The sequence below is a fragment of the Astatotilapia calliptera genome, chromosome 1, assembly GCF_964374335.1.
Source record: "Astatotilapia calliptera chromosome 1, fAstCal68.1, whole genome shotgun sequence".
Taxonomy (NCBI): Eukaryota; Metazoa; Chordata; class Actinopteri; order Cichliformes; family Cichlidae; genus Astatotilapia; species Astatotilapia calliptera.
Genome location: NC_137422.1, coordinates 30,029,138 through 30,101,226, shown reverse-complemented (window position 1 = coordinate 30,101,226; position 72,089 = coordinate 30,029,138). Strand labels below are relative to the sequence as shown.

General features: G+C 40.5%; 2 protein-coding genes across 4 annotated transcripts; both read left to right on the top strand.

Moving 5' to 3' along the window:
* Positions 1–20,259: 20,259 nt before the first annotated feature.
* onecut1 (one cut homeobox 1) lies at positions 20,260–26,874 on the top strand. Of its 2 annotated transcripts, none has more exons than XM_026172645.2 (2): positions 20,260–21,748; positions 26,254–26,874. In XM_026172645.2, exons 1-2 carry the CDS (start codon positions 20,689–20,691, stop codon positions 26,541–26,543), a joined length of 1,350 nt encoding a protein of 449 aa, XP_026028430.1. In that variant the 5' UTR covers positions 20,260–20,688; the 3' UTR covers positions 26,544–26,874. The 2 variants fall into 2 exon arrangements, with proteins under 2 accessions (XP_026028430.1, XP_026028421.1); XM_026172636.2 differs by having other exon boundaries at positions 20,260–21,763; positions 26,254–26,858.
* Positions 26,875–36,460: 9,586 nt separating this feature from the next.
* atosa (atos homolog A) lies at positions 36,461–71,440 on the top strand. 2 transcript variants are annotated; one of them, XM_026172610.2, is made up of 12 exons: positions 36,461–37,573; positions 59,592–59,776; positions 62,021–62,217; positions 63,352–63,477; positions 63,714–65,595; positions 65,816–65,941; positions 66,492–66,580; positions 68,727–68,817; positions 69,113–69,271; positions 69,392–69,460; positions 69,858–70,057; positions 70,188–71,440. In XM_026172610.2, the coding sequence occupies exons 1-12, from the start codon at positions 37,543–37,545 to the stop codon at positions 70,339–70,341; spliced, it is 3,309 nt and encodes a 1,102-aa protein (XP_026028395.2). In that variant the 5' UTR covers positions 36,461–37,542; the 3' UTR covers positions 70,342–71,440. The 2 variants fall into 2 exon arrangements, with proteins under 2 accessions (XP_026028395.2, XP_080159582.1); XM_080303456.1 differs by lacking the exon at positions 36,461–37,573 and adding an exon at positions 47,713–47,934.
* The last annotated feature ends 649 nt before the right edge of the window (positions 71,441–72,089 follow it).

Here is a 72,089-nt window from a genome sequence, read left to right as displayed (position 1 = left end):
ACTTCTATTCATTTTGAGGTCTTCCCTCTTTTCTTCTCAGCAACATCCTTTCTCCAATAAAATCCAACCTGAGCGGTGATGTGATGTGCTCATTTCTAAACTTGGTCACTCCAAGTGAAAATCTTAATATCGTCAAATCTGGATGAAGGTTGAAGCTTGGCTTCCAGTATTTTTGTCAGTGCCACTGTCTCGAACTAAACATACATTTAAACTCACCTTTAGTGTCTCTGGTGCTTTCCACCCATCTCCCTTTCACGTGTATTCTGTTTATCTTCAACTGACTTTGATTCTCTCCAGAGGATACCTCCCCCTCCCGAGACTCTAGGGGGGGCAGATATATCCATATATTGGCGTTAATGTTGGTACTGGTCTCAGATCAATATCAGAATACATACTTTAGTTTGTTTCTTTTCTGTAAGTTTGATACTTTGCTCATGTTCATCATACAGGTGACATGTCTGTGTAAACTCTCCTCATGGAGGTATTTATATCAAATACCTTAAAAAGGTATTTGATATATGAACACTATTCATTTAATACTGTATATTTAAACTTTAAAGGTTTTGTCACGGTCAGCTGTGTGGCAGTGAAGGCAGAACCCAGAGACAAAGGGTGAACTAAAGAAGACTGCTTTATTTTTGGACTTAAAAATGCAAAAACTCCGGCTAAAACTAGGAAGCTTCCAGATCACAAGGGAAACACAGAACTCACGTGAACAACACAACACAGATATACACTGGAGGGCATTAAGGCAGAGTGGACACAACTGGGAACCCTGCTGAATAGAATCAGACTGACAAGAGAGGGGAAGCAAAACTGAACATAACACAAACAAGACATGAGACTCTCAGAATAAAAAAGGAATTGACACATACAAACACAATGAGACTAAAATAAAGACAGATGAACTTGACAGTAGGACTGGGGATAAACCAAATGGAGACATGGCAGACTGGGGAGACAAGGGGGCGAAACACAGAAAGATAAACAACATAGGGACATAAGAGAAAACACAGGGACAGTACTACAAATGTATTAACCTGACAAGACAGGGACACAGACAGTCACAAAGATGGAACAGAGAGAGTACCATTTAGAAACTCCTGGATATTGTTCTGTTTGGATTAGACTAGCTACCGACATTTCTGTTTTTTTGATAAAACTTGGCATATTTGCTCATACCTGCAATAATTTAAATTTAATGTTAAGAAGTATTCTACATATTTTATTTTAAAATATTGCATAATTTGACTCTATACCATTCAGAAACTGTCACTAGTTGTCTTTTGCAATTTGTAGTTTTGGGGACTTTGCAGGAATGCTGGACTTCTTTTTCATATTCTAACTAACCAATACTTAGATTTTTTTTTTTTTTTTACAGATTCTGATTAATGTTGATAGTGATAAAGAGGAGTGAAAATTTCAGGTTTTTCTGATTAATAATCTTTAAGATATTCCTGTTCAAAGACTGCTGAGATTTCAATGTTTGGAGAGAAAAAGAAAAGCCTGAAACTGGATAGATTTTTCAAAATATATGTATATATCTTGAAAAGTATTTGATATACAAAGCTAAAAATTCACAGCAATCACAAGGTTTCTACCATACATTTTTGATGCAAATTGGAAACGGTCAAGCAAAAGGTTTGGTTGAAGTTCAGATGGAATGAACCAGTAATTTTTGAAACCAGGGTGCATGCCTAAATATAATGACTTCTATGACACACTCTCGTGCCATCTTAATATGAGTGGCTAATTTTAAGATCATTTTAGCTACTACTATCACATAGATATACAGTCCCGATCAAAAATTTAAGACCACTTGAAAAAGTTTTTGCATGGTTGGATCTTAACAAGGTTGAAAGTAAAGCTTAAACATGCAACAAGAAGAAATGGGAGGGTGACAAAACATTTTTTGAGCATGCAAAAAACGACACTTAAACTGAAACAGCTGATCAAAAGTTTAGGACCACACCTCCAAAAAGAAAAAAAACCCAGAAATCCCCAAAACAGAAATCAAAGTTCCAAACATGAACACAGTAATGAGTAGCTCCATCATTATTGTTGATCACTTCAAAAATTTGTTTCGGTATGCTTGATGCAAGCGTTTCCATGAGGTGAGTGGGAACAATTCTCCCAGTGTTAAAGATGGCCACGCAAAGGGCATCTACTGTCTGGAACTGTTGTCCATTTTTGTAAACTTCCCTTGGTCCAAAAGAACATCTGGACATAGCCAGTGGCCGTTTGACGCCCATGCACCTCCATTGTCAAAGGTTAAAACCTTTTGTGTCACTATTTATGGGGTAAAACTGTGGAATAGTTTTACTATAGATCTACAGCAATGCTCAGGAATTAGTAAGTTCATGAAAATACTTCGAAAACTGATTTTGGAAGAATATGATACCGATAAAGATGATCACCCATTGTATGTATAAAAATATCAAATTATATCCAAATTATATCTATCACGGTAGCCAAGTTTATATAGGTTCTCCTCGTGTATCGTGTGGAGTATGTGATGATGGGAATTAGGTGAATTATGTGGGATCAATAAGATGTTGAGCAGGGGTAGGAATTAATAAGTATGTTCATACTTCTTCCTACTCCTTTTCAGACCAAACATTGTTACATTATGTCAGACGATTTTGTTTTATTTCATTATATATTTTTTGTTTATCTGAACACATACGTGTGTGTGTGTGTGTGTGTGTGTGTGTGTATATCTACACATATATTCGTATCTGTAAATGAAAATATATGTAGTGTGTATATATTGTTTTTTGTTTTATATGTCTGAAACAAATAAAGATACAATACAATACAATACAATACAATACATTGTTCCACTGAAGGAAAAAGCACCCCAGACCATTATGGCGCCCCCTCTACTGTGGCGCGTAGAAAACATCTCAGGTGGGATCTGCTTGTCAAGCTAGTGACAATGGACACAATCAGGACCATCAAGGTTGTTGTTTTTTCTCATCAGAGAATAAAACTTTCTTCCACCTTTCAATGTCCCATGTTTGGTACTCTCTTTCAAAGTCCAAACGGTCAGTTCTGTGGCGTTCAAGGAGACGAGGCCTTTGAAAACATTTTTGTTTTTTGAAATCTTTCAGTCTCAGATGCTGTCTGATGGTTATGGGGCGGCAGTCAGCACGAGTAATATTTGGGTCGAGGATCATCCAGTGTCTTGATGGACAGTCAATTGGATCCTCCGGCTCAGTACTGGGCTAGTGAAATTTTGTTTGGGTCTTCCACTTGAAATTGCAAATGACTGTCTTACTGCGTCCCACCTCAGCAGCAATGGCGCATTGCGAGAGACCCTGCAGTTCAACAACCCGACCGCGTTCAAAAAGGGAAAGGTTTTTTTTGCCTTTGCCATCAAAACGTCATGACAGTCTGACTACCTGACAAAAAATTACAATGAATCCACATTTTTGCACAGATCTGACCTTTTAAAACCATGTGGTCCTAAACTTTTGATCAGCTATAAAACAGCCTGTATTACTTTAAACATTCTTTTCAATAAATTGCATGCTCAAAAAGATGTTTTGCTCCCATTTCTTCTTGTTGCATTTTGAAGCTCTACTTGGAACCTTGTTGAGATCCAACCATGCAAAATATGATTTTTTGCACTGTAATAATAATACAATATCTATGATTCATCTGTTGAAGCAGTCACATTATAAGCAATAATCATATCCATAACAAGTTAGAGGAATTGCATTTATGTATGCAGTTGGTATCATGACTCACCTTTGTTACAGTGAGATTAAGATGCTTTATGCAAAGTTTCACAATATTCATTCATATCCAAACTGGCAGTGGACTGTAACAAAACTAGACCAACACAAAAGAAGTGCACCACCAAAAAACTTGTAATTCTATTTAAAAAAGTATGTTTTTACTTCTTTGGGATTTTTGCAACAAAAAAACACACACACACACACACACACAATACAATACAATAAATAGAAAATACAAGTTCAACATAACAAAAATGGGTTGGAGTAGTTTGCTGTTGCTCACCCGTGTGAAGCATAGCGAGCCTCTGATGGTATCCACTCTCCATCATTGCAATTTTACTGTATTCTGCTACACCTTTGTTAACAGTTGAAAGTCCACCGCAGAAGCATTCAAAGACTTGAATTCATTCATTGTGTTATAGCTTCAAAGCTCATTTATCCTTTGTCACTGCTCACTGGCATACTTTGTATTCAACATTTGTGCCTTACACAGCATCTCTGCATTTTCTTTTTTCCTTTTTCTCTTTTTTTTTTGGGGGGGGGGGGAATATATTGCTGACCTGTTCAAGCAAACACACTTCCTCTGATCACAAAGACCTACTCAGAGACGTGAAAATATTTCACACTCTTGCTCTATTTGCTCACCGAAGGCAGCTACACATGTCGATATATCCTGCACGCACTGGTCAGAAATACAGAAACTAGAACACTTCTCAATTTTAACCTCTCAGTATCAGCGTCTTTTCAAGCATTTTCTTGCTGTTAAAAGATAAACCGGTGTCCACTTCCACTTCACTTAGTGAAAAGAAAATCAAATAAACAGATTTAAGTCACAAGGGCAACTTATTTTTCTGTTTTTCTGTCCCCCACTGTCCGTGTATGCATGTGCTGGCGTGTGCACTTGCATTGCGGCAACCTGCTAGGCTGGGACTGCTGTTGGTGATGAGGGACATTGATTTTTTTCTTCTCCCCCCTCTGTTTTCTCTGGGATTTTGACAGAATCATAGCACCATGGAAACAAAGAAACTGCTTTGTGACAGAGGAAAACCTTTCATTTCAGCTGGAGTGAATGGCGGCTTGCTGCTGATAACAGCATGGGTAATCATACACACACACTCTTACAGAGATACGCACACATACTACATCTGTAAGGTACTACACAGCACTCACATATAAGGTTAAGGAATGATTGTTGCACATGATTGTGAAAATAAACAACTCAAAGGTCCCTTTTCACTAAACTGCAGCTCAGATACACAATAACAGCTATTATCGGCTTCTGCAGGAATAGATGTCAGATTCAGGATTATTTCCAATCCAAAAAAAAAGAAGAAGAAGCGAGGGGGATGTATATACCCAGTGTTTTTGAACATGTTCGGTTATGTAAGCCATACACTGCTATGGTTTTTGTGTGAGTTTATAATTTTCCATCATTGATTTGGTAATGAGTAAGGAAGAACAAGAGGCAACCCCTGAGCCAAAACCGAGTCAGTCTCCATAGCACCCCGTGTTAAAATGCCCAGTTTTACAGAAAATATCAATATTTTGATAGAAAACCCATTCATAATAAATTAGCTGAACAATCCATAATTCACCTGCTGTCACACCTCAGCTAGTTCAAGTCACAAAAGTGGACTTCTTCTTTGTGGTGTTAGTGGCTTTTGGACTTTTGGAAATGCAGGAATTCTGTGTGTGTTGCTGTGTTGCTAAATATACCACAGTAGCAGACCTTCCAAGATGTTTGTGCTCCAGTTTTGGTGTATGGTGTTGTCTGTTAGAACTAATTAACAGGAATGTGTGCCTGTGTTATGCAGTCACACAGGCACATCCAAATTGTTTATCAATCCAAATGAATGCAGCTTGCTAACTGAAACTGTTTGCCGTGGCTGAGAAGCTTACACCCCAGCCCGGTGTACAAGTAGAACCAGGGGTTCAAAGTGGGACATTACAAACCAGTGGGTTATATGGCTGCTTTCATCTTTTATATACAGTCTGTGGAAGAAAGTTCAGACTCTTTCAGTTGCTCATAATGATTCAATTTTTTTTACCCATTTTTAAACTCAAGTTTAAATTTTTAACTAATTATTATAGCATCCAATCACAAAAATGACACAAGTTTAAATTAATGATAAATATTCTTTGTTGACATACAGGCCTTCTTTTGTACAGATAAACTGTAAACTATCACCTGAATCCATCGGAAAACATTGATCAGTTTGAGGGGTTACATGCCTTTTGTCTTGTGTTACTTTCGAAGATGTGTTGTTGAATGCGAGGGCTACTGCTACTTTTGATTTTTCCTTTTAGATTACAGATTGTGTCATTTTAATGCAACAAAGCATCTGGAAAAACAACATCCTAATAGATAGCATGCAGTATGAACGGCGGGAGTACAGAGTCAGATTGCTCTTCATTAAACGATTTGACCCCAAAATATTAGATTTCAGAGATTCTATTGCATTTAGCATCTTTTCTATCATTATTGAGATGACGAGGGATCAAATCGATTCTGTGTCAAATTAACTTGAAGAACACCAGACTGCCAGGCTTTCTTTGTGTGCGACTGTTTGTGTGCGCATATTTCCAGATGTGTTTAGGTTCACTAACTGAAATTAATGTCTATGTGCAGGCATCTATGATATCACTTATTCTTTGCTTTGATTGTAGTGTATGTCATTAAATATTAAGGTGAGGACATGGTATAAGGTTGGAGGAAGGTTATTTAAAGGTTAAGGATGGACTAGCAGATGAATATAGTTATCCTTAGAGTTAGACTAGGGCTCAAGGAAATAAATGTAGTTATTGTACTGTCCTCTGAAGTGATGGAAGCACCACTATGTATGTATGTATGTGTGTGTGTGTGTGTGTGTGTGTGTGTGTGTGTGTGTGTGTGTGTGTGTGTGTCTGCTGCAGCATGCTGAGTTTGTCTCTATTGAGCTGTTGGTGTAATCTGAACAGCTCTACTGAGAGGCTCCTAACCTGCAGCAGAGCAGACGAACAGCAGTCAGTGGTCACTAAGAACAGACAGATAAAGGGACAATGTGGTCTCAAAACATAACTCATCCAGCAGAGATTACAGAGGCAGGACTGGAATACCTTTCCTCTACCATCAGCTTTCCTCTTTGAAGAAAAAAACCAAAAAAAAACCCAGTCTGTATGATTTTGAGCTCCCGCTCAGTGATTGTAGCAATATGCAACTGAACAGGGTGAACTTAATGTGACCAAAGGGACTTGCTCAGTCAATCCCCTCTATCTCCCTACTTTTCATGTCTCTGTGTGAGTATTAAGCCAACAAATGAATATTATATGTTTTTCTTAAATCCATATACATTTAGGATTTTATACAGTAAAATTAAGATATCGTTCAAAGGTTGGAAAACTCTGTAAATGTAGTTGTACAACTGTTTATGTGTAAAAGCCCAAAGAAGCTTGACTCATTCAAGCTCATCCAAAAAGACACAGATCATCTCAGTTGTCATAGAGCAAGACATGAGGTACAGTCTGGACAGGTTGCCAATCCACTGGGCTAACACAGACAGACAACCATTTACACTCACATTCAGACCTGCCAAATTATAATTACTAGGTACCTCAACTCCATGCATGCCTTTAGACCAGGGGTGGAGAACTCCAGGCCTCAAAGGCCGGTATCCTGCAGGTGTTAGATGTCACCCGGGGTCAGCACACCTGAATCAAATGATTAGTTCATTAGCAGACCTCTAGAAAACCAAGACATGTTGAGGAGGTAATTTAGCCATTTAAATCAGCTGTGTTGGATCAAGGACACATCTAAAACCTTCAGGACACTGGCCCTTGAGGCCCCTGAGGCCACCCATTCTTTAGACTGTGGGAGGAAGCCAGTACCCAGAGAGGTGGATTCAAACCAAGGACTATCACGCTACCCTGAGTGGATAATGGAAGAAAATTGACAGATAGATCATTCAAACTTCTCTGTGATGTGTAATCTTCAAGAGCAAATTGTTTTTGTTTGGTTTTATATTTTATGGTGCCCTCTATCAGAAAACGTCATACAGTGTTTGTGTAAAAGTTAATAAGGAAGCGAGTACAAGTTATGATTGTAGCATCTTTTTAGATGAGGAACACAAAGTGCTACAAAACAATAATGTCCTACAAAGAAGCACTGAGATCCTCTTTTAAAGTTTCGATCGAGTCCACAGATCTCAGTAATGGTTGTGCATTTTATAGTTTAGGCGCTACAACCTCAAGCACACAGAATCCTTTAGTTTTCAGTGTAGGACACTCACTAACCTGCAGGAACCTCAATGACCTGCATGTATGGATGCAAGTGTTTGCTAATCTTGCAGAGCTCTGAACATGATCAGCAAGATCTTAAACTGAAATCTGATCAATCTTGCACAGCTGACTGTCACTTGACTTTATTGTCATAGCATCTGATGCAAAAAATGCTAAAAAATGTCACAGAATCTATACACAATTATCTAAATTCTAAAAATGAAAGTCTACTTATGTGTCTAGCTTTCTCACTTTAATAGTGTTTCCTCAAGTTTCTTGGTTTCTGATTATTCAAAGTTATTTTAACTTTAAGTTCAAAATCACAACTAGAGATTGTATCTGTTTTCTCATCAAAAAATGCAAAATCATTTATTTTTACACGAGGATTTATACAAAATCATTGCTCTATTCATTGTATCTGAGTATATGTGGGATTTCCTGAGCATAGACAACAATGCCAGTGTTCACTGGAATAAAGAGCGATGTCTACTAGTTCATTTGTGGACGTGTTTGGGCCAATAATGATGCTCTATAAAAGATATTAGTTATAACTACGTAGCTATGTTGCAGGGATTTCACAGATAACAAGAAAAACATGAAATATCCTTCGACTACATTTTTATGTTTCATCAAATTCAAGAAATCAGTACCTCAGATTTCTTGGTGAATGGTGGATTCTTCTTTAAAGGTCTGGACAGCATTTGGTGTTTTGATGTGTATTCACTGCATCTGCCCTGGCCTTTTGAGGATGACTCGTCTCATCCGAAGCCACTCACAGCTAAATGTCCCATCTGGTAACATTTCCACGTTTCTCCGCCTTAAATCAATAGCAATAATTTTCCTAAGACCCTCATACACACACACACACACACACAATGCACACACTGAGACACATGCACAAGGACACATGGCTATCTCCACTTCTTTTTGTTTCAGCTGCCATTTAATTTGATTGGCATTTGTGTGGCTTGCTGTCCTTTGAACAATTGGCTTTGGATGTGCACTTCAGTTAGAAACTAAACGATATGCTCGTTTCTTGATGCACACCGCATATCCTTCTCATATTCTCGTCTCTCGATGAATTCATTGATTGTTTTACCGCCAATATTGTTGATTTGCGGTTCATTTTTTTTGAGCGTTTTGGTTTTCTGAAAAAATCTATACAGCAGTGTGATACTGCAGAAGCACAGAAGCCGGCACACACATGCATCGGTCTCCATTTTACCTCGCTGCAGCTGCAAGTTGGGGCTGCGTGATGGCCGACACTCAGCTTAGAGGTGAAACTCATGGATGCCTACACGACGCATACATGCTAACACACAGAATACATACACACAAATGCAGGCGCTGGCTTTCTCTCTTTCGCTCTCGCATGCAAACACACTTGGCTGCGCTCTGTGATTGATTCAGGACCGATGGAGCCGGGGTAACGGTGAGTGATGCTTCGTTATTAATGTATCCAGATGAGATAATTACTCAGCCCTTCTGCTCCTCTGCTGGTCAGCCAGTTAGTTAAACACGCGTCGGGGATTATGATGTCAGCCAGATTAAATGATCAATTACACACACACGGCAGAGTGCAAGCTCCCTCTCCCTCTCTCTGAAAACACACATACATACACACAAACATGGTGAACATGTGTAGATATTGTGTGTGTGTGTGTGTGTGTGTGTGTGTGTGTGTGTGTGTGTGTGTGTGTGTGTGTGTGTGTGTGTGTGTGTGTGTGTGTGTGTACTCTATGTGTGCATGCTGGTCAGTGGCCGGTTGGTTGGGGGGCCCTGGCTTTTGACCTTGAGCTCAGGGGTCAGGCAGCAGACGGCCAGCCAGCTGGACATTTCCATCTGAAAGACCCCAAGGACCCCTCAGCTCACCCACACACACACACACACACACTACCTCTAAGATCCCCTCCTTTTTTACTTGTATCTCATTTTCTCCTGCTGTGGATGGTTGGATGGTTTATGAGTGCGGAGAAGCTACAGCCATTCATTTCTCCCTAACTGGGGGTCTAATGGAGAGGTCTACGCTGGAAACCTGAGCTCTCACTGAGTAATGAGTCGCCCTTTACTGTCTTGTGTGTGAGTAGCTTCACACACATGTTTTCTGCGTATGTGCACTGCCCAGCCGGCTCTGTGCGGCCAAGCTCTGACCCTGTAAATGATGTCTCTCCTCCCTTCATCCACAGTGGCTCTTTACTGCTAATAACCTCTGATCAGATCTTAGATGGCAGAGCCTTCCACTGGGCTTGGACTACCTCCAGCCCAACAGGCTGCTAAGAGGCTCCAATCAACCGTAGGCCTTTCTATTGGAGGTTGATACGCAGGGATCCACGGCTGGGATGGGTCACAGCCAGCGGACCCACGTTGTAGCTCCACAAAGCCCCACTGACTACCTCTTCTGCCATCCCCGAAAGAGCAGAGGGGCTGAGAGGGAACAGAGGAGCAGCAGTGAGTAGGGGGGAGGGAAAGGGAGCCAGCCACTTCTCCACAGTCTAATGTAGTTAGGGCAGGGCCAATCAGTCATCCCGACCAATACTAACCATGTCGCTGGGCTTCTCCTCCCATCTTTTCCACACAGGAGCCACAGAGAGCAGCACTGCACATTTACCTGCAATTAGATTTGCCCGAATATCCTGCTGGGAGTGATGGAAGCCCCTCAGACCTGGAGATGGCAACAGCACTGATTCTTTGTGTATTGTATACATATATACAATACACAACATGTAATGCACATGCTTATATTAGTGTATGTTTTGGCACATGTGTTATCAGCAAATTGTAATTCTCATAGAGTGTGTGTTTGGTTCAGTAACATATTAAGGGATGGTGCTGCCTTGTGACAGCCCAGTAGTGTTTGCCTGGCCCTTTGAAAAGGTGGTGGATGGATAATGATTTAACCATTAAAGATTAGTGATTGGATGAATACAATGGAGAGGCTGATAGCTACCTCTGTCTGTTTGCTTTGTCCCTACTGGGAACAAGACAGACCATACACACACATCCACACACGTTAGTTCAATCCCCTGTTGTAGAACCTAATGCTAAACTTACTGTAAGCATGCACGTGTCACAGAGACACCTTAACTATGGAGTGAGAGCTCGGGGCGAACTGTGTGTGCTTGTGTGTATGAGAGAGACTGTGTGTGACTGTGTGAACCTGTGCTGTGTAAACACATCTGCAGTTTCGAGGGAGGTTCTCTCTGCTCGTCAGAATGCACACACACAGATTCCAAACACTCGTCCCTGAACCTCCACTCCTCCCTCCCCTCCTTTCGTCTCTTCTTTTCTCTCCTCTCCAATCGCTCCTTTCTTCACCTCCACCCCTCTTCCCCCCATTTCTCTGTGATTTACAGCTCCTGGCCCCTCCCCACACCTCAGCAGCACATTAAGAGCATTTAAACTGTAGCCGTTACTAAACAGGAGTCTTTATGGAGCCGGTCTACACATCGAAAGCCCATTACAGCTACATCAAAGCGGGATAACAGTGACTAATGAACAATAGATATCATGAGAGACTGTGCCAAATCAGTATTCACTGTTATACAGATGGTGGTTGTATGCGTGTGAGTATAGTGGGCAATTATAGCTCCATTCATTCATACATTTGCTCAACTTTTGTGTGTGCCTAACACTTATAAATATCATTTTAGTTGTGTAACAGGCTTCAACTTGTCTGCATGTGTTTGTGGGCCTGTCTGGGATTAAATTGTGTTTTCTGTCTCCAGTGTTGCATCTCTTTGCTCACACCACCTTGACTCTCAGAGAAACTAGGCTGTGACCTATGTATGTAGAGCGAACACTTGGCTTAAACACTGCGATCCAAACATGTGATAAACCTCAAAGTTGCACTCCTGACATGGACATGACCGCCTTTGTTCCCTTTCTTGTTGATGTTTTGAACGTGTACAAGTGTGGTGGAGCTATTCTGAAGGCTTCACCCTTCATTATTGCAGTGTTGAATGGAGTAGGTGGAAGTGGCCTTCATAATCCTATAATGGTAGGTACATGATGACAGGATGAACCTGTGTAATCCTCTTTTAGATGCAGCTATCATTGTCCACGCTTTCCCTACTAATCTCACCAGTCTCCTCCCACCCCACCCTCCTCCCTCAAATGAACCCCCAAACTTACGTATCCAGATATTCAGAGACATAATTACAGTTCATCTATAACTATGCTTTGCTCAAGATAAATGTACAAAAATAATTAACCTGATTCGCATCCTCAAACATTTATTTGCACTGACTCTGGAGGACATGGAAGCAACATGCCTGCAAGCAGTCAGAGTGAGCTCAACACACTGAACTTCTCTGCAAGTTAATGATTCACCTGAATGTCAAAACCTGAAAAATATTGTGTTTCTTTATGACACTCAGGCATTTTAAAATAAATGCTCGAAATCTGCTACTGGGCAAAGAGGACAAATAATAATATAAAAAGGCGGTAAAAAGGTTAACAAGAGGACTGTAAAATAATAAGAAACACTTCTGGAATCACTGTAGTCTTGGCCTCGAATTTCATGTTGAAAAAGGTATTAATTCAATATTTCTATGAAGGCTGTGAATTGAAGCATTGTGATGGCTATTGTAGGTCCATGGAAAGCCAAATTGAAAAATGAATCCCCTGTCATTCCAAAGTTATTTTATTTATTTAAAAAAAACATATCCATATTATTTCAGACATGTGATTTTTAAATTGTGATGAATATCCATACTAGATTATTATGGCTCTGACCAGCCTAATATTAACACTGGTAATCTGCTCCAGGGAAGTTGTTTTCTTTTTCTGCAACTGACTATTGAGGAACTGCTATATTTCTCTCTTTAGACAACATTTGATAAAAACCACAAGCTTACAGTTGGCATAAAGAAGTTTCTATATAAAAGTTTAAAGCACACATCCTCTAAAATGAAGTCAGTTTCTTCCTGCCTCACAGAGATGTACACATGCCATCAGAAACCTATTGTGCACAATGGTAAGCCACTCGCAGCCAAACACACACACGCGCACACACAAAGAAAAGGACAGTCTGTTGTTGACATGAAATGTATAATCCTCCCCCTTTCCAAGGTATAGATTTTCAGACACAAGTAAAAGACAGCAATCCTTGACCCAACCACTGAGCACCTTGTTAAATCTGCACACACTGTGTGCTGCACACACATTGCTTTTAACAGGTGGAGCTTAGTTATTAAATATAGCACTTCCGATAGTGTAAGTGGCTGAGAGGATCTTAACTGATCAGGAGGGACACTCCTGTTCAAAGCATTATTAAAGTTTAAACACTGATCTACACTTCTGAGCTTTTCAGCTTCCTGGGACTCCATTCACTTCTATAAAATCACAGGAACTAATTAGCTTTCATAAATAAATCATATTTTGCATCTTTGTTGTGAAGGTAATGTTCTTTTAAAACTTACTAGTAATTAAGATGCATTTTGTCTACAGTTTAGGATGGCGTGTTATTTAATTTTGAAAAGGTTAATATAAATACACAAGGAATGACTTGAATCACATTTCTAAAAGGTGAAATAAAATCATAAAACACATGTATGATGTATACATACAATAAAATGTGTTTTAAGGACTCCTTAAAGTACTCATATAAAAATGAAAATTCAAACAATGAAATATTACATGACTCCAGCTGCTGGTAACAATCATGCCATACAACTGAAAGCTTCAGAATAGCCATTAAATTGACCTGGAAGTAAAGTTGTTGGTCAACAAAAAATGAAATATTAAGTAACCTTTTTATGTCTTAATTTGCATTATAATGTAATGGATGTAGTTACTAAAAACCTCTTTGAAAAATCTTATAAACAGGAGACTTCCGCCTGATCTAGTAAATGGAAACAATCCAAATGTATTTTGTTTGAGAATACAATTTCTCTGTGAGCAGAATGGTATGAGGACCTCACCACTTTTTATTTACCATCCTCTCTCTGGTGTGTATCTGCCAGTGCACTGACCACTGGCCCTCAGGCCCAGGGTTCACTGACCCTTCACCCCTGACCCCCTCAGCTGGCCAAACTCTAACCCTGGGACAGATGGATAACGGACTCTATGCTTTATCTCCTCCTGACCACACTCTCCTTCTCTCTGCCCTCACCATAGCCTTTCCTTTCACCTTTTAGTGCCCCTTCCTCTCTTTTCCTTCATCATCCATCTCCTGCTCTTGATTACCTGAATTCATAGATCCACTCAAGTCTTCACCTTTACTCCACCCTCTTATTTGCCTCTCCCTACACTTCTCCCCTCTTTGCAGAGCTCATATATTTTTACCCCCCACTTATTTTACAATTTAAATTTCTCTCTTAAATGCACAGTTACAAACGTGTTTCTTTTCCATAATGTTTTTTTTTTTCAAAAGCACTGCTGTTCTGCCCTACAGGTTAGATTTAGTGAAATATTAGAGTATATATTAGAATATAGTAGAGACAGAAAACCATACATGACCGCACTGACAGACCACAGAAAGCTATTTCAGTCCAACCACGTGATGCCAAAAAAGTAAGACAGTAGTTAGCTCATATTTGTAGTAGATTATTTCAAGTGCTTATTTTGAGATTGCAAAGATTAAACTTGTGCTGTAATGCTTCAATCTCTCTCTCTTTATTCTAAATATATGTATATATTTGCACAAATACAAGCATAAGTGAGAAGAGAAAAATAAATATTGATTGAATATTAATTGTAGCCCATAAATGCTTCAGAGGGACTTATACACTCTGATTGTACTTATTGTGGGAGTATTTCACAAATAAACTATGTTTAAGTCTTAGTCATGGAGGCTCCGTCTGCTTCCTTAAATTTCCCCTTTTTTTATCCTGAAAGAAATATTTGATCTGCGTCTTAATAATACTGCAGTTTGTTCTCTCATCTGACTGTGGGTTAATATATGGGATCATTATAAACATTTATGCAGCGAAGGAGCTTCTCGTGCCAAAGGGGCTGACGCTCAGGCGGATCGAACCTTTCGATTGATACTGAAACAATTTGCATACTGATTCTCTTTCAGTGCGCACGGATCCATAACAACACCGGCCAGCTATTCAAATGCGTCTGCATCGAGAAAAGCACGGGGAGATGCACGGTATCGCTGCAGGAAAAGAGAGGCTTTGTACGGGGAGACGAATTTGCGACTGGAAACGAGGCGCATGCAGCGGCTAAGGATCTTTACCTCGGTCAGGATTTGGGACTCTGGCAGCTCTGGAGAAAAACTGGAGGCTTGGAGAGCCGGAGGAGGAGGAGGATGAGGGAGAGTAAGGGACGGGAAGGACATAGATGGAGGAGACGCGAGGATGCCAGCGCATCCTCAGCTTTTTGCAGCTCGCATGTTGGAGTTAAAGAGCTTATGTAAATTGATGTTGAGGTTCTGTCGTTCTGTGCGCTTCTGTAAGGCAGTGAGCTGGAAGGATGATAAAGATGCATGACAGAAAAGGATCCTGCGTTAAAGTCTGGAACTACAGTGTGTGTGTCTGTGTGTGTGTGCGTGCGTGCGTGCGTTGGCCGTGCGTGTGCGTGTCTGTCTTTATGTGTGACGCAAAAGAAGAAGAAGAGTTTAAATGCACACATTTGAAGACTGGCACCCTGTTGAGAAGAGATGTGGAAAAAAAAGAGTGCTTTCCGAATATGACGCACACAAGCTGAGTGTTTCTCTGGCGCATATGCGCACAAACTTAAAGCAGCTGCGCCACATTTCAGTCTATAGTATCTACACAAGGGCATCAATTAAAATGGTCTTTTCCTAGTTAAATGTTGGTTTAACTGTACTTAAAATAATATAATTTCCGCACTGCGTGGCCGATATTACCGGCTTGCTTCATAATTAACTGAAACTGCTTGAGAGTCGACTTCGTTTCTCACATTTTCATTTTATTTAAAACATCAGAAAATAAGTCCCAATAGTTACGAGTTCGTGAGGCAATGTAACCACCAACACACGCATAAATATTTCAGAATTCAGACGTTTTTGGTTGCACACACAGTTCGCATTAATTTGAATTTCTAAAGAGAAATTGATCATTTAGATGCGATGATAACGATGCACCTGTAAAGATAGTTAAGCTGGCCAGCATGCTGTCAAATCTCTTATTGAAAAATATACCCACACTCCTGTTGTTAATGCATGGATAAAATGCATAGAGTTTATCCAAATCTGACGCAGTGCTGCAGATATTAATAATAATAAAATCCTTAGTTATTAAACCTCAAATTATAAATGTTCTAAATCAGCAGATACATCTACATGAAGACAATAGTTTCGATTTTTGTTCAATTTGCAGTTTATAGAAATATTTAGGACATAGTGTGCCAATGTGTATTCTGCAGCTTTGTATAGTCTGTTTACTCATGAGCTACTTTTATACGTGTTAACTGCAAATAATACAAGACACTATTTACAGGTTCGCTATTAGTACAGAAAACCATAATTAGGATCAACTAAAATAGTTAAAAGGAAAAGCCGAGAGATTGTGGCTACAAAAACACGGCAATAAGCAGGGGTTTTTTTTATTACATTTATTTATTTCAGAAATTTGGAAGAAATTTTTATTTTCCCTAAACTCGTTATTGTTGCCTCCAAAAGCCACACAGCCTGTTTGTGTACGAGGTCATTTGGATTTGAAGCGCACATTTAGTGGGGCTGGTTTGGCTATCGTTGACACGGTTTTGTTGTCATAATTGGAGTCTTACCAAAGTTACAGGGAGTAATTGGGCGGCATATGGGCACCTTAATGTAAAGTGATGCCTTGTTAATTTCACATGAGTGCACGAATCAGAGCAAGTGACGCGGAATAACACAAGAGGCAGTTGAGTTACCCCTGAGCAAGGCAGCAGGTCCGGCATCTGCTGCTCGGCCATGATGGCATTTATAATAATTAGGTGGGGAAATAAAAAGTAAATTCCTTAATCTGGGATGAAATTTTAAGCCATTTTACATCAAAGCCCCAAGGCGTGTGTGTTCCAAAATTCTGGTTATTGGGGAGGAAAGAAAAGAAAAAACTTTCAACAAAAACTTCTTAAAATGATCTTCAAAGATCTTTAAATCTTTAGATCGCTCTTTAGCTTCATTTCATCTAAGTTTACCATTTCCTACCAGGCTGTATTATGTTATTCATGTGACCTGTTTTTATTTTAATTATTATTTTTCTTTTCAACCTCAGAATAAAGCTGGCCTACTGCCTTAAACTAACGTAATTTCTACACTTTTAGTACTATTTCAATTTTCCATAAGACGGCGTTTGTTTTTTGTTTTGTGTTCTTGTTTGTTTGTTTTTTAAATAACCCGGTTGCTCATTTAAATAATCACATTATTCAAAGAGAAAATAATTACCGCCTGTCTAAAATCCCACAAACAAATTACGCAAAGAAAAAAAAAAGTATATTTTTAGGTTGCTTTATTATAACAAATCGTAGGCCTTAGCCTGAGTCCCTCCAGGAATTATAATTTTATTCAGTATTGATTGGCGCGCTGTGGTGTGTTTTCAAGGCCTGTGCTTTTTGCTCTAAAGGACAGCCATCAACGCTGCAATGCACATTTTCATTTTTAAAAAGGAAGAAATCTGTTCATATGTTTTCAGATATTTAGGCTTTAATATATTTTCCTCTGTTAAATTCCCGATTCAAATAAAAAAAATCATCTAAAAGTAGAGGAGGACCCATTTATGGATGTCGGGATTTTAGAGGTGAAGCAGTAAAATCAATTCATGAGTTCAAACCTATAAAACAAAAGCGAAGTGATTTATTTTCAAAAGGATGATTCAGTTTCCGAATGTATGCGTCGTTATATTGCAAAGGGTCAATGACCATACTGCTCAAATTCAAGTAGGCTCATTTATAAAAGTTAAGTTCCACCAGATGCCATTTAGCAAAGGCTTATTCTTAAACAAGCCGTAATTGTCATTTTGAGCATCTATAAAGCTTGCAACGCTGTGTCATTTTGCAGAGCTGCTGAAATATTGATCCACCGTCCTCTCTGCCAGACATTATATTGTTGCTGCTCGGATATGCTGCTGTGGGGCTTCATGGGAATTATGCCCCTGATTAATAATCAGTGTGAAACCTACATTTTGCACTTTCAGTGCCCATTCTCTGGATCAAGTTTTCCTTGGCGCACACTATTTCATAAGACTTGATCAATATAATATTTTTCCCTCCAACTCGCCGGTATTTCTTCATCCGCGCATGTATGGATCTGTGGCACACTTTGGTCTCTGCTTCTGTTTCTTTTGTGCTAATTGAATTGAATTCCGCTTGAAATGTATCCTCTTTCAGAAGTGCTCAGAAAACCGTGTCCCTTATATTCTCTGCAAAGCAAATGTCACAGCCTCGTAAGGTTTGGCCTATCTCGGCACAATGGCCACAGAAAGCCAACACACATAAACACACAGCTCAGGTCGTGCAGACATGGCAGAAGCCTATCGATCCGTATGAGAATGTGTAGATGAGGTTTGCTTCCAAGTAAGGCCAAACCTTAGCCCTGCTGGATCTCGTTTGCTTGTGCGAGGAGAGCGCATCAAAAATAAAAACAGACGCGAAAATAGCAAAAGTTTTATTGGGAGAAATTGAGTTTTTAGTTTACAGAATAAATTGTATTTAAAATTTTGATCAAAATGAATTAGAATAAATTCTGCTTGAAATAAAACCAGATGCCTCAGTGTGGAATAAGTTGGTGCTATTGTTAAATTAACATAATTTTATTTAGTGTTTTTTGTTTTCCTGTCCTCAGCTCTATTTTCCTCCCTCCAAAATCTATTATGTCCGCAGGTCTGCACGGTTGGACAGCCACACTTCGAGGAATTAGTGTCCTTTTGTCTCGACACACGTCACACACACGCCGTTGACATTGACTTCACATCAGAGGCAGTTTAACTTCTCTCTCTCTTTCTTTCTTTTCTTTTATTTAACTCGTTCAACCGAGCGCAGGGTCTATTGTGGGGGCCCTGACAGATGCGGGGCCCCTAGCAGGTCCATAACAGGGAAAAGTCTGAAAGGTTAATCTGTCCCCCCGCAGATGTTGGCTTTGGGAGTCTTGAAGCGTCACCTTTGACATGTCCCTCATTCAGCAGGGGGTCCAGAAGGACACTGACCGCTGCAAGCTGTCACCTCGGCCGGCTGAGGACGCCCTGCGCTACCGCTCTATTAGGCTAAACGGCCCTTGACGTGTAACTTAAATGTAAGCGGGGGCGGGCTCTTGTCAGGCTGCAGGTTTGAGGGGGTTGGACACTCATGCAAAGTGCACCACAACATCAACAACAACACAGGGACACGTAGTCATGTTACGTGTCAGCACGTGATTTCCATCGGTGGGACTGGATTGTACACACCTGCCGTGGATGCGCACGTGTGTGTATGCGTGTGTAAATTTCTGAGAAGTTTCTGCAAATAAAAAACAAATGTTCTTAATTGACTAAATAACATGTGGGTGTTGTATTTTTATTATCACCGTTTAATGGCCATACTATATCCTCAAATAGTTCTAAAGCACAAGGATTAAATATGCCCCCCACACACTCACACATGCACACTCATGCACACATGCTGGGCTTGGTTCGTTAAGCCTAATAGTTGGACAATAGACACATCTGCTCATCTTTTTCTATCAAAAGAGAAGGTACTACGGTCTTCGTTTGGTTAAACTGCCACATATTTGGCACGGTTGTGGGGGCGGGTTGGGGCAGCTGACTAATAATGATAAAAGAATGGATGTATTTGATGCTTATGAATATATACAGGCTGTGACTTTATTGACAGCCTTTTAAGGGAACAATTAACTCATCCTGCTTTGATTTCTGTGGCGACCGTTTCTGCTTCGTCGAAAGGAATTAAGTGTCGTTGTTGTTTTGTTTGGGAGTTTTGGAGGTTTTGGATCCCAGACTCACCGGTTAAAAATCAACTCCATATGAACCCGGAAGTTTACTTCATTTGCGGTTAATAGTTTAAGGAGGACTGAATGTGAAGCCTCATTACAGCCTTAATGAATTTAACATTTTCTAAATAAGAGCTGATAATTAACGATATAGCTGTGTACTCAGTCAGCATCCATGAGCAGATTTCGTAGGGCTTTGATGTGAGCTCTCTCTATTAGCATTATTAGCATTTGCAGCAAAAGCTAAAGGGTCCTGAATAGTTCTAATAGCTGTGAGCAGCTTTTCATACCATCCTTCCTTAATAAGGTACCTGACGTCAGAGAATGGGGCGGTGTGTGTACGCGTGTGCCTGAAAGAGAGAGGGAGACAGAAAGAGAGAATACGAGTGGAGATGGGTGTCCCCTTTGCGCATGTGTAGACAGTGAGCTGTGCTGCGGTGGAACAGGGGCTGGAGACACACTGCTAGAGAGATGGCGCGGCACCCGACCGGAGCGCAAGGACAGCTGGTTGGTGGTGGGGGGGCTTGAATTATAAAGAGAATCAGAAAATTAAGAGAGTAATTATTTAAAAAAAAAAACAACTGTCAAGCAAAGGGGGATTCGGAAGAGGAGTTTTCATTCTGCAAAACAGCGTGCGAGGTAGGGGAATAATGAAATAGGTGAATGTAAGGACAGAGAAGAGGCAATAGCAAAGGAGGCTACTGCAAGAAAAAAACAACAACAAAAGAAATTTGAACTTTTACTGGACGTGAGGACTTCTGGACATCAGCTAACTGGGGTAGGTCAGATAGATGGTTTGTCCACAGCGCTGCCCGGATCATGAACGCACAGCTGTCGATGGAGAATATTGGCGACCTGCACGGAGTGAGCCATGAGTCCGTGTCCGGTCACGGAGAGCTGCTGAGTGGCCACAGTCCACATTCCCGTCCGAGCCCTAGGGGTTTAAGCCACCGTGCTATGGGCATGGCGACCCTGCTCGACACCGGAGACTATCACCCCAGCCACTCTGGACACTTGCATCCAGCCATCAGCATGTGTGAAGCCCCCCCTGGCATGAGCGCGAGCAGCACTTACACTACCCTAACCCCCCTGCAGCCCTTACCCCCCATCTCCACCGTGTCCGACAAGTTTCCTCCCCATCATCATCACCACCACCATCCACATCATCCTCACCCGCACCCGCACCAGAGGATCCCCGGAAATGTTAGCGGCAGTTTCACGCTGATGCGAGAGGACCGGAGTCTGGCGCCTATGAACAGTCTGTATCCCGCATATCATCACAAGGATCCGTGCATGGGCCAGAGCCTCTCCCCGTTATCCGGTTCCGGTCTGGCCAGCATACACACGTCCCAGGCCGGCATCCCCCCCTACGCTCATCCTGGTGCCGCTATGCCTGGTGAGAAGATGCTCACCCCGAGCGGGTTCGAGGCTCACCATCCGGCCATGCTCAGCAGACATGCGGAGCAGCACATGAGCTCCTCAGCTGGTATGGTACAAATCAACGGCCTCCATCACCATCCGCACGCCCACCTTGGCGCGCAGGGCCACGGCCAAGTGCTGGGGAACAGCCGGGAGCAGGCCTCCGGGCCCGGGCAGCAAGGGGGCGGCGGTGGAGGGGGTGGTGTTTCTGGGGGACAGATGGAGGAGGTGAATACCAAAGAGGTGGCGCAGAGGATCACCACAGAGCTGAAGCGCTACAGCATCCCTCAGGCCATCTTTGCCCAGCGGGTCCTGTGCAGGTCCCAAGGGACCCTGTCCGACTTGCTGCGAAACCCCAAACCCTGGTCCAAGCTTAAGTCCGGCAGAGAGACCTTCCGCCGCATGTGGAAATGGCTGCAAGAGCCTGAGTTCCAACGCATGAGTGCGCTCAGGCTCGCAGGTGAGCGAAGCCTCGGTAAAGCCCCATTTTTGCTTTCATCTTTTCATTGATTTCCAAAGAAAAATAAAACGATCGGCAAATGACTGTAATTTGGCACAGAAGGTCACTGGCGCTGAATGTTATCTTGTGCTGAGCAATGGAGAGAGGAATTGAAACTGGGCTTGTAGTTTGTTTTTTGCTATACTGGAAAAAAAAATATAGCAAACCAACTGTAAGACATTCAAATTCACATAAGAGTCACATTCAGGACTGGCGTTTCCTCTGTGCTGGATAGGTCTTTAAAAGATATGTATAACTTGTAATCTCTCTAATTGCCTCCAGATGCTGGAAGTCAAATGATATCAGCTTTAGGACGGAATCGGGAAAAGTTGGCCCTGGTTACTATTATTTATGTTGAGTGGTTAAATTCAACATACAGTCAGATAAACAACAGGAGGAATTAGAGCCGAAAGCAAACTTCACTGAGCTGAAGACCGTGCAGAGACTGGCCTGACATCAATACGCATCCCTTTTCTGTCTCTACACTGATTTTGGGGCTTGTGTGGAACAAGTACTCATGTCATTTTACCTCAAAATATCGACCGCTGGACTGTGTGCGTAAACTGATCCTTCTCCCAGAAATCGTTAGGAACGTGTTTATTTTGGTGTAGATGCAACCGATCAGCTCCTTTTTTTGGAGTTGCCCTTCATGTAAACACAGAGTGTGTGTGCACGTGTTCCTGGGAGTTTGTCATAAACCGAATCAAAGCGACGCCGGAGTCATGCATTATTTAGTTGGTGTAAAGACGTTTGGAGCTCTCTTTGGCAAAATTAGAGACTTCAGTTCCTCAGCAGAAAAGAATTGAAAAGAGCACGTGTTCGTGTTTAGCTGGTGAACAAACCCTGACTTCGTTGAAGTTTCTCTAATTAACTGGTAGACCTCTGTATGAATTTGTCCCTGTGGTACGCACGAGTCAATTAAGGCGCCCAGCGAGGCCCAAATAGCACGTGCGCGTTCACACACACCAATAGACCCAATAGATTTTTTTTACGTTTATAGGCCCGATCAATGACCTACAAATGGGGCTTTTGTGCTTTTTGAAAAGTGAGGCTACACGGTGGAAAGTGCGCGCTTTTGTGCACGTGTATGCTCGCGCGTGTGCACATCAGTGTAATCACAATTGATTATTTTTCAGTTTTCCCATCTGCTGCTACTGATGTGTGTGTGTGTGTGTGTGTGTGTGTGTGTGTGTGTGTGTGTGTGTGTGTGTGTGTGTGTGTGTGTGTGTGTGTGCTTTGAAGAGATTTTATCAGTGGAAAATGAGTGAAACACACACGCGCACACGCATATTTGATATGGCATTTGCATCATTTTATCATTAGTGGAATGAGCATATAATTAAAACTAAACTCAGACCAGCAGCATATTGACTTGTATCGTTAAAGCTCTGATTTTATTTTTCAGAGAAATAGATATTCATACAGTGCAGGGAAAATGTAACAGGCCTGCTTCAGTTATTGTTGTATTTTTCTTTGTCGATGTTACCTAACTTAAAAAAAACATATTTAAACTGTATAAACTCTTGTTTTTGTTGATTTTTTTATTTTGGGGGGTTGGCCAAAAAAGTACCAAAATATCAATTGCGAGTTTTATTTAGAAAATGTCAGATAAAGAAGATGGATAATGGAGAAAGAGGGGGAAAATAGAGTTAAAAATTAAATAAATTCAGAATAAAATAGTCTGAGCGCCATTTTATTGATCCGTTCGTTCCTGTGTGAACTGGATATGTGATCTTGTACTGAGGTAGATTTGATCTGTTCATTGATTTTAGGCTTCTGAAATTAATCTTGGGCCTTCTCTCGTTTTCCCACGTATTCAATTACCCATCTGAATATTTGTATGTGTAGAATGGAATAGAATAAAATAGAATACAATGGAATATAAAAGTGAGGAGAGAACCCACTCCAGACAGCGCATAGGAATTCATTACAACTTTTTTTTTCTTTTTTTTTTTGTGGAAAGAAGCTGTGATTGCATAAACCTTTCTTGATGGTGGTTGTGTTTTCTTTTTTTATTATTCTTGGTGAATAATTATCTACTTCCACTTAATCGGGATGTAGATTCTTGAAATAAATACACGCTGGGCTAAATCTTCGCAACGTTTTCAGCTCAGATGTCTGTTTGTTGTTCTCTGTACGGTTATGAAACGCGGGGCTTTCGTCACATTGTGTCAGTACACGCTATGTGTGCAGTCTGTTTTAGTGTGTGGAGTTATCTCGTGTTTGTAATGATTAGCCGGGAGCAGCAGCGGTGTGTGTGTGTGTGTGTGTGTGTGTGTGTGTGTGTGTGTGTGTGTGTGTGTGTGTGTGTGTGTGTGTGTGTGTGTGTGTGTGTGTGTGTGTGTGTGATTAGCCCGATAACGAGGCCGTTGTTATGTTCCCATCGGTCCTGGGAAAGCTCCCTGTCTTCGCGGGCCTCCCGTGCGGGGTCGGGCTCCTCTGTGCTGGCTCCTGCTGTCTGAGTGGCCTTCACTCGTGCTGATTTATTGCAACCCTTACACGAGGAGCTCCGGCCCTCTGTTAATATTTACCTGTACTGGAGACAACGGGCTGCTCATACTCACAATTATAGACCCACTCCACTTTATGGTCATGCTAACAGGCCGCTTCGCTGTACTTTAGCACATGCTGAAGAAAGTGCTTGAAATTAGAAATCATGTATCATGTGAGATCTCGGCGGGGGGCAGGTCCTCTTTTGATTTTATAATTCTAATCGTTTTTAAAGTATCGCGTAGTGTTACTTAAGCTTTCATTTGGAGATAATACACCAAAACTAAGAACAACAAGAGGAATAAAGTAGAGTTTAACGATAATATGTAGTGCTTTACTACAATATAGAACGGGAAGTCATTTTATTAGTTTATTAGTGTAGGGAAACACTTACTGTAGTTGTTCTCCTCTACCTTTTTTTTTTTTTTTTTCAAAAAAGGTGTCTAAATTTGGCTGATCGAAGTTTTCTGTTTTCAGCACGTTGTCTCGGGTTGACTCATGAAATGCGTTTGTTTACTTCGTGCACTTTGCAAAATTAATCGGTGCTGGTCGGAGAATTGTTTTGTGGTTGTGATGTGTTGTTCATTAATTTCCCCAGTGAGCCCATATTTGGTCTCACCTTAGCAGCCCGCGTCTGCCCCCTCCTGGTCTGACCTCACTCTCCGTTTAAATGACTGGAGCTTGGGGTGTTAATAAAAAAAAAGCTGTAGCCATGTAGCAAAGAGTTCAGATTAACTGAAGTTTGACTTTTTATCAGATGGATTCCCAAGTTTTTGTTTTTCCAGTATAAAATCATCTCCAGGCCATTTTCTTTATTTATCTACGTCACCTGCGGGGGACATTGCTTTCAGCACCGTGGACAGCGCTCATTGTTCTGGCATGCTTCCTGCTGATTGCTCTTCTTCTGGACCCACGAAACCTTTGGTGCCTGAATCAAAAGAGGCTCTATGTGGATCTATGAGTCTAATTTTGCTATTATATCCCATGTACCTTTTAAAAAATCTGAAAAGAGGAGTTTTGAACAAAAATAGCACTACTTCCAACAATCATTGGCTGTGTGATTCTTTCAGAGTAAATGATGCAAAAACCGTAATAGAAATGTGTCTGTGAAAAATGTTGATAAAACCTTTCAATTACCAGTTCTACTGGTTTAGTATCCAAAAATGTGAAATATGAAATAGTATCCAAAAATTTGCTTAGACCAGCAAAGACAGTTTACTTGATTTCACCAAACTCAAACCACACACAAGCTACATCAAACATAAGGAAGCTTTCAAAACAGGCTGTGCATCGTTTACATTGAAGGCTAATATTTTATTAGAGCGAGCATGAAACACAAGAAAAATATATGTTTCTAGGAATTAAAGGAAATTAAAGAGATATACAAATAAGAGCTTGTGTATAATTTGGTTCTTGATACAACTGAATATTCTTCATGTTGGCATCACTAAAAACAAATTTCAGCTGCATGTGTATCCATAGGACCTAAAAAGTCCATATCAGAGTAGATCCAAATTGACTTCTCTATAACATTACACAGTAAAGAGGCTTGGATTGGCTTTAGATAATCACATTAGTTTAGCACATTTAGTCCCTAGAGGATTAAGTACCCCTGACCCCAATCCTATGTTATCAGAATATGTAATTTTTGTATTTTGAACAGGTCTCAGGTCTTGACGATCAGGATACAAAAGCGAAAAATACAAATTGTCACATACAAAACCTCTGTTTTACTTTTTATGAAGATAAAACAACATTTTAGCACTGAGGACTTTGCAGAGTTGGAGTGGAAACTACAACCTGCCTCCCCCAGCCTAATATTGTGGAAAAGAACCAATTCATGGTTCAGGCCACACTCTTTACTCAGGACTTTTTAAAATCCCAGGATAAGTTGTGATTCTCGTTTTTCTGTCTTCTGCCCTCTCTCACAAATCCCCTCTCTCTCTCTGTATGTCTCTTTGCTGAAATCTCCACAGCATGTAAGCGTAAGGAACAGGACCACGGCAGAAGCGAGCGGGGAAATGTGACCAAGAAGCCCCGGCTTGTGTTCACAGATGTGCAGCGGCGGACACTCCATGCCATCTTCAAAGAGAACAAGCGTCCATCCAAAGAGCTGCAACTCACCATTGCTCAACAGCTGGGCCTCGAGCTGGCTACAGTCAGCAACTTCTTTATGAACGCACGCCGCCGGAGCCTAGATAAGTGGGTGGATGACGGCTCTGGTCACTCAGCCAACTCTGGCCCCAACGCCTGCACCAAAGCCTGAAGAAGGACTGATTTGACCAACTCATGGACTGACTCAACCTCGGTGGAAAAGCTTTAAAACTTAAGAGAAACAAAGAAAACTTAAAAAAGACCTTGAAGCAACGTTTTGCCCTTAAACCTGTACTATATTGATATTTATAGTATCCAAAGATGAAAAAACAAACCAAAGACTTCTCCTTTGACCTGCTTTACAATGTTTGTTTTAGCAACACATTTATGTGTAACATACTGCAAAAAGACTATAGTTTTACTCCCCCTCTCACACACACTCGCTGTCACTGGTCTCTAGCTTTATTACACCCTCCCCTCACCTCCCCACCCAGTATGAATCTATCATTCGCCACTGTTATCTTTAATCTGATTGGTTGGTTTTGATGATGGGTCCCTAAACAGAGGTTTAATCAGCCTCTTGACAGTCTGATCTGCAGTTGTCCACGGCCTCGAAAACAGCCAGAATGTGGAGCTCCAGTGGGATTGGCCAATCAACTTTAAAGAAAAAAAATCCCACAGGAGAGACTGGATTGTTGTGCAACCTTGTTCGGATCAGTGGAGCGGACTGTCTGACTGTTTGTCCAACTGTCTGTCTTTCTATCAAGCATTCCAGACAGACAGGGAAATGTCCATGCGTAGACTGCTAACCCTAAAACCAAAAGGTCCAACCCTAAACCAAACCAAATAGAAAAGAATGCCTAACATCAACCCACATGGTAGTGCTTTCTTCCAACATGCTGAGGCATTGAATAATTCAAAAAGAAAAACCAAAGCCTTCTACACCTTGAAGCCTCTTTTGCAGTTTAGAAATCAAACCACTTAAGAACATCCTTTGAAGTAATTTGACCAAAGAATATATTTTGTAGTTGATAAAAGTATTTTTTACCTGTTTTCCTCCCTTACCTCCTGAGACAGACTGTTAGTGTGCTCCACGAAGAAGGAAATCATACTTGTCCTTCTCCACAGAATATTTTGAGTCACATTTAAATATTTGCTCCCTGTAAACGGAAATACTCTATGGTATAACCCTAAAAATTAACTATTGATATTTGCCTTATAGATGCCTTCTTGGAAAGAAATAGACTATACCACTTTTAACTTCGCAGACACTCTCCTGAATTATGATCATTGCACTCAATGTTAAGGTTAGTCATTACAGCTACATCTAATCCTTCTAATCTGCTTAGCTAATGCCGGCAGGTTTAGTTCTACTTTATGTGTTCAAAATCCAGCACCTGTCAAAGACAAATCTCTTCAGTTTTCTATGTAAAACACAAGCTACTGGATCTATGTGTGGTTTTGACACTGTGTGAGGGAGCGTGTCAAAACCACAGTGCCTCTGGTGGTTTTAATAAGCACTTCATATGTATTTGATTTTATCTCCTCATCAAAGATGTTGGGCGGAGGAGATGATATCAATGATCAAATCACTTTCAGGCGCTTACACAGCAATGTCAGCTTGTCACCTGAATACGAAAGCACCCCCGCTCCCTGCCTGCTGCCAATCCACCCTGCACTTCCTCCCCTCCCTGCCTCCACTCTCCTAGTAAGCTATGCATTTCAGCACTAGGAGGAAAGCACTACACAGGGCTGGCCCAGGGCAGCATAGCATTAGATATATTACGCTGGCCCCTTGCCGTCATCCTCTTCATGGCCAGGGTTAGCAGCTCTACATTCATCAGAACAAGCGCTGAAGGAGAGGCAAGAGAGAGCTGCTTTTTCTTTATCTCTGAGAGAAAAACCAAAAAGACGACAAGAAACCAAAAAAAAAAATGTGTCAAGACCTGCTGATGTTTTATAGTGTGAACCAAAGATGCTACCTCACTCAAGTTCCATACGTGATTTTTATCACTTTGATGATACCAAAGATAACCAAAGATTTTTTCTCATTGCACGGCCTCTATGAGTGGTGTTCAAAGATGTGATGTATGTGTCCCCTCCCCCCTATCTCCTGTCTCTTTTTCCCTTCTCCTTTCTCCTCCTCTTTCTCCCCCTCCCACCTGCACTCAACCCATGCACCCCCGCTATGCGTGCTCTTGCTTCATCTGTGCTCTGATTACAGCTCCATAGATAGTCATACTGATGTAGCTATAGGCAGATGTGCTGAACTAGCCTTAGATACACACAATCAGCCATGCTGGTGCCTGTGGGGTACAACTACCTTATTAGTAATGTGATCAGTGGTTGTTCATAACAGAAACACATTACTGTCTACCGCTTTGTTGACAGGAAAGGCTTTTAGTTTGGTTCATTAATGATTTTAAATTTGCATCTGAAGCCTTACCCCACCAGAGCTCTCAGTGTTGCAGCTTTATTTCCACCTGGCCTGCCTGTTAGTGTGTATCTATAGGCTGATAATATTGATCCAACAAATAGGTCAGACATCTTCACCTTACAACAGGCAGACAACCTGACATAGCCATGGGCAGAGTTGATGACTCAACTATAGGCAGACATGTTCCTGAAAGTAGAAGCAGACGTGTTGCAATCTTTCTAAAACTCCCAGGACGAGTGCCTTGCTTGAACCAAAGTGTTAAACCGCTGTTGACCTCTCACCTTTGACTCTGTGAATACCTCAGCCTGTAGAAGGGCCACTACTGAAGAAACAATGAGAAGATTTTTTTCTTTAATCACACCGTGGTGCTTTCGCCAGCGCAACCATGCAATGAAAACATACCAAAGGAATTTTTGTTGTCCACTTCTACAGTTTAAACCAAAGGTCTTTGTTTATCCTCTCCCCTGCCCGCCCTTCATCCCTCCATCCCTCTTTCCCTTAACCTTGCTTGTCTCTCTGCTGTGTGTAGGAAGGTCCAGCACTCTGGCCGTGCATGTCTTTACCAATGTGTCTGAATACCTCATAGTAATAATTCCTTTGAGTTCTGCATTGAGACGTCTATCTGTGAGTTAGGCAGAACTCCACTTGTGTGGTAATTGTTATTGTTACTTCAAAAAGCTGTATGATTATCTATTTTGAAGTTGCTGTTTTTTGTTCTGTTTTGTTTTTTGGCAGAAGTGCTCTGTTTCAAGACATGGAGGACAAGTTTCAGGGTTGATGTAGGAAACTTTTGGGATGGAGGGAGAAGCGTATTTTTTATCGGACACTGGGTTATGCCAATATTATGATGGTAGACTATTGCTTTTACAGGGTAAAACCAACTGCTGTGATATTGTGTTCATATTTTCCCTTTTCTCTACTTCTGTGTTGTGATTTTAATTTAATTGCATTTTTGTATTGGTTAACCACTACTTTAATTTATGCATTTGTAGAAACTCTAGATTTGTATATAGTAGGTTTTTGGAAAAAAGAAAAGAAACAAAAAAGACCATTTATGTTACAGCCTTATTTCCCATGCTTAGATATAACAAAGGAGTAGTTTTTATTCTTCTTCAGCTAAATCCTAGCCGGCATTTCAATGTGTGTTTTAAACACTGCCAGAAACCAAGACAGTTGATTTGCCAATGCAGACAAAGTTATACAGGAGCTACTTTGTTGAACAGTTGGCAAAAAGCAGTGTGTACGTGTGTGTGTTTTTCTATTCTTTTGACTTTTTAAAAACACTTATTTTATGGGTATTACTGCACATCCAAAGATTTTTAAAACAAACCAAAAATTGGAAAAAAAATATGTATAATGTTGAAAAGCACTGGCATTTGTGAGGTAGACTTGTTGAGTTTTGATTTGCCATTCGCACGGGTATAGAATGTAGAAGGCGTAGGGCTATGTAGGCAAGCTTACTCTACCATGTGGGGAATCTCCTGTTCAATGTACAATCTGGAGCATTTGAAACGAGGGCTGCAAGCCCCGCTCACTTTGCTGTCTCATACACAGAGTGAGGTGGAGTTTAGGCTGGGCAGCCGGTCTGCCAGGGGCTGTGCCGCGGAGCTGGGTCTGTTTTTATTGCCGTGGCACCGCCGCCTTGCTCCATCTAGTATCTGTTCTTTTGGTACGTACTCGTGTAATGACTATAAGCAAAGTCTAATAAAACTGCAAAGAACCTTACCAAGGAATCCGTGTGCGAGTGTGTATGGAGACGATTATTCGGATTGCTCTTCTGTTTTTCTGTCTGTGAATGTGAGCGTGCGCCTCAAATGTCAAGTACTGCTGAAGTATGCAAGTTTGTATGTGAGCTCATTTGCATGCATCTCTTTGATTCTGTCGTTGCCCATTGTCTAATGTGTTTGTACTGCATATTGTCAAGCTTTTTGCTGATGTGTATGCATGTGTGTGGCTGACTGGTACATTTTAAAACAGTAGGTCTCTGGGTATCAGAGGCCGCACTGTTAGTACTGTTTCCTCTCTGTCATGCTCAGACAGCACAGAGTCTCCACGGACTAAGGGGTCATCACCAAAATGTCCATGACAGATTACATCAGGATGTTATGCATTCATTGTGTCTTGAATGAATAAGTACAGATGCTTTAATTTTACATAAAAAGGCCTGTAAAGTGAACAAAAGGATAATGCAGCGTGGGCCTATGTTTTCCTGTTTCCTAATTCATCTCTTATTATTTGTTTTGCCCATAAGGAGTTCCCATATGATGGGTAGCTTGGCTACAAGTCTCATAATAATACTGCAGCACCTAAGACAATCATCTGGATCTCTTACGCTGGGGAACTAGTTTCCCACCCGCAGAGGGGTGTCCTCCAGCTATTCATATACAAAGATGCTTGAAGGGTTTTGATAAACAAGCATATTTGTTGTCATAGACATTTAGGAATAAATTACAGTAGAAGTTCATTTTGCACTTGCATTTCAAAATGAAATCTCCTTGCTCTTGTCAGCCTTGTGCTCTTGTCAGACTCGATCTCTTTCTTTTGACCTCCTTATCAACTCACAGTGCTTCTTCGGTTTTTAGTCTGCGTGTCAGTGTGTGTGTGTGTGTGTGTGCGCGTGTTTGTGTGTGTGTGCGTGCGTGCGTGCGTGTATGCCAGAGAGGCAATACTGTCGGTGTTACTCTCAGATGTAAAACTCCATGTCTCATGACTTGATTTGTCATTGCTGTTTCCCAGGCTTTGCTACTGCTTTCTCAGTGCCGTGCAATATCATCTGTTGTGATTGCTAAGCAAATGATAAAAAAGAAAGAAAATTGAGAAGCAAGTGATGATGTCATTCAGCTTTTTTCAGTGTTCAAATGTTTCAACATTTCTGTAGTCACAAAAAGTAGAAAATAAACTGTTGGTATTTCCAGCTTCTGAATCTTTGCTGTTGTATTATTAACATTGTTACTTTAATTTTCTTTTTACTAGGTTTTGTCTTTTCTTGCTCAGACGGACAAATTGAATCAATAAAACTTCAAATTGAATCGGCATGTAGGAAACATCCAGGTATATGAGTCTGTCTTGGATGTCAACCTGCATGACAAGTAGTTTCAGAAGATAGATCCTCAAGGTTAGAGGCTTCATTTGCACAGGCTTTCTCATCTTCAAAAGTATATGAAGTTGTGTTCCTAGAAACATCTAGAATGTATGCACACATGTTGCTGCAAATATTAAAGAGTTTAAACGAATTCACTGTGATACAAGCAGCCCATCTGATGCATCAGCATTTGTACCGTGGGATGAGAACATGATGGATCACACACACACACACACACACACACACACACACACACACACACACACACACACACACAATAATTTTTACCTCTAACAAATGTGGATTGAAGGCTTTTAATTGACAGATAAATTGTTAGTCTGGAAAAGTTCCAAAATGAATCACATTGCCACAACAAGTAAAGTATCTCAACCTGAAAGCTTCTGTTTTAACAAACCTGTATAACCTTCATTTTTTTCTAAATCTCCATGAACTACTAACAAACAGGGGTCCGTCTTTACTATAAAATATGTATAACGCCAAAGAAACTAGAGCCACCAGTTTCTTATTGCTAAAAATGTGAGTCACATTTAAGCAGCCAAGTGCAGAAAAACAAAATGTAATTACATCTGGGCTATCATTTTAACTTTCTCAGAGAACTACACGTGAGTCTATTTATCTACTCTGTAGCCCATTACTAATTTAACTGAATGATCTCAAAGTGCAACAATAAAGTGATTCCCTGCATACAACAATGATCGTCAGTACTTGTCCAGGACGTGAACAAAGGTTTACCTGAAGAACACTTTAACGTGATGAAATGATCAGTGCTTTTAACTACTAGGGGTTTTAATCTTGTAGCCGACTGGTTTTTTTTAAATGCACCACCTGTATCCTGTCACTAGATGGAGCTGTGACATGAATTTTCACAAACAATCATTATTTGCAGTTACCAACATCTTTAAAGGAAAAAGAAAAAGAATAACAAAGATTCAGGGTACTGTACTGCAGCACCTACGAAGATAACTATCCCCATCACACTGAGCTGATTTTCTGACCGTGGGCTAAGACGATAAGGCAAATGAGCTTTATATGCATTAAGAAAATGCCCCCATTAGAATCAGCAGGGGCTTGACTGTCTACTATTAGCTTAACAGTTTATTGCTAAATTACATCATCAAACAAACTACAGGCCTCACTGTGTTGCTGGTGTTTGAAGGTAATTAAATTGTGCAGCTCAAAATGTCTGCTGACTTTCATTTGGTTTTTAAAAATAACATAGCCAGTTTTCTCAGGGAGAACGGTGATCATAGTGTATTTAAAGCACATTGCAACTTTATGAAGCAGTTTGTTCTGTAAGATGTCAAAGAACAGCATTTTTTTTTATTCAGATGTGCTATATTTACATGTTTAATTTTACTGGCCATAATTTATGGCTATTGTGCAGACAATTGTATGGGGGATGCCATGGTTTTAAAGAAATGTGTATCTTCAACCATGTGATATGCAACAGCTCCTGGGGTTTTGTCAGGATGGGATGCAGAGCTCCACTATGTTTGACTCAGCACAAACAACAGTTAGTGTTGTCCTCATACATATGTAAACTTTGCTCCTGCTTTGTCGATAAAAGCCCACAATCAATTGGTAAGTGTTTGTTTTATTGTGCAAATGACCCACATTCTCTGGGTCACATGCATCTGGTATCAGAGAGAAAGCACAAATCAGCTGAATTAAAATTTAAAAGGCTTGCAGCTAGGAGTGGATTGATTGTCAAACTCTGGGTTGATACTGTTACCAGTATTTTATGCAACAGTCTGGCTGGCAGTCCATATGGATACTAAAAAATTTTTTATTTTATTTATTTTATTATCCCCACCCTTTATGCAAGAGAAACAAATAAATCTTAGTTTAAAAAAATACCCCAATCTTCATAACTATTGGGTGTCTATATTTAACACTCTGTCAGAGATGTATAACGTTAAATATGATCCTTCTGCTCTAACGGCTATCTTTGGGGTGATACCTCAAGACATCACTTTGCCAAAATACTATTCGAATTCTATTGCCTTTGCTTCACTTATCGCAAGGCGCCTTATACTTTTAAGATGGAAGCAGGAAGCTCCTCCCACACATGAACAGTGGCTTGCAGAGCTCATGAGGTTTTTACATTTAGAAAAGATGAGATATACACTGGCAGGTTCAACCACCAAATTTCTTAAGGCATGGCAGCCATTCCTGATGTACATGGAAACATTTAAAATGACCACCTTATCATGACCGGATGCCATATCTCTATATCACTATCATAGTTAACTGTACACTGAATGTCCCTTATACATTTTATTTTTATATTTGTTTGTTGTTGTTTGTTTGTTTTTTTGTTGTTTTGTAGGGGTTTCTTTGATTTGTTTGTTTTCCTTCTCTATTTCTGTTATCTTTTTGGGTATTGTAAATACTGAACAGCAAACTACTGTATGTCCAATGTTTTGTTATTAACATGCTGCTGTGACTGAAAATAAAATTTATAAAAAAAACAAAAAAACAAACTCCTTTACAATATTTCAGTCAAAGCCATTTTATTCAACACAAAATTTCTTTGACACAATTGACATTTGTTATCACACCCGTTATCAGATAACCGTGGTTATGTTTGAACTAACATTCCTACTTTCAACAAATAGCTTCATTTTTTTTAGTTTGCAGTATCTTACAATATTTTGCTATCTTTGTTCTGTATCCCAAATAGTGTCATTTCACTAGCAAACTAAAGCCAGGTCTACAGAGTCTGTTCATGAAGTGAATTGTTATTGTTGCCTTTAATCAACACTGTGTTTCATCACAGTGTTGATTAAATCAGAGCATTTTTCCCTTGTCCTCTATTTTCCACCAGAAAGTCAACACACCACATCTTACATGTATCAGGATAGGAATAAAAAACGCTGCAGGTGAGACTGCAACAAAGGAATGAGTGCAAAACTACTGCTTTCACTTAAAAATATCATTAGTTTAATGTATAACATCTTCCTTGACATTGAATGTGAAATTGCTAATCCATGTGAATAACCATTCAGATTTTACAGCAAATTAACTGATTTTCAACACAGAACAACTTTTTTTAATCAAGTGTGCATTTGTATTACCATTGACACTGCTGAAATGCAACTTGTAATTTTAAAAAGCAGTGTCTTGGGTAAAATGTGAGGCATTTAACCTATGCTAATTTCAGACCCCCATGGTGCTCCAGCTGGCTAAACAATGGTTGAAATGGGTGGGGTGGTCTTAACACCTATTTTAAAAGTATTAAAACTATCCCCATGATGACAAAGAAAAACAGTTTCCCATGTCCTTTTTTTTTTGGATTTTTCTTTTCTTTTTACTTTTTTTGGGTGCCAGGACAGTGGGTGAGAAAAACATGACTACTCTTGGGGGAAATACAATTACATTGTTCTTCTGTTACTGCTTCTACTGCACATTTTCTGACAAGAGCTGACTCAGATTTAAAAGTCAGAGGTGGGAGCTTTTTGACCTAGATGAAGACCTTAAAACTACTGAAGCAATGCACAATAAAACGACTAAGATGCATATGGTCTCAATTTTGATTTTTTTTACTCTAATTGTTATAATTTACCCCAGGTTGTGTTACTACTATCCCAGCAGTGAGGCAGGCTATGAACAATAGAACTCCTTGTGTTATGCATCAGGTAATTAATTGCCTGAGAAAGTTGAACAGGTTACAAACATTTCTACTTGCAGTGGGTACATAAGGCTATTTTATGCCAAAGTGTAAGAATCGTGGCCCAAATATTCTGCGAGCTGTAAGTGTTCCAATCACCCCCAGGCTCCCCTACTGTTTTTTTACTTCATTTTTGCCAACTCTTTGGATTTCTTGCCTTAATGCCTAAAGTCACCTCTCATTACCAGCATCTGACTGTGGGGAATCTTCAAGTGTCATCCATGCCTTATAAAATGTTTCGCTTTTAACCTTGAAACTCTCAACCTATAGCGTAAACATTTCGAGCTATTTAAACAAAAAAAAAAAATCAAGTTCTATTAACCATCGCCTTTGTTAAAAAACACCGCAGGGGAGTTTCTACGGAGGAAAAAGACGTAGTGAGCCAAGGGTTACTGTTTTCCAGAAACTTCTGAGTGAGTTTAGATGACTGTCATCCAGTTTGTAGCCAACTAACATATAACAGCATCTCCAAAAATAATCTTGGCCTTGTTTAGGTTGAAGCCAGAACAAAATGTCCACAACGGAAAAAAAGACGAACCCTCACGCGCGCACGTGAACGCGCACCGAATTCCTCTGACCAATCAGCATTGGAAGAGAAGCCCATCTCTTGTGCGTCCTCGTCTCCGCTCGGACTTTTTAATCGCTGTTTGTCTTTCGGAAGTGAAAAGGCACGCTGCTGGGCTTGTGTTTTATTTTTAAATCTACATTTTTTAGCCACACATGGCGCGACTTCCTCAGAAGTTTTGGTACCACTTCTAAGTTGGCGGTTGCTATGGCTGCGAGTTCATGCGAGGCTGGTAGAGAGGGAAGTGACGAGAGGCACTGTTGTTGGGACACGTGACTAGAGCTGCACTGATCTGTTTTGACAAGCAGCGGGGAGGGAAGTGAGGAAGGGAGGCAGACTGTAAAGCATCACGACTAGGAGGACTCACTGTTCCTTTCATCTGCATTTCGCCTGAATAATATCAGTACCGACCTAGTCCTCTAGTTTTAGTAGTCAGCTGGTGTCAGCGCCCTGACAACAACGGTTGCTCCTTAAAAATAGAAAAAAAGCTTGTGGGAAACGTCGCCGTCGTCCCCGAAGCGTTCGGTCGGAGTCGGACTATTTGTTGTCGGTTTGAAAAGTTTTAATGAGGATCACAAAGGAAGTCTGTACAGGTGGCGTTTCTAACGCAAAGTAGATGGCGACGATTCGAGCTTTGTTGACGGGCAGAAAGTGCACTATGTCCGTGTGATTATCGCTGGTTATCGTTTCGCGAGAGGAATGATAACGCTGAAAATGTTCTCGTCTTAGCAGAGAAAAATACCGAGACCGCCCGTCATCGGTATTAGCAGCTGAGCCGTGGCTACCTGTGCTACATTACTGGGGGGTTGGGGATGTTTGCGAGGTCGTCGTCACTAGCACCAGCTTAACAATACAGAAACAGTAGGGGTTATATAGTTGGTTGAGTTTGCTTTCTGAATAGCAGTGCTGAGTTAGCAAATCCCCCGCGTCTTGGTAGTTAGGAGCCAGCCTTACACAAACGGGGACACCGAAATGAACCACGACTTAACTACGGTTCAGGTGGTGGAATTTGAGACTAGCTGCAAGAGTAGCCGGCTTGCTAGTTAAATTATTTGCAGTCAGAACGGCTAGGCGCAACCAAGCAGACTGACAATCCTTACGCTCACTGTAAGTGGCACACGCTATCTGTTATCTTTGTGTTTGACAATACAGCGCGACTGGATGGGAGCAGACAGTAGCATGCTAACAAAGCAATGCTTTGTTGTTGGATAGGGGGCAGTTGGCACCAACACGCAGGCTTCACAGCTGATATTATTGCTTAGGTAACGCAGCAGCTCTCAGTCACAGAGAGGGGTTTAAGGGGGGCAGACGCCCGTTGTGTGTGCTGTCCAGGCTAGGTGTGTTAGGAAAAAAGAAGACTGGGAAGATCTCTGCAGGAGCACCTGAAGGCAACCTGATGACACTGGACAACATGAAGCCCGAGCGAGGTATGTGTGCCACCAGAAAAACACGCATACACAGACATATATTTATAATGTATCTCCCTGGGGTGGTCAGTGTTTGGGTAAGTTGTGCATTTCCGGCTTTTTAGTAGACTGACTGTACCCATTTCCCCGAGAGAAGAATCAGGTCAAAGAATTATGTAACAGCTGGTCAGCCTGGTCACTGGTTATTTGAATTAACAGATCCTGACTTGGGTAAATGAGTACGTTTGTGTGCAGTAAAACACACATTTGTTGCTCTAATTTACAATGTTAACCCTGTCAGCTGTTTTATTTCCTCATTTTTTGCATCAGCATATAACCTGCAGCTCTTGTTTTGGTAGTCTCTTGCACTGGGCTGCTGCAAAATATTCTTGACACCCACCCTGTTGTGGAAATAAAGCTCCTGCCTTATGCTCTGCAACCTGTTTACAGCTCACTGTATCTGCAGCAAGAGGTAAAACAGGGACGGAGGGGGACATCCTTGTTCCTTTCAGTGTGATTATGCTAATTATACCATTGCATCAATTTGCAAAGGGTAACTCGGTGCCTAAATCTCTGCCCTCAGACTGTTAACAATAGGTTTTGTGTAAGCTCCTTTATTATGTTAGTTGAATTATTCACTAACTAAATGATTCATTTGGTGACTGAGTGGTTGTTTGTGACCCAGAGTTGTGGTTGCTTGAATTTGTGGAAATTCCAAAATAGCACCATACTTGGGAGCAGTGAAGGCTGACTGTTTTCAGCCAGTTATAGTCTTTGTGTTTACATATGTTGTGAAACTGCAGACAGGCTGCTGACTGGTTTGAGTGGGCTCTTACTTAAGCACGATATGCAGATAATAGGACCCTTACACCGCACAGTAAACATGTGCCCCACAAGGGCATAGGCTTTTAATCCCAGCCTTACCTTTCCTTGCCTGTAGGATCCTTTATATAGAAACACAGAGCCAAACATTTGTGGGATGTGCTTTGCCAGAGTAAAGGGCACACTGGTTGACATAGTACAGTGTAATTATAGCCTAATAATGCAGCACAGCATACTAGGTCAACTAAACAGCCAAAAACAAACCTGCTGGTGCAATTGATTTACAAATAATCTGTATGCATCTTCCTGCCTTGTGCAGGCCAGTAGATTGAGAGCTGTTGGCCTAAAACACATTTCTACAGTGCGTCTGTTCTTTACCCTTCATGGATTATCGCTGTCATGTTCTAATTATGAAACCCTGTGCCAGTAGAAGCTGCACCACAGCAGCAGCTCACCGTTTGACTGGCAGATACCGTGGTGCTATTGTTATTTTGAACATACTGTGCTGTTCTTGTGGTGGAGATGCCAGATTGCTTATAGGCTAGATGCCTTCTTTTTCTTGCTTCATTTCTCAGAGAAGGGACTGCAGTGGAGAAGAGAGGAGCTGTTTACTCAAGCAGCGTTTTCACACCTGAACTCTGGACACTGTCAGAGTAATTAGGACAGTCACTATCCACAAAGCTGCCCTTTATCACATGAAGGAGACAGCATGAGATAGTCTCTGGACATTTACCTTGGGGATGTTGTCACATGGGCTCAGAGTTTCATCAGGAAAGCTGCTTATTGGGATTGGGATTTATTTTCTTAAATGCACATCAAATGTCTAAAAAATAAAAGTTCAGTGATATAGCCCATATTGGCTTTAAAGATGATCTACTAACAATAAAGAGAGTAGCACAAATTAGTCAACTTGATGAAGGAGCAAGTAATCTACTATCCAAAATAATGCATGCTAGCACAGGTTTTATGCATTACCTCGGTTACTGTGCATAATACCTGCATTGTTCTGGATTTTATTTTTGTTTTTAACCTGAATACCTTGGGAGGCAGAATCAGACATTAATCTGAAACACTTTAATCCATAAATAAGTTCATTTGTGATGTCGCAGAGCTGTGTGTGCATGTGCACTCCTGAGAAAAACCACACAAAGCATTGTGTGAGCTCTGGAGTTCTCATGAAGGACTCATCTCTGCATGGCTGAAAACCTGAAACTCAGTGACAAGCTACAGGGAAGCTTTGGCACCACATTTACATCATTAAGCCATTCACTCATGCCAGTACAAACTCATTCTGATAACATTTCTAAATGATTTACTCTGAGCATCATCTATCACAGCCACATCAGGAGAAAAAATAAGACAGTGTCACAAACCTTATTAAACAACATTTGTGTGGTACATTTAAATAATTTCTTAGCAAAATTTTGCACTGTGAAAGTCAAACTGTTACAAATACACGGGCAATAAGGCAAGCAGGAAAATCAACCATGTCCCTGCTTTCAGTAACAAAATTTATACTGCACCTATTCAGTAAATGCTGACACTAGCTTTTTACTGGTAAAAGAGGGCTTTGCACTGCTGCTGATTGTCAGTAAATCTGACCCCTTGTGTGGGGAAAGACCTTCAGGCTATTGAAGGGCACCAAGGTCAGACTGAGAGTTCCTAGGAGTGCCTTGCTTTGTAAGTCCAAAAGAAAAAATTGAACAAGTCCAGACACATCTATTTCACACTGTCTCAAGTAGGGCTGTTCGATTATGGCAAAAATGGTAATCACGATTATTTTCACTGAAATTGAGATCTCGATTATTTGACGATATTTATTTAACCCTTTAAGACCTACCATAGAACCAAGTCCACCAGAGCTTACCGTATATTATTTTTTTACATGTTGTAGTGCCATTTGTGGGAGCATTTCAAGTTGCTATACATCAATACAACTGTTATAGCCCATATTTTAATAATATGTATGCATTAAGTCCATAGTAACTACATTAATTGCAAAAAAGTGCAATAAGCTACAAAAAAATTGAAAATCGTTTTTGTTTGTTTTTTTACATATATTTCTACTTGGAGAAATTTAAGAGGTTTGTCCCTCAAAACTTTAAATACAAAAAAGTTGCAAAAAATAGTTTACAACAACAGGAACTTTATTTTGAGTGTCTTCATAGTTTTATTTTGGAGATACAGCAATTTTTATATACTGCAGGAAAAACAAAAAAACAATCCTATGATGCAAATTTGCAAAGAAAACAGCAGGTGCATCAAAATAAACTATTTCCAGCTGTGCAATTCGAGTTCTAAGCATCCCAGAAACTATTCAGAAAAGTCAAACATGACTTATAAAAACACCAGTATAGGCTTTTAAGGCCTACAAGTAAAAAACGACATTTTCCGCGAATATGGCGTCACTTCTGGTTTTGGACGAACAGCTGATCGGCTCGGCAAAGCGTGTTTCTGGAATATTATGTTTTTGTTCCTGCAAGCGCTTTTTATGCAATTTTTTGCAAAGCTTTATGTGGAAGGAAACCGTGACTGAGGACAAGCTGATGGTATAAGATGTAAATACAACTCCTCTGGTTTCATATGCAAAAAAAATTATTGCGCTAGCTTACATGGTTCAGGTTCTACAGGGATTTAAAAATAGTTACACAAAACGGAGCGTGCTGCTCTGACCGGCTTTAAAGGGTTAACAATAACAATGTATTGAATAATGACTTTAAAAAATAATATAAAATAGTGTGCAAATACTGATAACAGTGCAAATGTTTGCAATATAAGAAATAAATGAAAAATATAAACATCTATGTTTAGTGAACTTTGCAGTGTTGCTCTGTGGTGCAGCTACTACACCGTAGCAAAGTTTACACACTGTGTCTACTTGATCCACGTCTGACTCCGCGAACCCATAATGTTTCCACACCACTGAAGTTTTTGGGTTTTTTTTACCTCTCTTTTCAACCAACGGCAGTCACTCTCCTCTCCAAATAACTTCTGCTTAGCTTTCCGAGCTTCCCTTGGGTCCTCTTAATTGTTGTGACACGTGTTCGAAATGCAGAGAGGTGCGCTCGATTTGCCACACGGAGCAGCGCGAGAGTAAAGCTTGAGGGAGGTGCTAATAATCGGCTCAGTCATTTTTAATGATCGTTGAAAGCCCAGATCGTAATCGTGATTAAAATTCGATTAATTGAGCAGCACTAGCCTTAAGTTGTACTGCCTCTGACCTCCTGATCAGCTTGGCGGAAAAAGTCATACCTTCTGGGGAAATGATAAGATGAAAAAGAAGTACTCTGCCACATCTTGCTCCTTGCTTCACCATTAACCCTTTTGAGATAGAATTAGTGGACTTAACAATGGTCAAATTCAACATATCAGACTAGTCTTTGTGCTGAGCAGACCTATCAGATCCCATGTAAGTTGGATGAAAATGCTCCAAATTTTGCGTTTTCTTATCCCTTCATGAGCTTAATGAATTCATACACGCAGGAGTGCATGTTTTAAATTTAAAACCACAAAAGAGCACTAATGTCAGACCCTTTCTCAGGTATCAGTTTATCAGATCTGATATTTAGGGGAAAGAAGCAAAATCAGTCTTGGTCTTCAAAGAGCCCAGCTCCCAGATAATTTGGACATCCAAGAAAAAGAAAAAAAAACTTTTCTTAAAGTTCAGCATCTCTTTGGGGCCTTAGTGAAGTGTGTGTTTGTTATTTATGAAAAAAGGAGCACTTATATTCTGCTCCGGGGCCTAACCAGAGTCATCTGACCCCCTTGTTCTTCTGTGAGTTGAGCTATGAGTCAGGACACCATGTGTGTGAGTGTATGTGGGTGTGAGAACAGAGTGAGTGTGGCACAGTATTCAACAGATTGCTGTTGGCCCTAATAAGCGCTGTACCGTTGAACCATGTGGCTCAACTGACAGCTTTTACAGGTGCCATAAAGAACAGCTTTGGAAAACTCCAGAACCATTTACACTAGTCGGGGGGGAAATGGCTTTTTGTATTGTTCCAAACTGTTGCTGCTTAAGTGTGGTAAAGCTGGGTTTTAAAAAGACATAAGTTTTCTTTGTGTAGCAGAGGAAAGCACGATTCAAAACCACTTTGGAATTGTTTATGGTATAAAATCCTCCGTTTTGCTCAGCTGTGGCCTTTTTCACTCTTAGATAAGTGGAGGCTCATTACAAATAAAAGCTGATTTGCATTAGATGTTGACTAGGGATCATATAGATGAGTAATGAGCAAGTTTCCTTATGCCCTCAACCACAGCTCTCATTGTCCACTTTTCAAACAGTATAGTCTGAGATGATCTCAGAGCTAGTCATGTCGGACTTAGTCAGCTGGCAAGCCTCAGTTCTGCATTTGTGCTCTCTATAATGCTACTTGGTGTGTTTGTACACCAGTGCTTCCAGTTGAAAGAGGAGTCGAGTACAAGTCCACCTTCCCCCACCCTCCAGGCTCGTACCACTGCCTGCCTTCTGCCATACGTTCAGCCAGATTACAGCTGCCTCGAGATGTCCCCAACACTTGCCAGCGGATCAGCGTCTACACTCTCACTGATGAGAGACCTAGATAACGCCGAGCGACATGCACTGTTGTCCCGTATAGCACCTGTCTAGTCTCGTGCTGTCTTTGCATCCTCCTCAGCTGTGATTTACCTCCACAGCAGGAGGCTGACACAACAGGTGCTCTCTTCTGTTTTACTCCTCTCACACAGTTGGAGCCATCATTGTCTTTTTTAATTTATTTACTCATTTATCTACCGAGCTTCTGTTCTCAACATGTTTTAGCTTCAGTGAAGTCCAAAGTTATTTGGACAGAGTTTCTGTAATTTTTTTTCTCTAAACACCATCACAATAGATTTGAAATAAAGCAATTATGATGAGATTGTGTGGAGAAGTGTAGATGTCTGGCTTTAATTCAAAGGGTTTAATAAAACGATTAACCATTTAATTTCATTAAATCAAATTCAGTTTTATTTGTATAGCACTGAATCACAGCAATAGTCATCTCACTTTATATAGTAAAGTAAAAAAAAAAATCTGGCCATTTATGCATTATCCCTCCTGATTGTAAGGCACCTGAAAACTAAAAATATGAATATATTCAATACAAAACTACTTTATTGTTTTTTTTATTTTAAGGAATGTTTGTTCTTTTTGTCTGGTTTTTTTTTTTTTTTTGTTTGTTTGTTTGTTTTTTAACCTGGGGATATTTCTTCTGTCAAAGTCTTGCAGCTGGAATTAATTTTATCTTCTAAGTGCTTTTCCATATTGCCTTTTCAATACAACAAAACAGCCATTTGCTGACCCAGCTGCAATGAACATGGATATTGGACTGCCCATTGTACACCCAGCTTTAGAGCTGCCTTTCGCAACAAATACCATTCAGCTGTGAGTTACTATCCTGGCCCCTGGTGTAATCAGCCTAAATCAATGCTGTTGTGACAGGTTTCACTGTAAGTAGCCTAGCCTAGCGGTCGTATGGGATTGGGCACCCACTCCTCCCAGACCAGTAATGCTCTTACATAATGCTTGAGCATTTTATTAAGAACACCAAACCTTTATCTGGACTTAAATGCAAGTGTGCTCTTACCTTGTATGTACATTCTGTGTGTGCATATATAGACGTGAAGTTTAAGATTACTACTTTAAAGAGCTTTATCCTCACGCAGACATAAAAGCAGGAACACTTAGCCCAGCCACTTTGTTAACCCGCACTGTTAACACGCTTTTTGGACAATCAAAAATACAGAGTCCACAATTGGCCCTGGACTGGCTGAAGCAGTAAGTAGCAGCATGGGTCATATTTCTACTGCCAGTGAGTGATGTCATTGCTTGTTTGTTCGTCACATCCTCCCGCCCCTGTGGCTCCTCATAGCCAACCAGCAGCCAGCTCTGCAGGAACAGGAAGAGCCATCTGGGCCTGGTGATTTTTCTTGGTGGGGGTGGTGTTGTGGTGATGGTGGTGATGTCTGTGTCTCTTTGTCTCTGTGCATTTAGTTTCTTTGTTTTTAGTTCTATCTGTCACTGATTACTGATCTGTTTAGTTTGTCTCCCTTTTATACTTTTAGGGTTTAAAAAAAAAAAGAAAAGAAAACTAGATGAATTCACTAAAATCTAAATTTACCCTTTAGTATAAGCTTTTGAATTGATGGAGACAAGCTAAACAGCATTAATGCAGTAAACAAACCATGTTTCTATGTATAGGAACTTAATCTCCATGAAAAATCAAATCTGGGTGGTGCATCCTTCCTTCCACTTCAAGTTTTAATCCCTGATGTGACATAACAACCTCGCTGTTACACTATAAGCTCTGCGGGATGAGCCCTGTTAGCTTGAAAAGCACAAAAATACAAGGCACTCATGCTTGTTAGAAATATTTAGAGTATCCATTCATTGGTTTCTGAGTTATTTCTGGAACTGAGAAACCAAAATGACAGCTTCTTGTTAATCTCAGCGGTGTTTGGAGACAGTATGTTAAGGGATGTGTGATTATCACTCTTCTGCCAGGTCTGAGAGGAGGGAAAACCTCCTGGCAATTACTTTTCTTTCTGACTTCCTTGCTCCACTGGTTTTCTTTTACTTCTCCTATCTCCCTTTTCTCTCCTCCCCATTTTCTCTCCACTCCTCTGTATCATATCACATATAGACCTCAGCGTTTAACACCCCCACCTCCACTATCTGCTGATAATATTGAGAGAAAAAACATATTGACAGAAATAGGGCTACCTTGACTTACTATTTTATACACAAGAACTAAATACCTGACAGTGTACCATGTATCTTTACAGGCTTCTCAAAGAAGGCATTATGCAAATATTTGTATGTGTAATAATGCAGGGAGTTCAGGAAAAAGTCATCATATTGACTGGCAGTCAGAGTGACTGTGTCATAAAGCAAATGCAAATTAAATTTGCATTTCATGCTGATATGACCAGAAAGTCAAGAGTGGCCAATGAGTCCAAATCTAAATTTTATCTTTATGAGAGCTTCTGTGTGTAAATTACATTGTTCGTATTCCAGGCATTGCATATAAAAACATTTTCTCGACTGTGTTTCATTTAAAGGTGTGCTGGTCAAGATAATTCCCATTTGTGATACAGTGCAAACCTGGGGCTTGGGTGTCTGCTCACAATCCAATGCCAGTATTGCATTTGATAGCTGTTTTCCTCATTGTAAGAGACAGGGAATCTTTTATATGTTTTAAGGCAAAATCAGGATCAACCTCAACAGCGCTGTTTTATCTTAATGAAATAAAATGAGGAATGAACAGATTTCAAAGTTTGTTCAGAGAATGTATTTATTTGTAAGTAAAATAATAAATGACAGCAGGTCCATGATAAATGCAGTGGAGAAAAAAAGGGTGATATTCGCATAATTGATTAACGCAGTCTGATTAGGCTTCTAACACACATGTACAAAACGTGGAAATGATGGGAAACATCTTATGTGAAATAATGTTTAATCGAATCCCAGCATGAGCTGCAGTGATCCAGTGTCCTTCTTGCCTCTACTTTATGTAACTTCTCTCAGACCAAACATAACAAGTGGAAATGAAAATTAGTAGAACTAGTAGTAGTAAGTTAAAAAAATATGCAAAAATACAAGTGAAATGCCTCCAAACTGCTATGCTGTTAGTTCTCCTGATAGCTCCTGCTGCCACATTGCAAAGTAAACACAAAACAACACAGAGCACTGAATAGTTCAGCCCAACACGTCGTCACCAATACCTGATCCAGCTAAGATCCAATCCAAATCTTATAGCAATATAAATATTCCATTCTCTAACCAGTGTTTATAAAATCAAAACCTCTACTGTCAGTTGCCATCATTTTTGTTTTGTTTTTCGACTGGTTGATGTTTAATATAGCCTCAACAGTCCAGAGTGAATCAGAAGGCTTTTGAATCCTCTTGAAGGGTTTAATTTCTGTTACCAGACACCACATATCTTTGGTTGCAAAGAGTCTTACATAAGCACCACTTTAATCAAGTTCACACACCACACACCTCACTGGCTTCTCTGTTCCCATGCTCACTGTGTGCTGTTGTGGTCAATTACTAAAAGACCAAAGTAGGTGACTCAGAAATGAAATGTCAGATGACACTATTAAGACACAAAATACAAATAAATAAAATAAAATAAATGCATTGTTTTCTGTGACTGTGATTCTGTCGACTTATCAAATTATTAGATGCAACCTTTTTTTCTTTCTTTTGTAAATTTAATTGGGTTCTTCTCTCTCATGTGACCTCTTCTTTTAGAGTAATGAAATAATGGGTACACATACACAAACACACAGACTCCCGGTGTCTGTTAATGGAGAACACCTTCGGGGCTCTTTGTGGAGGCGTTAAGCACATTGTTTATTAACCACAGTGTTAGGTTGAGTTAATTTGAAACTCATCACAACTACCCCCTCTCCTTAACTCTATTGTCTCATCTCAGTTCTTTCAGGCCAACAACCAGGCTATCTAATGAGTCAGGTGATTCCTTATCACTCCAAACATTGCTTCATCCTCCCAGCAAACCAGCTGACAGTCACTCTTTCCTGCTCAACTGCGTTATTGTTCTTTTCACCTTTGCTCGACAGGCTTTAGTCGTTAGATTTTTTTTTTCATATAGGTATATGCTTTTAATGAATGCTGTTGAAATTTGCTGTCAGGAGCTGTAACCTTGCCCTTTCCTACCAGATTAATCATTCTGTATAACCCTGCCAGCAGTAAGGCAAAGGTTTAAAGCAACTGTGTCAGCTTTAGCCTTTTGATTCTTTGTCCACAGCAGCTATTTCCAGTCTCCAACCAAATCAGTCTGGCCCACTTTTTACACAGCCTTTGGAGCTACACTGCTCGGGTTGCTTAATTCAGACTCCCCTTTCTAGAAATTGACACTAGCAGCACAGGAGGGGTCAAAGGCCTGTGCATTTGCGTTAGACAGGGTAGCTCTGATTACAGAGAGAGGCTGGGTTGTCCCACTGCCCTAGTGTCCTGTCACTGCCAGCATTCAGCTTGCTGAAATTTAATAGTGGTCTTATGTGGAGTGAATATAACCGTAAAAATTACCAGGATTTTGTTTTGTGTTTTAAATTTATCATAAAAATGATAATGTTTTCATCTTCATTCCAGCACATCTAGTATACTATCAGGCTGCGTGTTTGTAGTGTTCGGGAAGTAATGCAAGATAAGAATCCGAGTAGATGTAAAGTAGACTCTATAGTGTACATTTAAAGGCTACGTTAGAGAGGTCTACTTAACTGTTGGCCCCACTGGAGCTTAGCAATTCTCACTTTGACCACTGCCCACCTTGTCCACTATTGCTGTACTTACTCCACTCCAGTTCAGGTTAGATAACAGATATTAGTTAGACAGTGAGGTTGAAAAGAACCACTCTTGCTTGAATAACAGAGGCTTTGTGCCTCACAGCTCCAGTGTGTGCAAATAAGGTCAAACAGGATACTGCAGAGAGTTGAGGTCAAAAAGGGCACCGTGGAAGGGTACACCGGACCTTTAAAGATACTGTTATGGATATTTCAGGTGAAATCGGGGGGTATTTGGAGACCTCCAGGAAGAGGTGATTAATTATTATTACTAAATGTCACAAATGCCTGTCTTTTGTTAAATCTCATGAAATTTTACTGTACTTTTCATTCTGCTTAACTGTTGTTCATTCTGCTGCATTTACACCAGGAAGCTGCCCAGTGTAACCAGTCTTATACAGTTAGCTGCCAAGCAACTCATTTGAATAATAAGGGGTTTAAGTACCTTACTTAAGGACTTCAGTTGCTATGGTTGTCAAAGATGAAGGGAACATACTCCATCTCATTTTTAACCCTGGATGTCTGTACAGGATTTGAATTTACACATTTGTATTCACTGGCTAGCCAAGAGTGTGCAGATTTACAGTTCAGAAAGGCTGTAGAAGCTGAATTTGCCAGTCGGTATAGTTATAGCTGCGTTAATTACTGTGGAGGTTCAGTGAAATCCTGCAGACTCATTACACTCCATCAATTGCAGTTACCTAACCACAATAACCTGCCATTGTTACTGGTTCTTTCATCATCCAGTATTGACCTAATACTGTAAGAAAGCTGAACAGATTTGTGTGTATGAACAGAAGTTTTCTTGGTTTTGAACTCGGTGACATACAGTTTTGTTCTCATTAGCCAAATGAGAAATATCCACCTGTAAGTTGGACATGGAGATGAGGATATGTAAAGTAGTAAAGTCGAATAGTAGCAGTTTAGACAAGATGCATAGCTCTTTATAGCTCTTTTATAAAATAAAAAAGCCTGAAGTTAACCTTTTGCACCTCAGCTCAGATTAGGTTTGTTTGTTTAGTCCTTCGGAGTCCAGTTAAGCTTCACAATGGTGATTTTTTTTTTTTTCTCATGAGCTCAGAGGTTGTTTATCATGTAACATCAGTAGTATGTTACTCAGCTACTAAACAACAGCTCTTGTTTTATGTCTGACAATAATGGGTGTGATAGAGAGGACAAGGTGGGGTGCCAGTCTGGGTTGTGCATGTGTTTGTGTGTCTGTGTGTCATTTGTCTGTTGGCAGTTGGAGAATAAAAGCTGAGTTCACAAAGAAGGGTTCTCCTCAGCTGTAGTGGGACTAAAGTCCCTTAGCCAATCAGCACTTGTTGCTATGTCTCATGTGAATCTGCCCCTTTGTGTTGTTAGTGGGAGAGGGACACACACACATTACAGAGTCCATAGTTTAAAGGAAAGTGGGAGCATTTTCAGAAAGGCAGAGGAAAATCCCAATATAGTCTTTGTAAAACTAGTAGTTGTCAACAGAGTCCAAGGTTTAGTGGTGAGATACATTGGCAGCCAGCTTATTGATGAAATTTAAAATACCAGGGTCTCTCACTCTGTTAGTAAAGAACTAAAACAACTGTGATTTGTTTTGTTTTTAAAATTGAAGCTGGAGTTCTTTCTTTATGAGAGATCTTTACCATTATTTACAGCCGCTGGCAAAAACATGCCGGTTTCTTGGCAGACTTCACCACTTCCAGTGTTTTGTAATCTTGTAACACAAGGCAGACAAAAGCAGGAAAGGTGAGCTGGCAGTGATGTGTGATTCATGTTTTAAAACGCTATGGAAACACAGCTGACCCTGTTTATTACAAGTGAAGTTAAGCAAAGCAACAGTCCTCTGCTGTTTTACCGCAGAGATGGAGAGTAAAAGCTCTGTCTGTATAGCGATTCACATTAGAGTACCATAAACGCTGAGGATAACATGCACAGCGACCTAGAGAGGGCTCAGCACTCACAAAGCGAGCATGATCACATAAACAGCTTAACTGTCATAACAGAAACTCATAATGTGCAAAGCAAGGCTGTGGCATAGAGCACCTCACTGCACCCTTACAGAGCACAGCTGAAGCGTTAACTGTCACTTGCGAAGACACATATTGGCGCAGATCATTGCTACACAGAGACACTCTTCAATCACCGTGACGGGAATCTTTAACACAATTTTCCTGTTGCCTTGGTAACACGTGTCCCACCCACCTTTCTTCCCTGGTCAGCAGTTATGATCATTGATCACAGTCTTCTTCCATTCCCAGGTCAGTCAGCCAGGAGGAAAATGACTAAGACCATATCTGTTTTTCTTCCGTTTGTGTTGGAAGTTGTTTTTGTTTGTTTTTAATAAGAAAAGCGGAGGTTATTTATTGCTACAGAGCCTGTGTGGTTATTGCTGGTTCTTCTTTTACAGGAAATTTAGCAAGATTGAAGCTTTTAGATTTCTTACATGGGTGCACTGTGTTCGGGAGCACTTTTAAAACTGGCAGATGTTGAGAAATAGATATAGTACAGCTTCTTATTTTTCACTGGTGAACCTCTTTAAAAATTTTGTCATCTGTATCTGATAAATGTTGTTAATTCAGTTGTCTGAAACCATGTGCATCACAGTGTTGTTTCCTTAGAATTTCCCACGATGTTACAGTTTTTGGTGATACTCTAAGCTTCTTGTTAGCTCGTGATATGTGGTACATGGCATGGGGGTGGTTTTTTGGACCAGCTTGTGAAGTTATACAAGACTGTTCCCTCTATCCAGATGTTTGACTTTTTTTGTTTTTGTTTTTTGGCTTTAACTTGTAACCCGGTCCTGTGGTTGTGTGTTACTGTCCCAGTGTGAGTAATGGTAATTTTAGATGAAAGCTGTAAACCAATATGCTGTCCCAGTCAAAAAGTGATAAAGTTTTTGATCTACAGTAACTAAAATTAAAGGTTATTTTGTTTCATGGGCTCGTTGGGATTTAGTGGTAGTACTTTTTGACTGTGTTGTGTTGACTGGCAACAAAGTGTCAAAGTATTTGGGTCAACCAAAACTGTTTTAAACCCAAACTCCTGTTTTTGTTCAGCACAAGTATTTTTTTTTTTTATAACCAAATTCACGCATCAGCATTACAGGATATATCATAGTTTCGCAACACTTCACCAATATAATGTCTTTAATGCAGAGGAATAGAAACAGTCATTGGTACTGTGGATTTTTGATGAGTTTTCTGACAGTTTACTGGAGAAAACCTTTTAAAAAAAAAAAGTGCAAGGGTGACATCACCATGTGGAATAAATGCCTGGTCCAAACAGCCTATATTATATGAAAGGTCTCCTTTTTACCTACATCTTGATACCCAGCTCATTTCTAGCTGTGATATTCACTATACTTTTCTAATGTAGTTATTTTTAACGCACAGAAACTTGTGTTATTGCTGTGAAATGGAGAAACAACATTGTTGTTCATATATATATATATTATAGTTTGGAAGTATTGCATATTGGTCAAACAATATTAAGACCTAAGGCAGTTTTTCCAAATCCTTGGGAGTTTGAGAATACAGAAAGGCCTCGTTCACAGAGGATCTCCGGATTTCCCTTTGCAATTTGTTGCCTGTTCAGCTTGTGTCAGTTTTCTTTTGGCATAAACTAGTAGGTCCCTCTTAATCTCTTACAAAGCTTTAAAGTGGAACATCTGTATGCCATGACAGTTGTGTTCAGTGCTTTGTTCTCATTTTCTAACTCATACATGAATTATTCCTTTACTTGGAGACAGTTGGTCGTTCACATTGTGGAGATCATCTAACTCTAAGACAACACTGACGTTTCTAACATGAGAGCTTCATGACTCATGTAATGAAAAGTCGGAGCTGACTACAAAAACAGACACTTGCTTTGTGACTTCTTGTTTGGGAAGAATAGTGAAGGTCTGTTTTGGTTCTTTTTTGTTTTTTATATTAGATTTCGGGACAGATAGTCGTGATCCTTCAGATGTAAAGCGAAATAGATATAATTAATTTGGTCTTGTAAAAACCACCTGGTCTCCAAATATAATCAGTCACATTGCAGAATTATGGAACAAAAGGGGGGGGGCAGCCTTGTGAACAATTCCCATAGTGGTAGAAATGCATTCGCAAGAGCTGCTGACATTTCAAAACTGCCACCTGCTTTGCCACCAGTGCATTTGTATACTTTAAGGCTGAAAAGCATGCCTTCATTTTTTTTGAGGTAGTTGCACAGTGGACATCAGGCTGCTTGCATAAGCATAGCTTTGTGGTGGACTTCATGGGAGTCCCTGTAGAAATAGTCCACAAAGTTGTCTGTACTGTGATACTTGTACAGAGTTAGCTCAGCATAACAGTTATAATATGTAGAAATCAAAAGGAACAGAGAACTGCATGGATGTCAGCATTTTAACAAGTAACTTGTGGCTGTTAGAACTTTTCTCACACTTTTGAAATACTGATGATTATTCTTATCTTTTAATAGCACATGACTTCAGGCACTCTCTACTTTAGCAGTTTCTAATATGGGTTTTCATAGCAGACACCATTACAAAGTCATCAAATAGTTGGTTGTGGGAACCTTCACTTTGAAATAAGAGTGAGAAAAAAACAGAAAAGGAGTGCTTACCAAGTTGTGTCTATATTTATCACACTGGGGGCTGCAGTAAAGGCATTTAGCATAGAAGAACTGTCTTGTAAAAATGCAGCTGTGAGTGTGTCTTTATATCTCTATCGGGACTGCAAAATTCTTGATTTCAAAAGAGAGCCTTGGTGTTTTTTACCATTCAAAATCCAGAGGACAGTTGTGTCCAGATAATGAAAATTTTCATTTTGTAATGTCTTTTGAGCATTGTTGGGTTTGTTGAGAAGCAATGATGGTGCTTTGTTAGATGAAGGTTATGCTGTGCACCAGTAGTGCATAATGTCACATGTTGTGGTGCTGCTTCCTTTGGTTGTTGGTGTTGATTGCTCTTGCAAAGATGACAAAGAAGATGTGATGTATGCTGCTTTTTTTAATCTCTCATTTCAATGAAACTGCATTCAGCACAGTAGATTCTCACTCGTATTTTATGAGTGAAACAGAAACGAGTGTTAGATTTGTGTTTATTTATTTTTCCTCTACTGATGCACAGTTAAAAGTCATGTGACACGAAACCAATGTTTTGTTTTATTTTAATCCTTTCAGTAATGCATACTGTACATGATAGAAGTTTAGTTTTTCTGAGAAAAGCTTTGGCTTAAAAATACAACTGCGTATATATTGCAGCCCTTGAGCTTTTGGCACTATCTGCTGTGTCCAGTCCATGCATGATTGAAGGTGAGCTCATTACTGCATCACATTTTTAATTTATATTTCCTGCAGTGATGACTAAGAGGTGTAAGTGCAGCCAAAAAAAACCCAAAAACCCTTTACTTTGAACTGTTCAAGAATCAAGGACATCCACTGCTGTACCCGATCATAATAAGAAATTTTGCGATAGGAAAGACTGAACCTTCTATGTTTGGCTCCATTCAGAAGGAGTTAGATATCATTGTGTGTTAAGCTGACACACCTCAGTGAGCCCAGCAGACTGCTGCTGCACTGAAGCTGCCTGGAAATTGCCTTAATGCAATGCCTCCCGGCTGGCTGGTTATCTGAAGTCTGCAGACCCAAAAAAATCAAATGTCTTACACTTATCAATTTAAAACCTCAAAAGATTTTAAACATCAGGACTAAGACTGGGCATTTAAACTTTTGTAAGTTGCAAATACCCACTTGTGTCTTTGTTTCCTTGATTTGTCTCCAGAAATGGGTCCACTTGTACAGATCTTTGTTCAGAGTTTTATTGCATATTCATCTTGAGAAAATTGTCTCAGCCTGTAAGAGCAGTCAGAGCTGTAGTATCTTGTGTGGATGAAAATCAATTATTACTATGAGATACTTATTATTTTTACAGCATACTTGTGCTCTTAAACAAAGCAAGTGTGTGTTTACTGTTCCTTTTTCTCTTGCTTCTAAGTTTATTCTAATATTAGACGTGGATGTTTTATACAAAGGCAAGTGGAACACCCACTGATAGATCTTTGTTGTTATGTAAATGTTGAATCATGTTTGGGGGGGTTTTCTGGTTTTTTGTTTGTTTTTTCCCTATATTGCAAAATAAGTGTTACACTCACTTAATTTAATTAATTAATTAAAATAAAATTAAGGAAATCCCCACTGTAAAAATTGGACTCTCACAGTGCATAGGGTATATGTTGAAATGTGTTGATGTGCTGTTCTCATCTATAAGAGCTGCTTCATCTCCAGAGTCTTTTATTTATTCTTTTCTGTCCCTGTGAGTATTCTTTGAGAGGAACTCTGCTGAGATAAATGTCACATAATTTGCTTTATTTTTAAGAAATTTTTTCCAAGGTTCAAACATTTGAATGAAATTCACTTGACAGACAGTTAACTGAAAACATGGTTAAAATGACTTCCTGTCTCCCCTTTGAACTAACTGTGTAGGTTTCCGCTTTCCCCTTCAGTCATCTGTCTCCTTCAGTATCTCTACAGACCTTCTGTCTTTCTCTTTGTGAGCTCTGGCTGCTGCCCTGCAGTATGTTATCCCCCCTCTTTTTTGAGTGAGATATATCCTTTCCTTGATAATCAGTACCCCAGCTTTAGGTAGGTGAACTCTGCATTGTTGAATTCCCACTGTAACTTTGATCTGTGACTGATCTTGCACCAGCTTTTGTCTCCAGTTACCTCCATCTCACTTTTGGTAATGCAGCGAATATTTTAGTTAGTTGTTGCTGGTTTTTTTTTCTTTTTTCTTTTAAACACAAACGCAAAATAGAGAGAGTAAACCAAACTTCTGTGCATCAGATTTTTGAAGATGCCTCTTTGGTGTGGGAACTGTTTTTCTGGCATTTCATTAAAACTGGATTCTAGAAAAAATTGTTCATTGGTCAGTAATGAAAATAATTATTAGTTAAAGAAAACAGAGCTTTGCATATTTCACAAATCAAAATAATACAAATCTAGCTTAGTTATTTAATCCTCTGTCTAAAACGAACTGTTTTGCTTGCTTCTTTTTTTAACCCATCTTTCTTCTGATTGGCTGCCCCTCATAGTTGGAACAGTGGGATGGGTGGGGCTTCTGTGCTCAAAGGTGGAGCTGTGTACCTGAGATGACTATGTTAGAGATAGCCCTTCTGATTAACATCATACAGAACAAAGCCTGAATGATTTGAATTGACTGTTAAAAGCATATGCTGACCTAATTTATTTAAAAAAAAACCCACCATTGTAACTGTTTATATATCGCAGGTCTCTTTTAACCATGCTACTCTGGAAGAGGCACAAACCGGGTAAAGTAATGGCCATACAGAGGAGGATGAGAATGGTGGACATATGGGTACTTACTCAGCATTCTAATTAGCTGTGAGTGTATGTGTTTGAATGTTTGTATGTGTAGAGAGCAGAGAAAGAGGCACAACTATGCAGTGATTGTGTGGCCATGGTGCGCGGATTAATCTTATCTAAATGTGTGTCTCTTACATTCTGTCTTTCGCTCCCTCTTTCATGCCATCTGTTTGTGTTTTTAAAAAGCTACTGGGTACACAGTGTAAATGCTCTACTAGACTAAATGCATTTACATTGTATAATTTATAAAGACAGAAACAAGTGTAAGAATCTGTTGCAACACATGCAACAAAAAAAAGGCACACTGAACAGGTTGCTAAGGCACTTTACTGTGACGACAATGTTGGCTATCGAGAATGACCCCTATGCTCTTGTCCTGGAGGCCTTTTTCCATCCCACATGACTCTATACTGATCTTTTGGCTCGAGGAGATGGACACAGCTGAGAGGTGTGTATGTGATTGTGTGCATGTGTGTGTGTGCTGAACCAGGCGATCTGTAGGCGGATTCAGGCTGCTCTTGGTGGCAGGCGGTCATAGGTCTAATAATAAGACGCCCGAATCTTAATCCGACCTGTTACATAATTCACATCACACATGATCAGGAGACAGATGAGAGATCACATGCACATGGAAAAGAGGAAAATAACATTTTCCATCATGTGTACATGTATTACTGTTTGGGTTTGCTTAGTGCAGCATTTATCAGTGAAGTGTCACTGGACCTAAACACACAATTGTTTTCTGTTTGCATTTCTCAAGCACTGTTAGTAGTTGCTTATGGTACTTCTTTCAAACAATTTAAGAGGTCTAATGTAAACTGAAGAACATAATTTACACACATAGATGACCCAAAAACAAATTGAAGGAAGAAAGGAATAATGTATCTCAGACAAACATTAATTTAAAGTGTATGCATACAAACATATCAGCTAATGAGAGACAAAACTGACCGTTTGAAAAGATGGAGAGGCAGGAATTAATCAGTCATGGTCCAGTGGGTAAACGGAAGATGAGGGGAAGGAAAAGGCAGGATTGAACGTTGAACTTGTAGGCTTAATGACAAGTAAACAACTGTTACATGAATTTTAAAGTGACATTAACTATTTGTAGGTATGATTTAAAACATTGTTACATGCCTCTAGCTTTAGGAAATAATTTTAATATATATTTATTAGCTTAAAACGATATATGAAAAAAAAAGCCCTGAAGTTTTCAGGTTTCTAAAGGTCACATGTGCGTGTGAGAGCTAGTCAACTAGATGTTGAAGCTCTGCTGCCTTCGTTGTCCACAACAATAATACTATTCAGTCAAACTAATTATTCAGATTTTATAAATGGAATTTGGATTAATGCAATGATCAGACACTGCCCAGTCTTTAACCTGCCAACTCTTGTGTATTATGTGCACAGCCTCTTCCACACACTACTCAGACAGCTCCCTCGCTGTAAGCAAAATTTATTGTGCATCATTTATGTCTTTTGCGTAGGATTTCGAGTATACAACCTACACAGACATGCTTGTGTGCTGTAGTGCAAAAAGCCAGCACATAGTCTGGCATTTCTGATAGTTTAAAAAGTTGGTTTGATAAGTAAAGGGAAAGACAGCCAAGTTTTCCAAGAAAAGGAAGGAGTTATGAAACCATTAAACACGAAGAAGGTAGATGTGAAAAGCACTGAAATAGGCTGCACTGTACAGTTTTCATTGTTTGGGGGTTTTGTTTTGTTTTTGTTTTGTTTTTTTACACTTGTTTTCACTTCAAATACATTATTTGTCTATGAAGATCTAATTTGGTCTTCTCCACAGCAGGGGCTAAGCTAAAGGACCAACAACAGCGCATCACAAGCAGAAGTAGACTACAGACCTGCTGTTTCACATAATCTTGACACTGCCCATTGTTGACAGTACACAGCTACAACATGTAGACTTAAGTCTGGAAAACTTGGTCTCAGGTCACCGCCCAATGATGCTGGCCCCTTAAAACACACAGTGTATTTTCTGTAGTGTGAATGCCTTTAAAACATTCACGGTGCAGAGAGCAGGGCTTTTTCCTGCCACATGCTACATGTGAGAAGGGAAAATATACCAACCTGTTTCTCCAGAAACAGGAGAGGGTTGAAAATAATTATTTTTCTTAAGATACTGCATTACTTCCATCAGTCATTGAGTTGAGCTTTCTGGGTGAGAGTTTTTCCCATGTAGAAGGATCAGTCTCTGTACCAGCAAGATGAGAAAAATGCCTTACTCTGACTTTTGTTCTGCTTTTAATCATTTCAAGTAGCAGAAATCGGACACAAATGGGATTCTTTCTGAACACTTCATCTGTCCAAAGGTTTTCTTCGCCTTAGCCTCTTTTGTCTTATTCTGTATCTTGATTATCTCCTAACTTTGATTCAAGTTGTGTCTCTTTGTGTTTGTGTGTGTGTGTGTGTGTGTGTGTGTGTGTGTGTGTGTGTGTGTGTGTGTGTGTAGGCTTCATAGGAATGCTCTATTCAGGCGCAGTCCTTTAATGAATGACAGCTCTCATCTACACATACAGAGCCTGGGCCCCTTAACCAGAGCCTCCACCACTGGTCCTTTGTGTGCATGTTGTGTGTCATGTTGTCCTTGTTTGTTAGCGTTCATGTGTGTTTTTGCAATATGTGCTTTAGGGGTGTATGCGTTCCCGAGTCTAGCTTTCCCTAGAGCGAAGTAATCTGACACCCACTGTGCACATATGAATTGGGAGCTGTGTGTGTGTGTGTGTGTCTGCTTTTGGGGGTTAGCAAACCATTTCTCAGAGGCTGTTTTTTCCCTCTGCTCACTTAAGCGCTGCCCCCCCCCCCCCACGCCAATTCATCAGCCCATGCTTCATTTTGTTCCCGAGTGTCACCTTTAGCCCAGATCCCAGTAGTACCAGGAGCCTCTTTGACCAACTGGGAACATCAAACCTTGGTTGGAAATCAGCAAGCCAGAACCCACCATACCCAGTGTGTGCAACCAGCCCTCATGTAAATACGAGAGACGGTGTCCTTGAATGCTGACCTTTGTCATACATTACCCCATTGCTCCTGTCTCTTCTCTCTTGTTCTAGCTCACTGTTGGTCTCCTACTCCCTTTGTTCACACAGTTCTGATTCAGCCCATAAAGAAAAGGAGATTGTCTGTGAATATAGCCTCCCTCTCCATCTCCTTTACCCTGCTTTTATTCAGCCTACAGCTGGCTAACAGACCCCCTCCCTCCCTCCTCATGTTTTGTATTGGACTGCGTCTCTCTCCACGTGCAGCACCAGCTCAAAGGCATGTAGGAGGAGTTCCCTGAGTGGAATGTGTGCGACTGGCTGGCTATGATATGCATGCACTCACACATATATACAGCAGCAGCTCATAGCTCACACTTCTGCATAGCCAGCTGAGAGGGACTCTATTCTACCCAGCCCCGCTGTGGTGGGAGGAGGACAGGGTGTGTTTATGTGCTTCTGTACTTGTGTTCTTGTGAGGACCAGCACAGTCATAGTTTCAAAGAAGAGAGAGAGAGTGAGAGCAGTGTTTTCACCTAAATTTGACTTGAGTTTGGTTTGCTGCTGGCTCACTTATTTAGACCTGCAGAGGTTATATGTACAGGCAACTCCTGTGAGTCAGAAGAAAGAAAGCTATGATTCTTTGTGCTGCTGTGCATCAGCTGACCTCCTGCGGGATTCTGGGAGTTTTCTCTGGAGAAGAGCAGGAGATGGAGAACTAAGACAGGCTCTTCAGCTGTTTGCTAAAAATACCCTCCTTAAGGTCTAAGCTCATTTATAACACAAACAGCAGGATTTGTTTAATTTTGTTGTGGCAGGAGACACGCGAGCTAGTTGACTATCATCTTACTGACCCAGCTGCACCTTTTTGTAGTTGAGAATCAAATACATTTAATGAAATCAAATACTTAGCATAAGCTGTAATTTTACTGTGACATCTAGTTCTCCTTTGTGCTCTTGTATAGCTGTTAGTCAGAGGGGAATAGCGCCGTTAAAGGTCCTGCTCTCTCGTGCCAGCCCCACCCACAGCCCCTGGCCAAACTGGTGGAGCATGCACTCTTATGATTTCTCTTGAGTGATTTCCTCGTGTAACTGGTTGATCTTTTGTTTGCTAATGTTTTTCTAATGAATATTAATGATGTCATCGTCAGTGCGGCTGATGTTTATGTGCACGCCACATAGAGAAGAAACAATCAGTGTGGCTTCACCCAACAACTCAGCTGACATGGATGATCTAAATATATTCCTTTGAAGTGGCCAAACTGGAAAACTTGTGTCATTCACTGCATATCCCCACACCCCTTCTCTAAGCAAGTCTTTTCAGCCCAAGTTAAATGGCCATTTTCAAGCATGCAACACTGAACAGGCAGAACAGGTGGCTTTCTGCCGTGGGTACATTACATTTTGTTTTTGTTTTTTTTAATTGATACTTTTTTCCAGCTGATTCCCCCCCCCCCCCCCCCCCCTTTTTTTTAAATTATTATTATTTGTTTGTTTGAATGTGCACTGGTCATATAGCTACTGCTGACCCTTTGTTTCTTTGTCTTGTCCAGATGCAACAGAGGAGTTTTTTGAGTACGATGCGGAGGAGTTCCTGGTGTTCCTGACCTTACTCATCACAGAGGGAAGGACACCAGAGTATTCTGTGAAAGGCAGGACTGAGGGGCTACATTGTCCGCCAGCCCAGTCAGCCATGCCTCCTCTTCACAAGCATGAATGCAGCGACAAACTACCCCAGGTAAGATTTATTTCATACATCCAGGCAAGGCATAAAGTTATCTGGTACTGTACCCTACATTTAAAGGCTTGTGTTTTTTAAACTGTTCCACATTAAGAATATGGCTGCATGTACATATTGAAAGGAGCCCTATGTTTTGTATTCGTAAAATAGGCCTAATTTGGTTCGCTGTGGGTCAGCAGTTAGTGGTAGTTACGTGGCCTCGAGGGCTGTTTGATGTCATATCACCTGCACTGATAGCGCTACAGATTTTTACATGATTAAAAATTCCATGTGGAGATATTATTACTATAGTCATGCTATGGACACAATTATCAAACAAGCCCGGGCATGTCTGAGAGCTGTGCGTCACCCTCAGATGATGATTTAGTACCTAAAAAGAGAACTACTTCAACCAACCGCAATGCTTTGCAAAATGTACAAGAAAACTGTTCCCACTAAGCGTGGAAACAACAAACCATTAAGTACAACTGGTGATATGCTACCCAAATGTAAACAAGTGACTCTACTGAGAGCTGCAGTACACGGCAGTTAGAGTCCATCTGACCGGAAATGCAAAGGGTGGATGGAAATTAGTGCTGTGGTTACACGGTCGAAGAGCGTTGCTTTAAACAACTGGTTAAAAAGCTTGACCTACAATATAAAATTCCAGTTAGAAAATCTGTGTTAAAAGTATATAAGTATATATATATATATATATATATATATATATATATATATATATATATATATATATATATATATATATATATATACATATATATATATATATATACATATTATACATTTATTTATTTATTTATTTTTTAAGGTCTAAAAAATATACATTATAATTTAATTTAATGTTTCTGAGTGAGTAGAGTGTGACTTCATGCATTTATCTGCAGTTTGGATCAACCTTACATGTAAACATAAGGGGGATCACATTTAATACAATTATATTGCGTTCTTGTCTTTCTGAAATGGTTAACAGGTCGATACAGAGCCAATCTCCATGTTACGTGTAGCCAAATGATAGATCCACCTCAATTTTAACAACCTGCACCATCCATCACTTTAGTAAACATTTTATCAGGAATTGAGGTGTAAAAGGCACAAAACGCTGATAACCTTCTGTGGGATGACCTTCCAGTCCCCCTTCAGGCACAGAATTTTTCCTTGCTTTAAGCAATGTCAATGTACACAGTTACTCATGCAGTCTTTGTTATGTAAACTAAAAGTTGACTTTCCTGAGGCTGGGCGGTATACCAGTTCATCCAGTTTATCTGGTGTACTGCCCTGAATTCCTTTTAAATTTTGTCATACCAATCCACAGCTGACGTTTTGAGCGCTTCAGGTATAGATTGTCGTATCCATTAGTTGCGCATTAATCTTATAGTTTTAACATCTCAACATAATAACCCAAGACAGACAAACAAACAAAGATAAATTGGAAAGTGGAGATGTGCGGGAACTGAGTCTGCTGTCTCAAAAGTTGTGTTTAAAACATAAATAAATAATAATGTTTTTTGCAGTGTTGTGGGTTTAAGCTCAATGACAGAGGAGCACCCAATAATGTAAAGAATGCGGTATGCTGACTTCATTCAAAAACACCAACAATAAAAAGATATACACATAATTTCAAAGCATAACAGGTGACCTGTTAAGAATTAACTGTCAGCTGAATTTATTCTTTTATTTTTGCATTTATAAAAACCAAAACAATAATATTTAAACACATTCAGTTATTGTTGTATGTTGTTAACTCCTGACAGTTGAAAAGTAACGTATTACGTAAGACTAGGTAACAGCCCTCGTGCAATAAAAGCAAAAGAAAACTGCTATCATAAAAAATTACATATTCAGAATGAAGTGTAACATGTTAACAGGATGTTTCAGTGAGTGGTACCTAAGCTGCTCTGATTTGATGGTATACACACTGTACTGATGCATTAGTAAAGATAATGAAGCTCTGTAATAAATTTTTATTTCTACTTTGGCAACAGAGTTGTAACTTTGTAACGAACCGCTGTGTTAGGCTGTTAGCTAATAAATTGAGTCTACAGTATATCCCTCTGTCACTGGACTGCCGTGCAGGATAAAAATATCTTCTTCTTTTTTTTTAACTCAGAGGTTAATAGCAATATTTACTCTCTACCTGCTGTGCCCCTAACTTTGGTGTTGACATTCACTAATGAACACTAACCGCTCACCTTTGTCCACGGATGTGTGTGTGTGTGTGTGTGTGTGTGTGTGTGTGCCTAGTGTCGGCAGGCGAGGCGTACCCGTTCTGAGGTGATCCTACTTTGGAGGAACAACATACCCATTATGATCGAGGTCATGCTCCTTCCAGACTGTTGCTATGGCGATGAGTGCCCCCCAAGTGATCTCATCAGTGACCCGGTCATCAAACAAGATGCTCTGCTGTTGGAGAGATGGACCTTGCAGGCTGTTCCTAGACAGTATGACACACACACACACACACACACACACACACACACACACACACACACACACACACACACACACACACACACACACACCATTTTAAAGATGGGGAATGCAAGTAAATGTCTATTTTGTTATTTTTCGTAACGTACACTGTCCTCTTTTACTATACAAGAAGCATTATCTCTCTGCTTACTTTAATGTTCGGTTTTGCTGATGAAGAATCATCTTAAGCACAAAGAAGTTGTTGTGCAGGCAGGTTTTTCTAAAAAAAAAAAAAAATAGATTTGACAGTGTTCAAGACACTATTTGCTCAGGCTACTAGAATAGTCAGATTTTTCAAAGAAGAAAAACAACACAAACATAACTTGTTTACTGGCTCTCAGCCCTGTTTGATCTTGTTGAGACTAGCTGAAAAAGCACTTGATTTATGGAATACAAAATTGTTATTACTGTCAGAGCTATTCATGCCTTAATGATAGGGAAATGATATCAATAATCTTGCTACAAACGTTTTTTAACTTGACTGGACAGAGCCTCACGCTCACAGTCTGATGATAAAACTGACATCACTCTGAGCCAAATGGACAACAGCAGAAACTTATAACACGTCTGTAAGGGTCACTGCAGCTGCTAAACTTGAAAGGATGTACATGGTATGTTGGGTCTCTAAGTATAATTAACATGTGCTTGTTTACCAGCAGACTTGTTGCACATGGACCAAACATGGGGCATAACAGTCCTCTTAGTATGACATCATGTGTTTTACAAAACTGCTGCATAAAAACGGCATTTTATTTTATATTTGGGGGACAAGGAAAACCTTCACCAACAACAACAAAAATTTGAAAAATCGTTAGTTAAAAAACAAAAAAAACCCAAAAGGACAGAAAAACAAAGCACAGTTAAAAGCTTTAAAAGAACTAGAAAATAAAACAATGGTCAAAAATCCAAAAAATTAATAATAAAAAATATATATAATTGGTGCGGTACTCAGGGAGTTAATTAGTCTGACATATTGGCCTACTTTCCTTCTCACATGTGTAGGAACAAGGAACACTGTGAAAGATTAAAAAAATACACATCGTTTTCTCATTAACCTGACATACTGGCACACTTCCACCATTTTTTTTTCTCTTTTTTTCTAGAAGCGGCGACCGTTTCATTGAAGAGAAGACCCTGCTGTTGGCTGTTCGTTCTTACGTCTTCTTCTCCCAGCTCAGCGCCTGGCTCAGCGCCTCACATGGCATCGTCCCCAGAAACATCCTGTACAGGTCAGATGTAACACTCACTGAAGACTTTAACAGTGATGAGCTGAAGACTGTTCAGTCAAGCTTCCACACTAGTGCTAGTTCCACACTAAAGCGAAAGTTATGTTAGTTGCACATTTATATACACATGTGTAAGGTTTGTGTGCATAGCTAAAATGTTATTACAGCCCAGAACGTTCTTTTAAACTTAACAGTTAACGGGACCCTGTTTATTGAATCAGGATTTTTCCATCCAATAGGATCAGTGCTGCTGATGAAGAGTTGGTGTGGCAGTTTTCCCAACCACCTTCAGAGCACATATTCCCAGTCCCCAATGTTTCCCAGAGTGTTGCACTGCAGGTCCGTGTCCAGTCGCTCCCCAGACAGCCCACCTATCCCACCCTAGCCTGCAGCATCCATACCGGCCTTCCTCCGCTTTACAGTAAGACTCCCAGCCTCAACCCAAACCTTAACAGCCATGGTGGCCTGCCCACCCTCAAAAAGAACCAGGACCCCAGTAAGGACAACCTCCTCAACAACTCTAATACGTACAGCAAGAGCTCCAACTCAATGTCCAGCCTTCTCCTCAATGGTTTACCCATTCCCAATCTCCCCATCAACAACATCCCCATTAACAGCCTTCCTCACACATCTGTGCCACATCCATACAGCAAGAAGAGCCAAGAGCCTGGTGAAAATCACTCGTATCAGAACGGAGAGCTCCCACAGGGCAACGCCCCCCAACGTCAGGGCTCCCCACTCTTCCACAGGCCCTCTCACTCCCCCACGCCATCCCGCTCCCACTCCCCCTCCCCACTTCCTACAAGTAAAGCAGGGAAGTGGCTGTACTCAGCTCTCAATGGTTCATCTGAACCCACACAGGTAGAAGACTATGGTTCTTGTACCAGCAACAACAACGAGAGGTCAAAGAGTGCACTCCCCGAGCCTCTGAGAGCTTTTAAGAATTTTTCCATGGCCGAGCCACCCCGCTGCCCCTCCCCGAGGCCTGCTGCACCTGAGACAAACCCACTGATTGGTTCCCTGCTGCAGGAGAGACAGGAAGTTATTGCCCGTATTGCACAGAGGCTCAACTTTTGTGACCCCACAGCACCCCCACTCCCTCCCGGCCTTTTTGCTTCTGACAACCCTCCCAAAGCCATGTGGGGCAGTAACCATGATGATATAACTGCCAGTAAGACCAAAGAGCTTGAGGTACCGCCCTATGAGTCTGTGGGACATGTGTGGCCCACCCCGTTTAACACACCTGTGACTGACACTTCTTTCGGGAAATGGGAAAGCTCCTCCCCTAAACCTGCAGCCTGCAGGAGGCTAAAAATGACTGAGACAAGAGACAGAGAAGAGGAGAGGAACGGGGAGAAGGAGTCAGACAGAGAGAAGGAGAAAGACAGGGAGAGGGATACAGACAGCTCTCTGATTGCCCAAGCAGTTCAAGACATTACTAGGCTCATCCAGGAGAGACTGTCTGTCCCCTCTCTGTCCCCCCGGCACAGCAGAAGCGGCAGCCCTCTGCACCATACTCACACAACAACAGTGACACACACAGTCCGCACATACTCGCACACCACACACATCCCACATGCCCCACACACTGCCACCAACGGCTACACCAACGGCCACATACCTAGCCACGAACCTCACAGAGGCAGCACGCACACCGCTGCCACACACACGCCTGTTTGCACAGACAAGCCCCGAGTTGATCGGGGTTCCGAATGCCATTCTCCCCGGGCCCAAAATGGTGCTCAGTCTACACTTGAAGAACCCTCATTCAGAGGCCAGTCCCATGCACAGGCTGGTCAGCGTTTACGAACTCCTCCAAAGGAAAAGCTCAGAGTCAGGACACCCAGCAGCCATGAATCCCCCCCTGCCTCCCCCCTCATTGAAAACCGCTCCTGGCAAGCCCAGATTTCGAACTGGACTTGCGACTACGCCAGCCCAAACATGAACTGTAACAGAAGCCACGACCACAGCAAGCCTCAAGCTCAATCCCAGATGCAAATGCAGATGCAAAACTGCAAACCTGCCCAGGCCCCGACCCTCCAGGATGAGAACCAGGCACCCTCAGATTCTGGATGCTCCAGCACATCAAGTCTAGATATGACTCCACCTTCTACTGTTCTCGTAAGACAATTCTTTCTCTAATGAGCATTGTCCAGTATGTGTGATACCCTTTTTAGTCATCAATAATGTATCACACCTGTGCTAATCACAGTTTTATATGTAAGACAAAAAAAAGGTAACAGAGTAACATGCTTTATTCTAAGTTGCTGGGGTAGGAAGATGATGTAAGTTCACTTGTCCACTTGCAAGCTGTTTTAATGTATTCTCTCTATACTCCCAGCGTACTCAGAGTCCCTCCCCTCTGCGTCCCTGCAACAGCTGGAAGAAACAGAATCGCCACTCATTAGACGCTACAGCAACCAAGGCCTTCCACCCCTGCACTGGCCTGCCTCTGCTCTCCAGCCCTGTAAGTAACACACAAGCACACACACATTCATGTACAGTAGCTTCATGTCTTCTAACTGAAACAGTTCTCAGCTTCAAAATTGAACATCTGCGGAAAAGACACTTGAGTCAGATGCAGGCTTACCGAATGTTTTAGCTATGCTTTAATAGTCACTGTCAGAGTCCATGCAAGTCTTTGTCATAACACCATGCTCACCACCTCTTGTTGAAGCATTACTCACAGTGCTTCACCAATGAATATACTACAGTACTTTAAATGTTGATGATTAGGATAGCTTTTTTTTTGGGCTGCTGGGCTACTGAGTAGTTTTTCAGCGTTGATGTGCACACGTGGCGATACGTAAGCTAAATGACTCATCAGCATCTCACCAGTCACAAGTTTCATCATCACAGTTTCTTCTGATCACTTTTACACATACTGTAAACACACACACACACACACTTAAGTCTCACCAGCAGCAAGCTGACACATGCAGGTCATGACACTCTCTCTATAAAAAATATAAATAAATAAAAATATGTGTTGATGGTGTCCTGTGTGTCTGCTACAGGTTCCTCAGAGGAAAAGTCAAACAGGATACTTTGACCTGGACACCTCTGTGGCTGGCTGTAAGGGTTTGCCTTGGGCCTCTGGGAAAAGGTATACATTTTCTCACCTGGGATCTGTGTTACTATAGTTACTAGTTTCCAACTCATTTTGTACAAGAAACTAAGTTTTGGGCGCTTTGACTAGTTACAATGCAGTCTTTTGTCTTACAGTTACCTCCCACATTATCTGATGATTACAGTACCATCTGGATCTAGTTACTCATACTTTTCATCATGATTTTTAAAACCTACATGTTTCGCTCACTTTCCAGGCTCACAGCTTTTATTATATGTAACAAATATCGAGAAAAACTTGAAGATGGAGGTATTTTGTTTATTATACAGCTTATATTGTAAAGTACAGAAAATTCAGATCCTAATCACACCCGAACCCTTGGATACAAAAGCCTCAGATAAACAGTTGCATAAATCAGGCTGTGTGAGAAAAGATGAGACCATAGCAGCTTCACAGAGGGCTAAAGCTGGGTCAGCCCCGTTCTGCTGACTTTTCCTCTCACAGTGCCACCTGCTGAAGCTCTGCTGTACTGTGACTGCATCTAGAAATGCACACACGCAGCTCAAAATGGCAGACAGCACTGAACTGGCTTTATATACACAGAGATTCATGGCTCTGCCTACACACAGCAAATGTGGGTGGAAGCTCAGTGCTGCTTTTTTGTACAGCAGATGTTTGAAGAGTTTGGTATTCGGGGGTGAAAGGTCATTTTAGCTGTTTAAAAGAGCCGTTTTGCTCTGGTTGGTAAAAGGCACTATATGATATTATTTGTTTATATTTCGCCAAAAACATATGGTTGATTGAAAGAGTCATATGTAAAGTTTCTATGTTGTGACCTGTGGGCCTGAACACTTTATTTGCACTTCAAATGAATTAGGATTTCAGAGTAACCAACATTTCAAGTTGCCACTCGTGTTTATACACAGATGGAAGCCGGTTTGAGATCATTTTAGCTCACCTGAGACGCATATCTATTAAGGCACACTAGAAATGTGTGCCATGTAAATACCTTTAGGCATTTACATTAGGGCTGCTCGATTATGGCAAAAATGATAATCACGATTATTTTCACTGAAATTGAGATCACGATTATTTGACGATATTTATTTAACCCTTTAAGACCTACTATAGAACCAAGTCCACCAGAGCTTATTTTTTTTTTTTTACATGCTGTAGTGCCATTTGTGGGAGCATTTCAAGTTGCTATACATCAATACAACTGTTACAGCCCATATTTTAATAATATGTATGCATTAAGTCCATAGTAATTACATAAATTGCAAAAAAGTGCAATAAACTACAAAAAAAATTGAAAATCGCTTTTGTTTTGTTTACATATATTTCTACTTGGAGAAATTTAAGAGGTTTATCCCTCGAAACTTTAAATACAATAAAGTTGCAAAAAATAGTTTCCCACCACAGGAAATTTATTTTGAGTGTCTTCATAGTTTTATTTTGGAGATACAGCAATTTTTATATACTGCAGGAAAAACAAAAAACAATCCTATGATGCAAATTTGCAAAGAAAACAGCATGTGCATCATTTCACTGTGGGAAGTGTTACGAACAGCTGATAGGAACGGAAAAGCGTGTTTCTGGAATATTATGTTTTTGTTCCTGCAAGCGCTTTTTATGCAATTTTTGCAAAGCTGATGGCATCAGATGTAAGTACAACTCCTCCGGTTTCATATGCAAAACAAATTATTGCGCTAGCTTACACGGTTCAGGTTCTACAGGGATTTAAAAATAGTTACGCAAAACGGAGCGTGCTGCTCTGACCGGCTTTAAAGGGTTAACAATAACTTTAAAAAAATAATATAAAATAGTGTGCAACACCACTGAAGTTTTTTTTTTTTTTAAACTCTCTTTTCAACCAACAGCAGTCAGTCTCCTCTCCAAATAACTTCTGCTTAGCTTTCCGAGCTTCCCTCGGGTCCTCTTAATTAGCGGTCTCCAACCTTTTTTGCGCCACGGACCGGTTTATGCCCGACAATATTTTCACGGACCGGCCTTTAAGGTGTCGCGGATAAATGAGGGAGGGGCTAATAATCGGCTCAGTCATTTTTAATGATCGTTGAAAGCCCAGATCGTAATCGTGATTAAAATTCGATTAATTGAGCAGCCCTAATTTACATAACGCATTTAAAAACGTGTTGATCCAGCATGTGTTTTTTTACTACAGGGTGTGTCTAAAGAGAGAGGGGTACACTGATGAGTCACAGCAGCTGTTCAGTGCTAGTGCTCCACCTGCCAGTCTGCTGGGAAACTTTGAGGTATAGCACACAAACACAGAATCATCTGTTCTCTTCAGCTATCGTTTTTGACATTAGCTCAAGTCCGATTCTCCTTTTTGGATCCCTAAACTGTCACATTCTCAAAGGGATTTAACCTCGAGCAACCACCATACTGCAGGTTGTACTTTTTTTTTTTTAAAGAAAAATGAAAACATAGCTGTGAAACATGGTCTAACAAGTCCTGATTTTAAAACTTTCAAGTGAAAACCAAAACTGTGTCAACCTGTAGAAAAGTAAGAGTGACATTTTTAAAGCTGAACTTATGTCCCATTAGGAGTGTGTGCTGAACTACCGCCTGGAGCCTTTAGGGACAGTGGAGGGTTTCACAGCAGAGGTCGGCGCCAGCGGATCCTTCTGCCCCAGTCACCTTACCTTACCTGCAGATGTGTCATTCTATAGTGTCTCTGATGACAACGCTCCCTCACCATATATGGTAAAATTTCTTTTTCTATAAAGTAATAATAAAGCCCCCTAAGCCTAGAGATAAAACCATATTAGCTCATGTGTGTTACTTCTGTTTGCCTGTTTTTGATTGCCATGTGTTTTCTGGCAGGGTGTGATAAACCTGGAGTCCCTGGGAAAAAGGGGCTATCGTGTACCTCCATCAGGAACCATTCAAGTGGTGAGGATTTTCTTTCACAGTTGACAGTAGACATGTTTTCAAAATATAGCTACATCACAGCGTGGCTGAGAACAAAGAGCAGATTACAGGAAGTAACAAAAGTGAATGGAGACTCCTTGTGGATGTAGAGGAAACTGCATCATTAAACATACAGGGACCTGTTCAAGGCTGTTTTGTTTCATTTATAGTGCAGAAAGCTCTTATCTCCTTAATACTCGGATTACATTGTTGGGATTGTAGGTATAGAGGAATAGTCATATTATGTATCTTGATCACAGCATGTAAAGTGTAAAAAAATATTTGCTATAGTTAAATGAAAGACAGTGTTAAAACTTATTACAAAGCCTGACTTTAAAATGGTTTTAACCCTGCCATGCTCTCCGGTTAAACCCCTCAGACCTTATTCAACCCTAACAAGACAGTGGTAAAGATGTTTGTTGTGATGTACGACCTACGAGCCATGCCAGCTGGACACCAGACCTTCTTACGCCAGAGGACCTTCTCTGTTCCCGTCCGTCGTGACACAAACAATCAGACCAGCAGGAAACCCCTCGCCCTGGGCCAGGGACGAACCTTGCGCTACCTCATTCACCTGAGGTGAGATGGCTGTTATTTTTGTCTGAACACTCAAAGTGGAGCATATCCAGCAGCACCCATGTTTATACTCCCATTTTCATGCTTTTGGCCTGTCATTTCATGCTTTTCTCCCTCTCCCAACCTCTACCAGGTTCCAGAGCTCTAAGTCTGGGAAGATCTACCTCCATAGGGACATCCGTCTGCTGTTTTCCAGGAAGTCCATGGAGGTGGACAGCGGTGCTGCCTACGAGCTCCAGTCCTTCACAGAGTCCCCTGTTGACCCGCCGTACTCTTCCCGCTGCTGAGGCCTGAAGCCCTCCCTCCTCCACCCGGCAGGCCACTACTGAAACATTAGTCACAACTTGATGCCAGCGACAGACTCAGACCGTTAGTCCATTTGAAAAGAGACGAGGTTTAAGGACCAGAGTCAAAAGCCTCTCATGGTCTGTCTCCACAAACTTATGTTTCATCCCCTGTCATCCAAAACTGGCAAAGGGGGCAGCAAGCTGAGATCCTAGGAGACTCATCAGAAATAAAAGCTTGTTCTCTGTTAAGCTTACAGCTTTGGAGCAGAGTGGCTGAGTCAAAAGTTTCGGTTTTAGGATGTATTTCTAATGTTGTACTCCTGGTCAATATGTGTTTAACAGATTTCATGGGTAACATGCTTACCTTCTATTGTGTGTATCCCCTCCAGCGTCTTGCAGGAGAGTAGACACACATAAAGTTAGACAAAAAATTTATTTGAAAAGAGTCGAGGCGTTAAATCGAAATGTTAATTGGACCTATTGAGTGTGAAATAAGAAATAATTTGTTTCTAATTGAATGTGATGGCCTTTTAATAATAAACGATTCCGATTTTAAATTTTTCAAGATTAGATTGACCCAGCTGAACGTGTACTCAGTTTTCTCTCTGTGATTCCTGAGCTCGGAGCAGAGGTTGTGCATATAGATGAAGAACCCTATGGCAAACTGCGATGCAACATATACCATGGACCACTGAAAGAAAAAAAACAAAACAGCAACAACAAAAAAAAACAGTCGAACGAGCAATCAAGATAGACTTACGTGAAAGCATCACAGCAGAACATCAGAAGTGCACTGTGGATTTTTTTTTCTCAATGTAACTGGAAATGAAACAGAAAATAGAAATATTCTAATACTTTTGTACTGTTACAAAACCACTTTATTGGAAGTGTTGCAATAGAAAGAATAACCTTAGTTTAGTGTTTACACATTCACTTTCAGTTTACTTACCATCGGTTTATTTAATATTTAAATATTTCAGTTATTACTTGTGACGTCTGCCATGCTAAGATGATGTAGTGCAAACTGTATATCATAGTATGTATTTTTGACATTAATATTCAAATCTGAAAAAATATATCTATATATCTTCTAAAGCAATTTGGAATCTGCTGTGTCTCTTTGTGGTTTTAATTCTCACACTATGTTTCCTGTTCTGCCTTTTGATGTGTCTTGATGCTCACCTCCGTCTTTATGTGCAAACAGTAACTGGTTTTCTGCTAAATGCAAGATAAAAGGTGCATAAGAGAACGTGGGAATGGCAAGAATGATGTGTGGGGTGTGATAGCTGATTTTCAGCTGTCACACCCCCACACATTTTTTTTTTTTTTAAACATTGGCCAGTAGTCACTGACTCATCCTGGTGCAAAACAACACTATAAATACATGTGTTGAGATCTGTTACTGACAGCCCTTGTTTTTAGTACATTGTTGATGTTTTTCAAACACAGACAGCATAGCGCACTCTTTGGGATGAGTCACAAGCATTCCTTGTATATTAGGCTGTAATCAGTAAAAGTATATGCACATGAACCATTTTAATCACAATGAGAGTAAAAACGGTATATCTGAGGTGTAAGTGAAAGTTTAAACACAAGTTAAATTGCTTTATGTAATTACAGAAATTTGTTTCATTTTGTTTTTCTCCGGTTCAAAACAGTGAGTCTTTGTTACCATACACCCCAAATGCATTTCAGATATTTCAGTTTTTTTTTTTATCAGTCTCTCAATTTGTAAAACTGAGAATAGG

What these genes read in the sequence shown, in the direction of transcription:
- atosa (XM_026172610.2), top strand. Translation starts at nt 37,543, where the DNA reads ATGACACTGGACAACATGAAGCCCGAGCGAG. An exon ending in TTGCAGGCTGTTCCTAGACA is followed by an intron (nt 62,218 to 63,351) that starts GTATGACACACA and finishes CTTTTTTTCTAG; the next exon opens with AAGCGGCGACCGTTTCATTG. An exon ending in CATCAGGAACCATTCAAGTG is followed by an intron (nt 69,461 to 69,857) that starts GTGAGGATTTTC and finishes TAAACCCCTCAG; the next exon opens with ACCTTATTCAACCCTAACAA.
- onecut1 (XM_026172636.2), top strand. Translation starts at nt 20,689, where the DNA reads ATGAACGCACAGCTGTCGATGGAGAATATTGGCGACCTGCACGGAGTG. An exon ending in CGCAGGTGAGCGAAGCCTCG is followed by an intron (nt 21,764 to 26,253) that starts GTAAAGCCCCAT and finishes AAATCTCCACAG; the next exon opens with CATGTAAGCGTAAGGAACAG.